Source organism: Oryza sativa, chromosome 9 (assembly GCF_034140825.1).
Source record: "Oryza sativa Japonica Group chromosome 9, ASM3414082v1".
NCBI lineage: Eukaryota > Viridiplantae > Streptophyta > Magnoliopsida > Poales > Poaceae > Oryza > Oryza sativa.
The window spans coordinates 9,724,050-9,784,953 of NC_089043.1; the positions used below are offsets into that span (position 1 = coordinate 9,724,050).

Below are 60,904 nucleotides of genomic sequence, written 5' to 3' on the forward strand. Positions count from 1 at the left end.
TGACCTTGCATGATCCACCTCAAGCCATGCACAAACCTTGGCCTGATTCTGAACTCAAATACCTTAATAATTCTCCATAGTTTTTGCCAGATTTTAGCTCCTCTGATTGATACTCACAATCTTTTACATGATGCTGCAGCCAGGATCCTGTTCTTGCTGCGGGTAGCCAGCGTAGGAGGGGTAGACGGGGTAGGACGGCGCGGCGGCGTTGTAGTACGCCGGCGCCGCCGGGTACGGCTGCATCGGCGGCGCCATCGCATGCTGCTGCTGCAGCTGCTGTTGGTGGTGGTGGTGGACACCGTCGACGACGACCTTGCCGCCGCCTTCCTTGCCTTCTTTGCCGCCGTGGCCGCCGCCGAACCCCATGCCGCCGTGGCCACCGCCGAACCCCATGCCCATGCCGCCGTGGCCGCCGCCGCCGCCCATCTTCTTGTCGTCGCCGGAGGAGACGCTGAGCAGCTCGGCGTGGCCGAGGCTGCGCCGGAGTATCGTCGTCAGCGCAATGGGGTCCACGCCGTCGCCGATCACGATGAGCTTGTCTCCATCCAACGAGGCGGATGTCACGCCTGCATCAGAGTTCAGATAAATTCAGCATCTCTTATCATGCATGATTAAGTGATTTAACAGAAATTATATACAGTACTATCTTGTTATGATGATGAGGATGATCAAGATGCAATTAGTGAGCTGCTAATTACGGTTAAGTAGTGATTTGCTGATACCTGTCATGCCAACTGCGGCCTTGAAGGCCTTCCTCTTCTTCCTCTCGGTATCCATGGGCATCTTCACAACAATCTTTTGCTGCAGCAAGAACACCCACACAAATTTCAGATAAACCAAGCAATTATACCAAAGACTATTCCTACAACAGGAGCCTAATTGATTAGCAATAATCCACCAACCTTAGCCATCTTGCTTTGCACAAAAATCTCTCACAAGTCTTGCCTTTCTTGGCTTGAAACTGTAGTACAGTACAGTACAGTACTTTGGTACTTAATTTCCTTTGCAGCTCTGATGGTTTAAGCTATAAGCTGAGCCACTCCCCTGCTATGAGCAGCAAGATATTAGTACCAGCATTTATATAGGCAGGCAAAGAAGAGAGAGGAAAGATCAAGGAAGGAAGAGTCTAGAGAGAGAAACTAATTAACAAGCATGTCCAAAACAGAACAAACAACCAATCATCAAACAGCATAAACACTCACAATTTTTAATTTGTTTTGTGTGAGTGAACACGTCTACATGCAGAAGCCAGCACTGTTGCAAAGTGCACAACTCATGATGGAGGTGGCTGCTGCTGCTGCTGCTGAATGCTCAACATCCAGCTGAGTGAGTGGCTGGTAGGGCCTGGTCGGTGGTATTTGTGGAAGAAGTTTCCGCAAGTCTGAATTTGTTAGTGTTTTTTTTTTCTGGTCACAACAAACAGAGGGCAAGCCACTCACGCACACAATTTTGATCTCTTCCTCTCTTGCTCTAGGATGATGATGATACGTAGTATTCCATCAGTCTAATGTTGGCATTTTTCGCGACTAGCTCCTTCGAATGGGCTCATAGGATGGGGGCAGATCGTCACCAAATTATTCGTGTCATATGCTTCTAAAACTATCAATTTTCTTAATACTCCCCCTCTCATAATATAAGTGATTTTGAAGTTACGTGACACATCCTAAGTCCTGTCCATATTCGTAGTACTGTAACGTGTCACATCTCTTCAAAATCTATTATAATATATTATAAGACAGAGAGTAATATGTTATCAACGTTTCTTACTTAATTTTTTAAGATATTGTTCACTACTAAGTATTATATGTAATCTAACATTGGTTGGCTTCGACTTATAAGCATAAAAAATAAACAAGACAAAAAGGAAATTTTAGAGGAGGGCTTTTATTTTTTTCTACTCTTAGCGGTTTAAAAACTATCACTAAAAACAAAACAAAGAAGAAACACACAGTATAATTCCAAATTAAGTTTAACATTCAAATTATAAACATGGGATAGTGAACTGAAGGGAGAGCGGAGGTAAAGTTTTTTTTTTCTGGGGAAAGAGGGAAGAGAAAGTTGACGGCGGTATTTGGTAAAAGAAGTAAAGAATGCGTGTTAGAAGTGTCATGGCCTGAAATATTTGTTCAGAAAACTGCAGTAAAAAAATGCCAAGATCGTGGAGTTAAAGATATCAAGATTGAGGGATGAAAAGATGAAAGATCTTCTGGTTGACACTTTGTTTATATGGGCATAAAGTTGTCGAAGTTGGGGCCAGCTATTAGCTGATCATTGGATTACTAACCTTTAGTTTAGGATTGTTCATATTTATCAAAAATGATTAGTAAAGCTATTTATTGAAAGAGACTTCATATTGAAAGTTCTCTTCATTTGGTCACTAACACAATTATTTTGATAGGAATATAGCAACAATCATGTGGGCCGTGGTTTGTTGTCAGTATATAGATTTATATCTCTATCATTTTCCGTTCAAACAGTGAGCAGGGCCGTGATTGAGGAACAAATTTAAAATATGGTGCGTAAGAAAATGAGGCTCATTGAACTTTTCGTCATGTTAATTGTAATTATAATATACAAATATTATACATTTTACATGGTTACAACCAATCTTAATATATATGATGTATATATCCATGGAAGCTAATGTAAGCATGCCGCCAGGGGCGATTCCACTTTGTGCTGCTTAGAACACCGGGTAAAATCTGCAACTTCAATATTAATTCACAATAATCAGCGTATAAGAATGTTATATATGTGTTCGGTGTTCCTAAGTAGGTATGGGATACATGGTAATTTTTATTCTAGATTTTTTACCGTATGCCACATCGTCTATAATTTATTATACTAGAACTTAAGCTGCAAACATATCGAATCATCATCCTACATCATTTCCGCTATAGTTAACATACATTCATATCTCATTACCACAATATTTAACATTCATTCATTCATTCATATATCATGCAGCAAAGCGCTGGGTGTTATCTAGTTATCTCTGATACCTCCTCCCTTATGTAAAACCCATTTACCTGATATCGTTTATTAAACACGATAATGATAATGTGAGTAGTACTAATTCCTTTTTGAAGGCATGACGGACTTATTATTGTGAATTCTAACGGTAGTGCATCTTGTTAATAATAAAAAAGGGACAGTGCATTTTTATGTCTAAATAATAATTCTGATCAAATTAACTATAGGTAGATGAGCAAACCTTTTTCGCACAACTAAGAAAGAATAATTATTCCCAAATAATTAAGCATCAGACAATATATATGGGGGAAAAAGAAAAACCCTCTTAAGATGATGCTTTGGTGGGTATAATTGTTAAAAACAGTTCTACCAAAATCTCTGGTTCAATTAGTTTGGTCAACGTTCTCCTTTAGCAGAGTAATATTATTGATGATGTTACCGGAGCAGTTATATTGATGATGTCTTCGTGTGAATTTTTAGAAGCATTTCACTATCGAAGCAATCCTAATTATTTGCTGATATTTGTTGAACTAGGAGTATTATTATAATTGCAGGACACCACAAAACACGTCCTTTGCCAAGCACCAATAGCTGCAATTTACTTGAGAGGTTAACTCATACAGTGAACTTAAAGTATACAATGGTAAAATGCTACAGTCAACTGGTAGAAACTTAATAAACTTGACGTACGAATTGTAATTGTTTTTTTAATGACAACTCGATGTTTATGGATAGGTACGGTTTCATACGGAATCGTTAATCTTGCTGGACAAAATAGATATATAGAAAAACATTTAAAAAAAATGGATGCTGTCGAACGTTCATTTCTGTGGGTGATGTATTAAAATATAGATTAGTACAGTTGATTGATGTTCCAAGATTGCGTTAAATTAAGCTCACTTTGTATCGTTGCTTTGTTGTGTCGACGAATCGGAAAATTAAACTAAAGAAGAATCAGCACGGTGTCTCCAGTGATGTGCTTGCTGACAAATCGAGCCGGCTGTCGCATATTCTTAGGGTTTCTTATTATATTAAAGAAAGATTACAAATATCTATTTTGTCCAAAATATTCATACTCAAATTTGTTAAATGTCACAATTTGTTTTTTTAATGACAACTCGATGTTTTCGAATTGTTTATAGATACGTACGGTTTCACAATTTGAGTATGTATATAATATATAACTGTGCGGGTGACAAATAAGTTTCGTACTAAATTTAAGCTTTGTGAACCTTTTAAAGTACAATCTAGGACACACTCATGCTGTGCATGCACATATTTCATGTACTAATGTACATTATAACATCCATCTAAATTAAAAAAAACAATGTTAGGGTGGTGAATTTTCTTTTAAGGCACTTCCAACACACGTGTGTGTATTAATCCCCTGAATACATGCACATCCTACACTTATGAGCACATCCAAAATACTAGACTGACATAATAAATAATTAACATGAGAGAAAATCCTTTCGTTTCGTGGTGACAAATCAGCGGAGTATTCCATTACAACAGCTTTGGTGTCTAGTTCGCAGCCAATTCAATAATGAACAGAAGTGATATTTTACTACCACCAAAAATTGCTACTACAAAGTCCAAAGCGGCAACCCCGCCCCATGCCGCTCCCGTATGGGTGGCTCGGGAGCGCACCCAAACCCTAGCTGCCGTTGCCACCGCCATCCCTCCCTCCGTGGCCTCGCTGCCGCCAGAGCGAGCTGCCATAAACCACATGGCGCGCCAAGATCAATGGCGGCGGCGAGGCTATAGCCCGTTCCTCTAGCGCCTGAAATGGACGTGATGGTGAGGGCGGCACACGAATAATAGTGTCGGCCAGAGTGGCGCGCCAATGAGGGGAAGAATCCACAAGACTCACCCTCTCTCCCAAAAGAGAAGGATAGGCAGTGACATGGATCTGGAGTATGCGCAACGGATCAGAGACGGCGGAGGTGTGGATCTAAAGGGCCCGCGCTCACGTTGGCAGTGTGCGGGCTGTGGTTGCCGTGCCCGTGGGCGAAATAGCCGACAGAGACAATGGGGGCTTCTCCCAGCCTTTAGCGCGTGGGCGGTGAAGGCAACATGGAAACGGAGCGAGGGGGCTGACGGAGGCCAGATTTGGTGCCTCGGTGGCATCTCTCGCTAGGGTTTACCGGGGTAGCAGGCGACAACATGACGGTAAGCGTGCGCAGGCTCTACGGATTTAGGAGGCTGTGAAGATAAGGCAGCGTGCAGCCATGGAGTGAGGCGGCATGGTGCGGCTGGAGGAAAGGCGTGAACAACCATGAAGGTGGCGCAGCATGCGGCTGGCTTGGTGGGCTGGGGTACTGCGGCGCCCTTCCTTGGGTGGCAGCGTGACATATGGTGCTTGGGGGTGGCCGGCAATGATGACCCCCGAGGTGGAGGCCTGCAACAGGGACAATGTGTGGGCCATGCTAGCATGTGGGGTTAAGCGGAAGATGGCTAGCGGTAGGCTTCGATACAGTAGTGTTGATGTGCTGACGGTAAGTGGATGTCACTAGAGCATTGGAGCATGTTAACGCCAAAATTTACAGTAGTTGCATATCGATATGGGTAGGTGATAGGCAAAAGCGTAGCCCGGTCTTGCTCGCCGAGAACAGTAGCACCTTAGGCGTTGTTTTCCCTCTTGGGGGCATTGTCGAGACATCCCTCTCCCTCTCTAATGGGGCCACCGGGTGATAGTCTTGTCTTGGATCTCCTTGAGACCTCGACGGATGGCGACAATGCTTTTGTGTTGTATTTCTCCCTGGCAATGTCGGCTAGTAGGAATCTTTGTTGCTAAAACTGCACTCAGACAGTTTGGGTGAAGCCCTTGCATGGTGGCGGGTCGTCCTTACGACGGAGAAGGATCTTTCTTCTCTCTCACCCTTTGTCCCTCCAACCATCCTCCGGCAACGTCTAGGAGCATATGCTCAGTTGTTTCTAGTAGGCGTTGGGGGTGCACCTATAGCTCTTTCGTTAGTCCAGTGGCAGCCGGTCATGCTTAGCAGTGTCTGGATTAGTGCTAGTCCCTTCCTCGATTGTGTGGGATAGCGACATCATTGTGTGGTGATGATGCATTTTTTTCCTTTTTTTAACTATAATCTTTAAGGGTGATAGTATTGTAACTTTTTCTTGCGTCTGAGTGCTGGTTCGCTCGAAAAATAAATTGCTAGTACTACAAACTTGAGTTGGAAGTGTTTTTTGTCGTGAAGTTACACTACTGGAGAAGTGATCTTTGATGGGTTGCCAAAAAATCACATTAGTCATGGTTCCAATAGGAACCAGAAGTAAAAAGATTTTTAGTCCCGGTTAAAAAGCCCACTAGAACTTTTTAATCTTTAGTCCCGGTTGGTAACATCAGTCGGGACTAAAGATTCTTTTTAGTCCTGGTTCAAAAACATGTGAGACCCCATTTATTTTTAGTCTCAGTTGGTGTTATCTCCTCTCCTCTCCCTCCATTCCCCACTCCTCTAGCGACGGCGGGCGACGGCCTCCCCTCTGCGAAATCTGGCGGGAGGGGAGGCCGGGCAGTGGTTGCGGCGCACGAGGCAATGGCGGCAGCCGGGCGGCTGCAGGCGGGCAACGACGGCCAGACAGTGCCGGCGCCAGTGATGATTCTTTTTTTTACATTTTATCAATGATCTGTAGATTTTTTTTTAGATTATGATGATTTTGTGGATGATCTGTGAATGATTTTGGATTGTGGATGATTCCGTTAATGGACATGTGAATTGTGGATGATTCTATTGTGCATGTTTTTTATGATTTGCTGGGATTTGGTCGAAATCAATAGGTGCAAACTATAAAAACAATGAAGAAAAATAAAATAAACTTTAGCCGGGACTATCATCTTTAGGATTTTTAGTCCCAGTTATTTTAGCCGAGATTGAAGATGAATATCTTTAATCTCGGATCGTGGTTCCGGTTACATAACCAAAAATATAGAGGTTACCAAAGGCGGGTAAAGCCCCTTTTTCCAGCAGCGTTAGCATCGCATCGCCATCAGTGATGCTGAAAATTTCTGGACACCATGATTTGCTTGTTGGTCCTGCCCAGCCGGCCTAGGTTGTGGCTACCGTGCTAGCTCTGCCTTTCTGTCGCGACAGCATTGGAGACGGCACGAAGACGAGAAGACCACTCCGTACACACCACAACGTTGTGGTGTTGGTCTCACATCTTCCATCAGCCACAGGAACGGGAGACACCTGACAGCCAACAACGTGTAACTACTTGAGTATTCGATTTTGGCACGATCCAGTTAGTTCGCCTGACATTATATAGTAGTAGTAGGAGTACTAAACAAAACAGAGCTATCTCATTGTAGCTTTCTCTACGGTCGATAGGCCGTTAGAAAAATAAACAGAGCTATACAAATAATTTGTGTCTAAAAGTCTTATATCTGTGTTCTAAATGCTGAAAAGTACAACGAAGAATCACAAAATCAATAAAATTAAGTTTTAAAATTAAAGTTTACCTACGGTTGATAAGTTGATAAGACAACAAGTAAACGATGAGAACATGTACAATATTTAATTTTTAAATTTATGGTTACGGTTGATAATTTGAATAGTAATTTGACAGTACTTTTCGTTTTTTAAAATTTTCATCTTGGTTTGTTTATCCGTTTGATTTAGTATCCTTGAAAGAACACTTCTTTGGTGTTGATCTCAATTTACAATGTTCCTCTATTTTCTCGAATGAGGTCATGTGCTATTACATTAGCGTCCACGTAATGAGGAACTTGAAAATTAAAGTTTGTTTTAAACATCACGACACTTTTCTTTGGCCAGTGTTTAGTGAAAACAACCACTACTACATGAACTATTTTTCCGGACGGTCAAATTCATTTTTCCGAGCGGGGATTTTGCCTGTCCGGAGACAGTCGTCTGAAAAAATGAAAATTTTTACGTGCGGTAGCTCAACCGCACAGGATAATCATTTTCCCGTGCGGTCGGGTTGATAATCATTTTCCCGTGCGATCGGGTTAAGTGGACCGCACGGGATAATCAAATAATGCGAACCGCACGGAAAAAAAAAACGAAAAAGTAAAAAAAAACCTAACCCTAGCCGGATTATCCCGTGTCGGTGCCGCTCGTCGTCGTCGTTGCCGCGCCCGATGCCGCGAGAACCACGCCGCCGCTGCCCGAGCTCGCCGCTCCGGTCGGATCCGCGCCGGCGCCGCCCGGTCGTCGTCGCGCCCGCCGCCGCCGCCCGGGCTCGCCGCTCCTGGATCCGGGGCGGCGGCGCCTCCTCGTCGTCGTCGTAGCGCCCGCTGCCGCGTCTCGTCGTCGGCGTCGCGCCTCGTCATAGTCGTTCACTCGCGGAGCCGCCGCCGTGCCTCTGCCAGCAGCCGCCGCGCCGCCTCCCGCGCCGTCGGTGGCGGGGGCAGCGGTGCTCGATCGGTGGGGACTGAGGAGGAGAGGAGAGGAAAGAGGCAAAGAGAGAGAGGACATAGAGGGGTGGGAAGGAGAGTAAAGAGGCAGATGGGGAGGAGATCGAGGAGTGTAAAAGGGAGAGAGAATAAAAAGGAAAAAAAAAAAAGGAAGAGACAGATTGTAAAATTTGAAATGGGTGAGAGGGAAAAGTGGAAGGGTATTTTTCTATGCGGTCAACTTAAAAAGCATGCGAAAATAGATTTTTCGGTGTGGCCCTCTTTAGTCGCCCGCACGGGATAATGCGGATTATCCCGTGCGGTTCTCTTAAGACGCCTGCACGGGAAAATCCATTTTCCCATGCGGATGACAGACCGGCGCCGTTCTCTTCTTTTTCCCGTGCGGTTCCAGTTTTGGTCTGCCTGGAAACAAAAGGGCCCGGTGTCCAAGGAAAACCTTTATTGTAGTAGTGCACATTTTCTAAGCATGCCAAACTTTGTTATTTTAATATTACCCCACGTGTCATAGACATATCAATTTGCTAGGCTCTGCCACGTGCGCCTTTTTTTTCATAAAAATTTAGTAAAGGAGACCAAAACAAAACCCAAGGCCTCCCTGGGAATGAAGAACGTTTGGAGTAACTTCACAGAACTTGAACTAGTTTATGTGAAAATCATTTATAATTATTATATACTCCCTCCGTTTCACAATGTATGTCATTTTAGCATTTCCACATTGATATTGTTGTTAATGAATCTATACATATATATCTATCTAAATTCATTAACATTAGTATGAATGTGGGAAATGCTAGAATGACTTACATTGTGAAACGGAGAGAGTATGTTCCAAAGGAGCCTAATTTTAGTGCTCTATTTATTTCAAAATATATGTCACAACTATTTTTTCCAATGTTCTACTAATAGAAAACGTGCATAAATATACTTTCTCCTTTTAAATACTTTTTCTAAATCATCTACCCTCCAGATATCCCTAATCTTCTTAGGTGTATCATCGTATATGCATTTACTAAGATGATTTAAATAAATAGGTGATAATAATTATTTCTTGGTTTTTTAATTCGTGGTAGTTGCGTGTTATATGATAGAGAGAATACTAAAAATGGTGTTTGCATGCCCATTTAAAGTGAATTTTTCATTTGCTTCGCTAATTACCCAAGACTTTCTTGGAAAACCAGGAACTTTATTGGTTAATTTGTTAGTTAAATTTTTCCCACAAAATTTCTTCAAACCTTCATCTGTTCCTAATAGAGTCATTGTCGCTGGGTGTAGTAGACATATATTTTCACATGAGGGATGGATGGACTAGCTTAAAATATGTAGCGGTACACGAAACTGCATTGTCAAAAATTGCTCAAACAAAAAGATCCTGAAGGAGACAATGCGATGACTTATTGACGTTCTTGTCGATCTTAGTGGCTTACGTTTGCGTCCAAAAAAGTTGTTTTCTTCGCTTGCAAAGTTGTTGGGCGGTGTTTTGACAATTTGCACAAGATGCTTATGTTTTAGTATGATACTATATATTGTGGGATTGTTTGCTTAATTAAATTAGTCTATTCATAGCGCACAGTTTCTTGAGTCTTAAGTTGCAAAGAGATATGTTAATTATTTGGGTAAGTGACTAGATGCTTCCTATATTTTTTTACCATCTATCTACCTATCCATCCATCTATCTATCTATCTATCTATCTATCTATCTATCTATCTATCTATTATATACTAAAAGTCCATTAAACTTCCCACAAACGCTCTCAAGCCACCACGTATACCCCTAAAAACGCTCCTAAGTCGCCATATGGCACTATATAATCTCACCGTTGATTGCTGTCAAGCCACCACGTGTACCCCTACAAACGCTCCTAAGTCGCCACATGGCACTATATAATCTCACCGTTGATTTTCACTTAAATTGGTGGACCCGTTATTTTACACCATTAAATTAGATCTATTATTAAAAAAATAATTTTCTCATGTTTATAACGTACCAGCGCTACACGATGCAAACGCTATTTCTTGTCTTTCCGTACGTACAAACGCACGTGACTGAAAACAAAACGATAAAGCTTTCCTATTCTTCGCTAGAAGAAAAAAATGCACATATATTGAAAAAGACAGAAAAAAACATACATCCATAAAAATCAATGGTCTTTAATATATTATTTCTACAATATAAAAATAAAATATATAACTTCACAAATATAAATAAATTTAGTTAAATCTATCTAATATTATATACTAAAAGTCCATTAAACTTCCTACAAACGCTCCTAAACCGCCACGTGGCGTTTTAATAGATGGGAAACATCTTGCCCTCAATTTTCATTTAAACTGGTGGATCCATTATTTTGCACCATTAGATTAGATTAAAACCTCCCTTTCTCTCCTCTCCTTGCACGTTTTGTGGTCCAAATTGTAGAAAATCACATACACTTTGACAATTGGCACTCAAGTACATATATTTTGTTAGTGTAATTTCACAAAACCACACTATCAATGAATGGATTCACCTATGAGATGACATGGTTGTTCCACTTAGAATGAGGACGTGGCATCCTGTTAACTTGGACCATAAAACGTGTAGTTTTGTGAAATTTACTCTTTTTTCTATTCCCATTCACCCCACTTTTATTTTTTTTACCTAGTGTACTCCTAAATATTTTTATATTACTTTTTTCGCTATTGACTTTTGAGCATATGTTTGATTATTCATCTTACTAATAAAAATACATAATTAAAATACAATGCAGCAAATGAAATCAACATGTATTAATTAACTCCACAACAATTTTTCAAAAAAAAACCCGCATCAAACTATATACTTTATGGTATAAAATATTACTTAATAAATATACAACGGTAATTTGAACTATGTAAAAATGCAAACCATGTAATTTAGTTGTGTTTTTTTAAGTAGATCCAATTTAAATTTTAATTTGTGTGAGATTAACATTCTCAAATCATTTTGGAATTTTTCGAAACTGTTTGGTTGGTATTTCAATAGCAATAAATCCTACATTATACATAGATGTAAAGAAAATTCACCAAAAATATTTTCAACAGGTAAAGTATATATCATTGGTTTTTTTTTCATATTTTCTAATAATTATTTAAATGATATGAAAATAGTTAGAATATAACCCAAAAATAACATATTTATTTAAGAAGTTCAAACATAGTTAATAATGGTCCAACGACATAAGTCGATAAAAAATAGCTATTTATTTTAAAATATTATAATAAATTAGGGTTCCTAACTAATATATGATGAAAACATGAGAGACAGTACATTTGGAGAGGGGATGAATGAGGCGGAGGGGTGGATATTGGGCTATGGTGTACGTATGTACATACATTCAATGCCCCTCGGGCTCTATATTGGCACAATCGATGTTTATTTTATGTTGTCACTCCCAATACATATCCAAAATGACATATTTGGTTAAGGTCAGCTTTTGACTCTAGCTACCACAACAATTATAATTTTATATCTTTATTTGTGATTGATCAAAAAATGCAGTTCCACCAGTTAGAGGAAACACTCCAATCCAAGAGTGCCACACGATCTTCTAAGTAAGTGCTCTATAATATATTCTATGCTACCATTTAAATGACTATTAGACAGTATTTAATGATCTTTTAGTATATGGTACATAGATATACTTGCCAGTGGCTTTGTACTTTTATTCCATACCATCCGGGTATAAAAAAAGTATGTTTTTTTATAAATATTTATAGTTTCATTTATAAATAAATAAATAAATAAATAAATCAAGATCACATTAACTATATTTTACTACATAGAAGTTAACATGGCAACTAAATAACAACTGAAAATTAATTGTACATATGTATTATGTATTATGTTATACTAAATCATTCATTGTACGTAACAAAAATCAATTAAACACGCTCTAGAGCGCTAATAAATCACCGTATAATATGTCGTAAAATTGTAATAAATAGTAATTAAATTGACGTATCTATTATTTTTAACTATTAGATCTATTTTTTTTTAAAAAAAAATCTTAAGTTGCCATGGGTTACCTCCTATAAAAAAAAAGGAAAAACCATAGAAATTCTTAGAAAAAATGAAACACCCCGTCATCAACTTTCACTTAAATCATTTAGAAAAATAGAAAAATAAAATCTTCACCACCTCCTCACCCTCCCATGTACACAATACTGTCGTCCACTCCCTATTGTTTTATCTCTTAAATTAAAAGAGAAACCATAAATAATGTTTGATATTTTTTAGAAACTAAGTACAAACGCAAAAACTCACAGCGCGCACACACACACCCCCTATTAATGCATACATGCATATACTCATCTGAGTACTTCTGAGAGATTAGGCTGACATATTTTGACATTGACGAAGTCGCCACGCACCTCGCTGTCGATTTGTACGTCGCCTACCATTGAAAGAATTTGTCAAGTCTAAGACTTGTACCTGAGTGGGCAAGTTCCACCACACACATGCATATACCCCTATGAGTACTTCTGAGAGATTAGACTGACATATTTTTGACATTGACGAGGTCGCCACGAACATCACTGTCGACGGATACGTTACCTACCATTGAAAGAATTTGTCAAGTCTAGGACTTGCACCCGAGTGGGCAAGTTCCACCACAAAGAACCTAACCAGTTGAGCTACATTCACTTCGTAATAATGTTCGATATTAAAACAACCATAATATTTAAGCTACATTTCTGGAATACTCCTATGACTTTTAAACCGGTGGAACTATTATTTCTAACCATTATATCTATCTTATATAAGAAGAAAAAAGTGTGTATTCATGGTACATCACATTTCAAAAGTATTATTGCGCAATTATATTTCGTTGTTATTATATTCACGTTAGCTTGCGTGGAACCTCTGACCCACTCTACATGAAATGTTCATAGATGGACTGGCTGTCAAACTACATCTATCATATTAGGCTATATGAACCCATACATTTAATGGAGTTTCATGTCCCACCCAATTCATCCTCGAATAAACCATGATAACATATATGCAATTAAAAAACACCTTACTTTTACTTTACACTTACTTTTCGTTGACATATTTTCTAAAGAAAATAAGTCTACCTTCTTTTCAAATGATGAAAAAGATTATAAATAATTGTTTATAGATAGTATTACTTAAATATGATATAATATAAAGCTAATAGGTTAAAAAATTATAAAAGCAATTAATGCCGACTAAAACATTTTACGGAGAAATCATGATAGATGTTCTTCGGTTAATAGTTCGCTCTTACAAGTGTCTCAAACTTAGCGTACGACGCATGTCCGCGTATTCACGCGGCCTACCTTCCTAGTTTGAAATAAAACTTCAGAGCACGTAACAGACATAGACGCTCGTATATATGCGTGTACAAACACCCCTATAAACACCTCAAAAAAACACCCCTATAAACACCTCAAAAAATTAGGTCGACATATGACAAAGTCCCTATCACTGATAGAATAAATTAACCGTAAATATGAATACTTTATGAATACTCGTGTTAATTCTGAAACTTAAATCTGTATAGATAGGTTCCACCATAAGAGACAACATATATAGGAGGCTAGAAAGCATCATGTTTGTCATAAGTTCTTCTTATACTCTGTTCATTCTATTCTCCAGAATATTTTTGTCCATTTGCATCAACTTTTGTTCTTTTTGTCGCATGTATATAAATTCTTTTGTGTGCATCACATGATTTCTAATTTCTGTGAACCTCTCGAGTGCCACTTCAGTGATTATGAGCTATCCTATTTTCTAATTTTATGTTTTAATATAAAAAACAAAATCAGGAATATAGGGCTCTATAGAAGTAGTACTGAACTATCTAATACAATTTTAATAGACTAATATAGCTCCAAGAAATATTTGGAGTAGACAGCTCTAAGAAATACGAACTCTTGAGTAAAAAGACAAATTGAGGCACGAACAAAAAAAATACTGAATAAATTAACCGTAAATGCAAAATTTTTTTTTCAAATATCATAAGATTTGAAAGATAACTTTGGAGTACAGCTGCAGGACTGATCAAGAGCAACAAAGATTATCCGTGGTTTAAGTCTTTAAGGCCGAAGACCTTTTGTAAACAGTAGATCCAGCCTTTGGTAGAAAGTCCAACAGAAATATGCATCTCTATCTGAATGTAAAAAAAAATATTAATTACCTTTTTTGGTTAGTTTCCTGCTGGCTTGCAATGTAACTTTTGTGAAAGGGGTTGGAAAACTTTTGTGAATGGGATGGGATGGTCATAACAACAAAGGCTCAAAGCATAGCGCAGCCACTAGACCGCTATTACCACTTAGCTCTCCTAATATCCTATCCGTTACGAATATTATCTCTAAGAGGAGATAAATACTATTTTCTTATAAACCAATCAGAACCAATTTTAGACATAAATTTGTTCTTATCTCTAAGCCTCCCTCTACCTGTAAATAGCCTATCATTATACACATAATGATTGATAATAAAAACAAAGCTCAACCCCTACATCTCGTGTTGTTATCTCTTATGGTGTGATTTATTAAGATGTGATACGAGCTTCTACATCTACTGGGCGCCTCATCTTCTATAGGAGTGAAGGGAGCGGATTTGGGCGATCCGTCAATGTAGTCATTCCACAACACGTTATTAGCAGCTCTACCGTTGGAGTAATGTTGATGGGGCAGCTACGGCTACATATGCTTCCTCGTCACCGCAATTGACTCACCACTGCTTCAAGTCCTATTGCGCAGATCAATCTACGGTAAAAATTTGTTTGTTGCAATTAGTACATTATTAGGTTTTCTTGCATTTCATCATGTTGTTCAAGCTATAATAGCAGTAGAGAAGTTTCCTGCTTTAGATCTATATTCATTTATTGCTTAAAGATGAAAACTGGAAGAAAAACATGTGTTCTAATCGAAAAATTGATCGGGATGCCTTTCTCTGGGACTGAACCCGGTTCGGGAACCACTCCCTCGTCGGAGCCACACCGGGAGCACGTGCCGCCACTGCCGGACCGCCCACGCTGCTGGGTTGGCTCCGTGTTGGCTGCCTGGCTGCTCGCTGTCACTGTTAGAGCAAGTATAAGTATAATAGTAGGCTATTAGCCAGCTAAATACTGAGGTAGAGAAGAGAAGAGAGGAGAGAGAGGAGAAACGGGCTGTAAACTTACAGCCGGCTTGGACACAAGAACTAAGAAACTCTGTGAGAGAGACAAGTGGACCCTGTATTAATTATAAAGAGCTAACTATTATATGGATAGACTAAGAGAAAGCTATAAAAAACTTTATAGCCAATAGATCGGCTGTATTATTAGTCTTGCTCTTAGAGATGCCATCGATTGCGGTGCTGTTGCGGGAAACGGTCGATGACGACGAGGACAAAAATACATGTCGCCGCCATCATTGGACTCAATGCAGAGGACAGGCAACTTCCGCTATTAACCCTCGACGACACGCTTGGGGCCATGGTGGGAGGTGGATAGGACGAATGGGCGCCGACCTTGGATTACACTCCACTGAGACACCATGGTCAGACGTGCTTTGGTTGTCATCACCAGAGGCCTGGCTATCGGTGTTGAGCTTGCCTTGCCACTGTCTTGATACATGTAGGTCACAACGAAGCTTTGACGGACAACACCGGGCACCGCCACCATCCTACCACTAGTCCGCATCCTCGTCGTACGCCACCTCGCACTCCACCGCCATTGATTGTCGTCGTCTTCCTTTGCCGCCACCATGCCTGACCGGTCTCCACGTTGGCCAACGGGATCTCTTACTAACGTGACGGGCATCAGTGACGTGCCATCTGCGTGACTCATCATATGAGGACCGATCATAGATGTGAGGTCATTTGCGACAGGTCATAGTTGTAACCCGTCATGGATGATCTGTGACGGGTCATAACCATGGATCATCACAGATGTATGACCCACCATAAATGAGACCACTCATTTCTGACAGATCTTTAACTACCGCACGTCACATATTGTTATCTCTGACGGGGGTTGGTTACGACTCGTTAGTGATAAGTGAAAATTCAAAATTTTAAATTTTGCAAAAAAAATCTCAGATTGAGACATGCCCTATATAAAAGTTGGAGCTCTCGATGACATATATAACTTTATAACTAATATCATTTTCATTAGAGGTCGTTTACATCGCTAAATATGCATTACAAGTGTTGAGATCTACTTTTAAAAACAAAGTTTTGAGTTTTATCAAATGACGTGGATGGAAACATGCCCCATATGATAGTCATAGAACTCAACCATATTGACAACATTTTAGTTTACAATATGTTCATTTGAGATTGTTTGCATGTTCGAAGATCCATTATAATGTCCTTTCAAAAAATATCCATTATAAGGTGAGATCTATTTTGAAAATGAAATTTTGAATTCTTCAAATGACATCAGATGAAGATATTCTCTACTTACAAGTTATAGAACACTATAAGATCTATAGCTATTTAGTTGATAATATTTTCATTTGATGTCATTTAGAGTGTTAAATATATGTTAAATGATTAAGACAAGCATAGACAAAATAATAACATTCAATGAGTAATCAATATTTGCTGAGTAGGTGAGTTGGTAAGGGTGCTCTCTGTGGAGTTTGAGTTTTTTTTTTGTTGCATTTAAAATAAAAAAAATCGTAATTCTTGTTTTGTCATCAGTGGCGGGTCGTATGTTACAACCCGTCAGAGATGAGTAACCAGTGACAGACCGAAGTTATGACACGTCACTGATGACTCATCTGTGACGGGTGACAAGTTATCACCTGTCAGAGATGATTTACTCACCCGTCACAAAAGACGGGTGTTCACCTGTCACAGGTGAGTTTTTGTTATTAGTGACCACTAATCTCTAACCAAAGCCAAACCCATTAAACATGAGCATTTGGACACGTCAGAGATGGCTTGATCCAGCATAGTGATTGACGTTTTGCATCTTTAGGAATATGGCCAAGCATGCAAAGTACTCATGGCTGGTTTAAACTTGAATTTTGAATCAATTGACGGTATTTTAGGACAGTTGAAGGGTTGTGAATAGCTCTGTCTTATTTTCATTGTTTTGTTTGATGTGATGTTCTCTCCTTCTTTTATTTGACTTACTGAGTACCGGCGGACAACATATACTTACTGTGTATCCATGGCTAACATATTCTTACGATCTTTGTGTATTGAAAAATCAAATGATTTTTAGCAGCGTTTTGATATTTTTCCCTTAGCTCATACTGAACTTTTCATGTATGACCCGTATTTCTTCCTCTCCAATGAAAACATGCAGATTGTAGATCAGTCAAGGTCCTTAAGGAAGATCCTTAAGGCAAGGTTGTCAGTGGACATAAGGACAATATACTGCTGACATGTAAGCATTCTCTATGGGAGCCTTTGTGGGGCATATTTTTGAGGGATCCTAGAATTCTATGGAACCAGCCCCTAACTTTTGTACAAAACTAAGGAAGCTGGATAAATAATTGAGCACTTGCATACAAGGTACCAATAAAATATTGAAAATGAAAAAGAGTTGAAATGTGCTAGACTTCATTTTTGAGCACTTGTAGATTAAGTACTAAAAAATATTAAAAATGAAAAAGAGTTGAAAAGTGCTAGACTTCATTTGAAGGTTGCATGTTTGGTGTTTGGTGTGACTTCATATTCCAAGGTGAAGGCCTAACACAAAAGTGAAGGCCTAACACACCCCTCTCATGTTCCCATACACAAGACAGGTCTAAGCTTACGTGGCATGGGTACACGCCTTGAACATATAATGGTAAACCAACCCATGTGAGCATGTATTAATTCTCGAGATTCAATACTAAGATTCGAGTCATAACCTTACGTGCTATGTGGCTGCAGAAAACCCCATGTGGGCAGGATTCACCACAATGATCCTACTAGCTTAATTGGTAACAATTGACAATTCTCATCAAGCTAAGAGACCGACTCATAAAATAATTTACCATTTCTAGTCTGATCAAATGAATAACTAGTCTCAGAAACTAACAAAGATGGCATTTTTGCAAAATTACTTGATTTGATAAATAAAGAACTTAAGTACTTGACAATGAAAATACAACTTTAAAACCAAATGCTAACATCTCAAGGTGGCTACTGAGGAAGCATATTCAAAAACATCGGCAAAGACACCAATTCAGAAGAAGTTACATACTCCAGCAACAATTGCACAATATTCAGAAACTTCAGTGCAGACTAATTCTTAACATATCAAATCCTCCAATAACAGCTACACAAAACCGTGAGGAAGTGTGAGTCTGGTTGCCCCCCTTCCCATTGCGTGTTTAGTAGGATCTGCATATGTTTAATTTAGACCGATTTAGATGAAATTACTACTGGATAAGAATTGACAAATTACAAAGTTTCTTTCATAAACAAATGCCACTTTACTATAATTACCTGGAGTTAGTTCTGTTGTCCTTCCTTTCACGGACCTACTAGTTCCTGTGCATATTAAAGTAATATAATATTATTGGCATCGAGAGCTACAAACTTGTGCATCAACAAGTTCAAATTCCTAAGTTAAGTACTACTAAGTTAGTAAACTACATAGAAAAAAAATATAAAACACCATTTTACCTTTTTAGCATCAAAAGTTATGCCACATTTAATTTATTACAAAATAGTGAAAATCGGTTTCATTATGCCCAATATAGTTATTGATTCCCTATAATGTTGTTAAATATGTTTAAGTTTCATACATACAAAAGAGAAAAAACTGAAAAAATTAAAACATAATAACATAAATAATATTCATACATACCGTGACCTTGCACATTACGATTAGACGATTTCTGCATATCAATATATATATATATATATAAATGTCAATATATTTTTTTCCAAGCAAAAGATAAAAAACGTTCTTGCTATATGAAAGGCATCGTGTCATGCATTTACACTTATAAGAAATTAGCATTAATTTTCTAAACATCACAACTTCACAAATATGAATATTAATCGGTTACTATCTTCCCATTTCCCAATATTCTATAGTAATGAACATGGCCAAACCATATGGCATTAATATGAACTAAAACATATACATCTAATCTTAAAAAAACATATCTGAGATATAAAGTTACTAACCTTTGTTTTACTCCCATTATCATCTTGACGATTTCTCTTTCCAATGTTCCTCCTCATCTTGTTGTCTAAATCATTGGAATTCATTTCAATAAATTCCACTTCCTCAGGTACATCCTTTTTAGCCCCAGCTAGAGCTTCCAAATCTTTTGGTACGTTTTTCTTTCCTGGATCAGGTAAGTTTGAGGATTCTAGATCGGAATGATCAACATGATCATTCTTTGCTGTCTCTCCAAAACTATCTTCTTGTTTTCCCTAAGCAAATACAATTAAAAATCAAATCAAATTCACTGAATGAAGAAAGTTTGGAACTCTATGTTAATAAGCTCATTACTAGTCATCGGTATGTTTTAACTTGCATTTCTACATGAGTGACCTACCTTCGTATGCTTGACTGATTCCTTCAATTCCTCTAATAAGTTGCTATGTCCCAAGGTGTTTCTATCCATTGCTTCCCTCTAGATCTGCACCGTTGGAATAGTGAAGAGGAAGGGAGAGATGAAGGAAAAGATCGAGTAAGTTTTCTATCCAATGAAACAATATATATAGACATATAGATATATGCGTGATAGGGACGCAAGTATCTGGCGTGCATATCTGTAATACCAAAACCACGGGCGGCTCATGGTTTAGATGAAACCGGTGTGCTAATTAATTCCATCAAACTGTGTCCGGTTTCCCGAGCCAATGCTAGGATTGAAGCGGTATCAAAAAAATGGTCCATGGGCCTGGTTGTTGTTAGGCCCAAATCCAGCACACCTCTCACAAGCCCAAATACCTCGCAAATGTGTGAAATGATGCATTTGTGCACAAGATTATCACTTTCTAAATGAGTATTTGTCCGTGGTTTCCACTAAAATAACTTCAGCAATGCATGATATTACACTCCATGTTTTTCTAGGTGTAAAAAATATGGTATACTCCTATAATGTTGGAAATCTCAAGGAATAACTATACAAATATTGCAAGCGTACCCTGTTTAGGGGTTTCCTCCTAAGTCCCAACCCAATAAGGAAAACATGACTAACTCCGGCAAGGCTGCAGGAGACCTACATGGATTCGATTAAGACTAGACTGAAGAATAACAAATATATTTGTATGAGTCCTCCTAGGATACGAGGAATCAACTACAATTTGACCTTTCATAGATTTCAATGGTTCATAAGCCAAATCATATTCAATCAAAGCATACGCCCACTTGCCAATTCTCCCACTTAGAATTGGCCTTTGCAACATGTGTTTAATAATATCGGATTGACAAGTAACTATGCATGTACTAGATAATAAATAATGCCGCAATTTGGTACAAGAATAGTATAGATATAAACAAAGTCTCTCTATAAAGACATACCTTGTTTCAGCATCCAAAAGACGATGGTTTAAATATGTAATGATGTATTCCTTGCCATCTTCTTCTTGTGTCAAAACGGCACCAATGACTTTATCTTCGGCGGCAATATAAAACCGAAACGGCATTCCGGCTTTAGGCGCTCGCACCACAGGTGGAGTAGATAAATACTTCTTTAATCCCTCAAACGCCTCTTGTTGTTTTGCCCCCCAAGTAAAATCGGCTTCTTTTTTCAAGCGAAGAATAGGGACAAAAGCATCGATTTTACCCACTAGGTTATATATAAATCTCCTCAAATAATTTACCTTAGCTAGCAACTTTTGAACTTCCCTCTTGCATGTCGGCGCCTTGAAATCAGGAATCTTTTCTATCTTCTTAGGATCAAGCTCAAGTCCTCTCTCATGCAACATGAATCCTAAGAACTTCCCCGCCGACACACCAAAAGCACATTTGAGTGGATTCATCTTCAAACCATACCGGCGCATCCTCTCAAAAGCTAAACTCAAATCGGCTCTATAGCCTTCCATACCATCCGATTTGACAACAATATCATCAATATAGATTTCTAAGATAATACCTAGCAAATCATGGAAGATCAAATTCATTGTCCTTTGATATGTTGCACCGGCATTCTTCAATCCAAAAGTCATAACAACCCACTCAAATAAACCAACAAATCCTGGACACCTAAAAGCCGTCTTATACATATCCTCCTCCACCATAAAGATTTGATTGTAGCCGGCATTACCATCCAAGAAACTAATCACCTTATGACCCGAGGCATCATTAATCATCATGTCGGCTATAGGCATAGGATATTCATATTTTGGAGTAGCTTTATTTAAATCTCTAAAGTCTATGCAAACTCTAATCTTACCAATCCCCTTCTTTTTCACCGGGACAATACTAGACACCCACTCCGCATAACGACATGGCCTAAAAAACCCCGCTTTTAATAACCGGTCTATCTCCTCCTTGACCCGATAATATAGCAAAGGATTAAAACGATGAGGTGGTTGTTTATAAGGCTAAAACCCGGTTTAATTGGAAGCCGATGTTCAACAACATCACAGCTAAGACTTGGCATCTCATGGTACTCCCATGCAAAGCAATCAACATACTCTTTAAGCAACTCAATTATTTTAACCTTATAATCAGCTTTCATGTTTTTGTTTACAAAAGTAAGCCTTGGCTTAGTTCCATCTCCGATGTCTACTTCCTCCAATGGATCGGCCGATGTAAATCCTTGACCAAGCTTTTCTACTTCATCAAAATCTTCAATAGTTTCTCCGATATCGTTCTTTGTAGACCGATACTTTTTTTAAGAGAACACAGCAGGGGAGGCCCCCGCTTTTAAAATAATTTTATTAAGAAAAATAAAATATGAAATTACTAAGAGATTACAACAGACAGATCCAGTCCCTGACTACATCTTGATCTTGCGCATTGAGTCTAAACAGCAAAAGAAGCAAATCTCCCTTAAGAAGTTGCTTCCAGGAAGAGAACAAAGGCAATTTATCCTCAAAAATGAACCCATTCCTTTGCTTCCAAATATTCCAAGCACCTAAGAGAAATTTCTCCATAAAACATTTTCCTAGATAAAGAGCTTTAGCCGACAGAAGCATGTTCTCCAAATTGAGAGAAGAATCCCATGAGATGCCAATATGATTCCAGCAGGCTACCGAAAAAGGACATCAAAAGAAGAGGTGCACAAGAGTTTCAGTACACCTCTGTTGACAAAGCACACAAAAGAGATCACAATTGGGAGGGGCACAGTGCTTATGATCAAGCATAAATTTGGTATTTAATCTTTCCATTAGAAGCAACCAACCAAAAACCTTAACCTTTGAGAAAACCTTACTCTTCCATAACCAGAGGAAATGCCTCGGAGGCTGCAGTAATCTAAAATTGAGGGCATAGAATTTTTGGGAGGTATACTTAAGGCCACCCTAAATGTAAGACCAAACATCATTCTCATGAGACAAGTTGATGTTGCTGAGAAACTCGGTCAGTTCCAAATATTCATTATAAGCCTGCTGTGAAAGAGGAAGAATCAAATTATCTAACATATCAGTTGAGAGATATTTATGTACAGAAACCTTTCTGTCATTTGCAAAAGAATACAACCTAGGCATTAGAAAGGTTAATGGTGGATTTTCAGACCAAACATCCTCCCAAAAAGAACAAGAATAACCATCAACATTTGGCAATGCCTCTGAATAAATCCATCAACCTACAAATGTCTCACCACCAAAAAGAACCCTTTGAGGTTGAAAAATGAGGCACAACCTGAGAGTAGTAAGAATTCCATATGAGGTCAACCCAAGGCACCTTTCTCCTATTATAAAATTTATCAAGAAACTTTAGGAGTAAAGCCTGATTCTGGATTGAAAGGTTAATGACTCCAAGACCTCCTTTCTTTTTTGGTTGGCATACTTTATCCCAGGCAGCCAACAACTTTCTATTAGAGTTTACCTCTGAACCTCTCCACAAGCAATGTTTTCTTGCTCTATCAATATTGCCAATTACAGTCTTGGGCAACAAAAGAGTACACATATAATATGTAGACCGATATTCTTGCACTCTCTTTTGCAACCACTCTAGATTAGCTTCTTTACTCATGATACAAAGTAATATGACCTAGCCGTGCTATACAAGCCGGCTTGATAGAAATAGGTACAAAACTGTCACGACCAGAAATAACCCAACGGGCGTTCCTTACATGCGTGTATTATTCCTTGTGCTTGGCTTCCAGGCGGATGCGCTTGTCTACCAGACGCTGGAAATCCGGATAATCCCCGGAGACCAGACGCACGGACAGCTCAGGGTCCATCCCTGCCAGGAATTTCTCCTGCTTCTCCTCATCTTCATGAACATCCTCCAGGGCAAACCGGGCCAAGTTGTTAAACTCATGCAAATACTCCATCACGGAGCGGTTGCCTTGCTTCAACTCCCGGAATTCCCTTTTCTTAAGGGCCATGACTCCGGCGGGCACATGGGTCCTCCGGAAAGCGGCGGTGAAGCAGGCCCAGGTAATAAGCTACCCCTCTGGCTGCGTAGCCTAGAAGTGGTCTCACCATAGAGATGCGGGCCCTTGCAGTTGGTGAGCGGCAAAGATGACTTTCTCCTCATCGTTGCACTACACGGTATCCAACTTTTTCCCCACGGCATGCAACCAATCCAAGGCATCCACGGTGTTATTGGAGCTAGAGAAGGTGGGCGGGCGGATGCGGAGGAACTCGGCGAGTTTAGAATGTTGCGGGGGTGGTGGTGGAGGTGGAGCATTATGCTGTGACGGATTTTGGATGTGGTGGAGGAAAGCAGCCATCATGTTGGCCTGCTGGGCGAGGATTTGGGTGAGGATGGGGTTGGTGTCAGGTGGTGGTGGTGGTGGCGGGGGAGGAGGTGGAGGTGGGCTGCCATGGTTGTTGTGGTTGCTGCCTTCGGGGTGACTGCCTTCACCGGTAGCAGCACTTCTTCTGGTTGTCACCATCTGAAAATCCCACACAGAACCAGCAAACAGAGAGAGCTGACTATTAAAACCAACCACCCACGACTACCATAATTCTTGAATTTATTTCTACTACTAAATTGGTTCATTAAGGTTCAAGTTGCTTAAGCAAATAAAATAAAGACAGGCTCCGACACAGTTATACCACACACCGGTATAACCATGCCCCACACGACTCCAGCAGAAAAAACAAACGAGAAGAACACACGCGCAAGCCTACTAACTGCTCGTCTACTTCTGCAACGGGCTAGGGCGGAAGCCGAGCAACAGCACATCCTCCGAGCTACCAACGCCAGAGGCTCCCTCCTCCTGAGGAACCGAGGGCGCGGGCTCGGCGCGAGGGGTCTCCACGAAGCAAGTCCATGCCAAGGACTGACGAACAAGCTCAGACCTGGAGGTACTCTTGCGGGCGGTGATCTTCAGGCTGCGGCAGACGCGGCGGCGCTTGGGGTGACAGACCTCTGCGTGAGCGATCTTGAGCTGACACAGCTGCGCCTCCACTGCGTCCAAGTCCTTCTTCAGCTACAAGTTCTCCTGACGCAGCTCCAGGATCTTCATGTTGTTCTCGACCAACCCACGGCGCACCATATGATGGAAGTCGATACGGGCCGCATCGTACGCCTCCACCATGCGCGCCAGGTGCATGATGGTAGCGTCATCCTCCGAGCTAGCATCCCTGAAGGTGGCATAGTTGCGGGCTCCTTCTCGGCGAGGGTGGTAGCGGTAGGACGAGTGCTGCAACTCGTTCGGGTAGCGCTGGTGAAGAGTGCCGATGGCGAGGAGTGCGGCGTTCTGGCAAGCGGCGGAGAAAGAATCTCCACCCGCGGTGACTGCCAACGAAGTCCTCTCGGGAGAGCCGGTGAGGATCACTGCAGTGACCTCCCAAGCAGCGTGGGGCTCTGCATCCTCACCCTCCTGCTTCGGGAGCTGCTTGCCCTGGTAGTCCACTCCATGCGGATACCCCAAGACAACGCACATGCCCCGCAGCTCCAAAACGAAGCCAGTCAGGTCTAGGCCACGACAGTTGATGCTGCCGGCCATCTACAAGCAAAGACAAAAGAGAAAAAAAAATTTTAGAGATCAGCTTTTGATGATAAATGAAGCAGCAAGACGGAGAGAGACTAGAGGATTTTCACAAATAAGAAAGGATTTTTATTTCGAAAATATTGCTAAAGCTTGGGATCTAAGGCTCGTCCTATGGTCAAGGAGGCTAGAGTCACACAAGCGTCGCCTGGCGAATTTCCGCAACCAACAGGGGGCTAACCAAAGGGTCCGCTACACTAATCCCTACCCAGGGGGATCCTCCTCGCAGCAGCAGCAACAACCTCGCTCCGCGCCCCGACCTCAATTCGTGGTGCGCGTCCCGCAGCCGCAGCAACAGCAGAATCAGCAAGGGAACCGTGCACCCCGTCCTCCTGCGCCAGCTGTGCAGCCTGGTCAAGGCCGCAGAGACGCTCAAGGTCAGCAGCGTCTGTGCTTCAACTGCTTCGAGCCCGGGCACTTTGCGGACAAATGCCTGAAGCCGTGACGCCAGCAAGGCCAAGCGCCTCCCCGCCCCTACAACGGTGGTAAGGATATCACTCGGGGTCGTGTGAACCACGTGACTGCCGAGGATGTGCTGACAACTCCAGACGTCATCGTTGGTACGTTCCTCATTCATTCCATCCCTGCTACCATTTTGTTCGACTCTGGAGCTTCCCACTCGTTTATATCTGTGCCATTCGTGGGGAGAAATCAGCTGGGGGTAGAACGGCTTCGGAACCCTCTGCTCATCACCACCCCTGGAGGGGTTATGACAGCAAAGTATTATAGCCCTGCCGTTCCTATAGAAATCCAGAGAATCCCTTTCCCCTCAGATTTGATTCTTCTAGACGCCAAGAACTTGGATGTGATCCTCGGGATGAATTGGTTGGCTCAATTCCAAGGAGTAGTGGATTACGCAAGACGCACTGTCACTCTGTACCGGGGGCCTGATCAACCGGTTGTTTTCTTTGCACCCCCAACCTCTGTCGGCAGTTCAGAACTTCATCAGATAGGACTGTCAGAAATACCCATCGTCAGTGAGTTCGAAGATGTGTTCCCGGAAGAGCTACCTGGTGTGCCGCCCAAGTGAGAGATTGAGTTCTGGATAGATCTTGCTCCAGGAACCACTCTGTACAAGCGACCCTATCGTATGGCAGCAAATGAACTGGCCGAAGTCAAGAAACAGTTGGAAGAGTTGAAAGAAAAGGGGTATATACGGCCAAGCACTTCCCCATGGGGTGCTCCCGTGATTTTTGTGGAAAAGAAGGACAAGACAAAGAGGATGTGTGTTGACTACAGAGCTCTCAATGAAGTTACTATCAAAAACAAGTACCCTCTTCCCCGGATTGACGATCTGTTCGATCAGCTTAAAGGTGCCACTGTCTTTTCAAAAATCGATCTTCGCTCCGGATATCACCAATTGCGTATTCGTGAAGAAGATATCCCGAAGACCACGTTCACCACGCGTTATGGACTGTATGAATTCACGGTGATGTCGTTCGGTCTGACCAATGCGCCTGCCTTCTTCATGAACTTAATGAACAAAGTGTTCATGGAATACTTCGATAAGTTTGTTGTGGTTTTCATTGACGACATCCTGGTGTACTCACAATCAGAGGAAGACCATCAGCAGCATCTCCGTCTGGTATTGGGAAAGTTGCGGGAACACCAATTGTATGCCAAGCTCAGCAAGTGTGAGTTCTGGTTGTCCGAAGTCAAGTTCTTAGGGCACGTGATCTCAGCTAAAGGAGTTGCTGTGCACCCCGAAACAGTGACCGCCGTCACTGATTGGAAGCAACCCAAGACAGTCACCCAAGTCCGCAGCCTTTTGGGTTTGGCCGGGTACTACCGGAGGTTCATCGAGAACTTCTCCAAAATCGCTCGACCCATGACACAGTTGTTGAAGAAAGAAGAAAAATTTGTGTGGGGCCCGCAATGCGAGAAGGCGTTCCAAACTCTCAAAGAGAAGCTAGTTTCCTCGCCAGTGTTAATACTACCGGATACTCGTAAGGACTTCCTGGTGTACTGTGACGCTTCGCGCCAAGGATTGGGGTGTGTGCTCATGCAGGAAGCCCTGAACCTAAGCATAGTTGGTCGTGGATTCTTGGCTATGCTGGAAGCCAAGCCTACCTTGCTCAATCAAATCCGCGAGGCTCAGAAGAATGATCCAGATATGCATGGGATCCTCAAGAATATGAAACAGGGTAAAGCCGCTGGTTTCACAGAGGATGAACACGGAACCCTATGGAACGGAAATCGGGTATGCGTTCCAGACGACAGAGAACTTAAACAGTTGATACTTCAGGAAGCTCACGAAAGTCCCTATTCCATCCATCCTGGCAGCACGAAGATGTACTTAGACTTGAAAGAGAAATACTGGTGGGTTAGTATGAAGCGGGAAATTGCAAAGTTCGTGGCCCTTTGTGATGTGTGCCAGCGTGTCAAGGCAGAGCACCAACGACCGGCCGGACTTCTCCAACCTCTCCAAGTACCAGAATGGAAATGGGATGAAATTGGGATGGATTTCATCACCGGACTTCCAAAAACCTAGGGTGGATATGATTCTATATGGGTAGTCGTGGATCGACTAACCAAGGTAGCCCGGTTCATTCCCGTAAAGACCACCTATGGGGGGAACAAATTAGCTGAACTCTATTTGCTAGGATCGTGAGTCTCCATGGCATTCCTAAGAAAATTGTATCTGATCGGGGAAGCCAATTCACCTCTCACTTCTGGAAGAAGCTCCAAGAAGAGTTGGGCACCCGATTAAATTTCAGCACCGCGTATCACCCGCAGACAGATCTACAGACCGAGCGTCTAAATCAGATCCTAGAAGATATGCTTCGCGCATGTGTCCTAGATTTTGGGAAGACCTGTGATAAGAGTCTCCCCTATGCCGAGTTCTCCTATAATAACAGCTACCAAGCCAGCATACAAATGGCACCCTATGAAGCGTTGTATGGCCGCAAATGGCGGACACCGCTATTGTGGGACCAAGTTGGGGAAAGCCAAGTGTTCGGGACTGATATCCTGAGAGAAGCTGAAGCTAAAGTCAGAACCATTCGGGATAATCTAAAGGTGGCACAGTCCCGGCAGAAGAGTTATGCAGACAACCGACGCCGTAACCTAGAATTCACAGTGGACGATTTTGTGTACCTTCGGGTCACGCCATTGCGGGGCGTACACAGGTTTCAGACGAAAGGGAAGCTCGCACCTCGGTTCGTGGGACCTTTCCGCATCATTGCTCGACACGGAGAAGTTGCTTACCAATTGGAGCTGCCCGCCTCCTTGGGCAACGTGCATGATGTTTTCCATGTGTCGCAACTCAAGAAATGTCCTCGAGTACCGTCCGAGCAGGCCGATTCAGAGCAAATTGAAGTTCGCGAAGACTTGACCTATGTAGAGAAGCCGGTGAAGATTCTGGACAGCATGGAGCGCAGGACCAGGAACCGGGTAATCCGTTTTTGCAAGGTCCAATGGAGCAACCATGCCGAGGAAGAAGCTACTTGGGAGCGTGAAGACGAGCTGAAGGCAGCCCATCCAGATCTCTTCGCCAGTTCCTCCGAATCTCGGGGTCAAGATTCCGTTTAAGGGGGGTAGGTTTGTCACGTCCCAAAACGACCCTAAAATATATCCTTTAAAATTATGCCTAGAATAATTAAAATCCTTGTGAAAGCCTCCAAAAAAAATTAAAATGTGCAAAGTAAAAGTCAAATAAGGCTTAGAGGATTTTTGTATATTTCCTAAAAGCCTAAAATGTATAAATAAATTTTAGTGGAATTTTCAGAGCACAAATAATAATTGTTAAGAAATAAACAAAGTTGAAAAGGTTTTATAAAAAGAAAAACCCTAAAAATCTCCCCTTCCCTCTCTTGGGCCGGCTCGGCCCATTTCCCTCCCCCCTCTCCTCTTCCCCGCGGCCCACACGGCCCCTCCGCGCGCGCGCCGCTGACGGGCGGGCCCGCCCGCCACCCTCGCTGACGGGTGGGGCCCACCTGTCATCCCCATCCTCCCGCCGCTCCCGCCGCCTCGCCCGCGCCTAGCGCCGCCGCCGCCGCGAATCCCGCCGCCTCCCGCCGTCCCCGCGTGCAATAAAGTGGGGGGAAATATTCCCCGTGATCCCCTCTCCCTTTCCCCCCATTTTTCCCTCTCTCTCTCACATTCAAACGGCGCGGATTTGCCCCCGCAAATCTCGCCGGCACCATTGATGGCGGCCGGACCTCCCGCGCCGGTTTCCTTCCTCCCCGGCCGCCCTCTCCCCCTTCCAACCCTATTTAAACCCTCCCCGCACTTCCTTCGCCCGTTTCCACCCTTTGCCGCGCCGTCTCCTCGCCGGAATCGAGCTCGCGCCGTCGCTCTCTCTCTCCACCGCCGCCGCCGAGCTCCGGTCCGCCGCCGTCGTCGTCCCGGACCGTCTCCAGCCTCGGCGCCGCCTCCTTCGGCTTCGCCGCATCCTCGCCGACCTCGTCCACCTCTCCGTTTTGGTCGCCAACCGCCGGAACGCCACCGACCCCGTCGACCTGGTCCGCGCGCCCCTCCCCCCCTCGGCTGACGCAAATTAAAATTTAAATGAAGAAATTCGCAAATATTCATTTAAAGAGCATATAGACTTCAAATGGCCATAACTTGGCCATTTGAACTCGGAATCGGACCGTTCAAGTCTCTAATTTTTCCTTAAGAAGTCAAGAACCCATTTTTGTGCTTTGTTCCTGCTTGTTATATGGAGTTTATTAGAGTAAAAGCCTTTTTCTTTTCCGTTGGTCGTGTAGACGCTGCAGCTTCGGAAGATCCGCTCTTCGTGGAGGTTGAAGCCGACGTTTGGGAAAGCGAGCAAGGCAAGTTACATCATCCTTGAACATATTGAATCCCATTTTATAAAATTATTTTGATTTAAATTATTGCATTATCGCTTTATTTAAATTCCCGCGTTATCACTGTTTTATTTAGCCATGCCTATTTTCCTTTGTTATGACCTTATTATTATTGCTATTGTTATTATTACCTTGTTCACCCTAGAATAAACAAAACCCCAACTAGTGGACACTCTACTCATGGTACCACTAGTATGAATTTAGGTAGATGCTTCGCTGATTAATTAGGCAACATTAGGTGGTTTTACAACTCTAGACTTTAGGAATATTCTCATCACCTGGACACTATGGAATGGTTGGATTATTGTGGAATTGGATTCACACCTCCCCCTCTATTCAAAATCCTCAAAATGGTTTTAGGCTGGGCTCGGGGTGCATAGTTTTGATAGTAGCACCTCGGCCATATAAGGACCGGTCTTCGGGCCTCTGTTGCAAAGCACTACCGTACTTCCATATGTCTAGTGGGTAAGGCTTAGTTTGTGGCTCAGTCTGGTTATAAACAAAAGTACACGGATGGAGATGGACGAAGTCGGGGGTCGATGGACATCTCTAGGGCATATGAAGGCTACACGAGCTGCGGCCCGGTAGTCGAGATGTCATGGCACAGGGCTGGTGTCCTGCTGCTAGGGGCTCAGTCCTGCCTACCTGTCCCGGAGGTTCCGGCCGTAGGTAGGGTTGGGTCGGTACTCTTGTCTATGGCTAGGATGGGTTGGAAACTATGTCACGTCTTTCGCCCGTATACCGTGGTGGTATGTGGCACGTGGTTACACGTGAGGAAGATGTGTCTTGTGGGTAAAGATGTACACCTCTGATCAGAGTATAACCTATTTGAATAGCCGCGCCCTCGGTTATGGGCAAGCCTAACAATGTACCCAAGTTAGTGTTTTAATTCTTAAAACCTGCTTAACAACTAAAAGGTGGAATGGTTGGCCTGGGTTGGCTTGGGACGAGCTGGGACCCAGGGTCGGGTTGCTAGTTCGGTCTGAATCATCGTAGGCCTTGGGTTAAGGCAGGTTCGTGTGGGTTCACGGCCTTGATTAATAATATTGCATAGCTCTAGGATCGTATTTACAAAATAGCTTTGAGCAACTAAGTGACTTTTAATGCTGTTTATTGCAAATCCTAACCCCCTATATTATGGCTCCCTTGTACTCCCTTGCATTTATTCTGCACTCATGGGTGTGTTATGTTGAGTACGGTGGTTGTACTCAGTCTTGCTCAATTTTTTCCCAAACCCAGAAGAGGAGTTCCTGGAAGATGAAGGCTTTGGTGTCTAGCTCGTGCCTGCCGTCAAGCGCCTGTGGTCGTCGCCCTAGTCTTCCGCTGTTTTTCGTTTGTCTTCCTGTGTGCTGGGCCTTCGCCACCCGTGTATTAATTATTTACGCTTCCGCTTGTTAAACTCTGAATTGTATCAACTTTTGGTGTACCTTGCCTCCTGGGACAAGGAATAATACACGCACATAAGGAACGCCCGTTGGGTTATTTCCGGTCGTGACAAAAACTACCATTAGAAACACTAATAAAATCATAGCCAGAGAGATCTAACCCCGATAAGCATTGAATATTCCCATGTTGCCACTCAATTGAAGCATCGGCCATTGCAACCTCGGCCGATGTATCCGTTTGAACAATCTCAATATCATCGCCGTCCTATTGAAATAAACATTGATGCAAGGTAAAGGACACACAACAATTGGTATGAATCCAACAACAATCCAAAATAACACCATAGTTACCTTGTATATCGACGATGAAGAAAGCAGTTGGCAACGTCTTGTTTCCCACGGTAAGCTCCACCGAAAAGACATATTTCGTCTCCGTTGGTTCACTATTGAAACCATTGAGAATCATATTGGTCTTCTTCAACCCATCATCTCCATGCCTCCCGAACATAGCCTTGGTAAATTCGAGAACTCTATAGCCACGATGATATGGGACATTATTATAGTAATCAGGATACGGCTTTTGGTAAACCCTAGCACAATACCTTACCTCAATCCCAAAATTCTCCCTAATGATAGTCCTAATCCGATCCTCCATAGTTTCATGCCTTGGTGGATTCGGTGGTGGGTTTGGTGGCCTAAAAAGTGGTTGTTGTGGCACAATATTATTATATTGGCCATATCCAGTGTGATGAGGATACCCTCTATTAGGATCATTGTAAGCGTTAGGGATATGTGGGGGAATTTGGGGATTAACAGTAGCTATAGGAGGATCATGTACTGGAATATGGTATAAAAGCCCATTATTAGTTATAGGATCAATCCTCGGTATCAGCACTATTACGCCAGTCTAACCAACCTAGGGTCCGGTCTGACCGACGTCCAGAGGTGCGGTCAGAGCAGTCAGACCGGCCATCTGACTGAGGTTGCCCGGTCGGACCGGCCGTCTGGCCAGTCAGACCGAGAGAGAGGCCGCGGTCCGACCGGCCACTAGGCCCGGTCAGACCGGCCGACTGCGCCGATTCTCCCTCACCGACTGATTGCATATTTGCCTCGTCGGATTTGTTAAATATTTGATTAACAGGGGCTTGGCTAGTGCTTGCAGAGGTTTTAGGTGGTAAATTGGCTATGAAAGAGCCGAATTTAGAACTCATATAATCCTTAATGCTCTCATTAAAACAAGCTTTCATAGCAGTATCAAGTTTCTTATTAACAACAGCAGTAATTGCTACGAGTTTTTGAACAGGAATTGCAAGTTCTTTAGGATTTACCTCTTTTACCTCTTTAGTAGCAAGTTGGAGAGGAGGACCGGGCTTGCGAATCATTCCTTAACGAATTTTGGTGAACATCCTCGTCAGCGCCTCCTCTTGCCACGCCTTGAATTGACGCTCCATATTCTTGACGTTGCTCCTTATCTAGATCATCCAAAGAAATCTTGATGACATTGGATCCATCCACCTCCGGCTTGCTTTGCTTTGACATGGCGGAGTCGAAGTTGAGATGACGTTGAGCAAATTTCCCCAGTGGAGTCGCCAAAAATCGTGTTGACAACTTTTTGAGAAGTTGACAAGCACGATCACAGCACCTAAACGTCTTGCGGTAATCGTAGAGTCGCCAACCACCCTAATCTAGCAAGCGCTACATCAAGATGGGTTTTGATAAACTAAATCGGCTAACGGAACTGATCTAGATGAAATGGTGGATAACTACCCAACTCGTGGGCAAAACGGAAGGTTTTTAGGACAAACCTACAAAGAGGTGTCACACTCTCGCAGTGGCGACGGACGATTTATGGCGCACTCGACAAAGATGCACAAACTAAACTAGAACTAGAAGCAATATAAAAAAAACGATTCGATTGATTGATTGTAGGATATTTTTTACAATTGAACGGGCCTTGTCCCTTATATAGGGGTTGGTCTTGCCCTCTACGGGCCCTCCTCCACGTCCAACTTGGGATAGAAACTAAAGGAAACCCGAAACATGTCTTCCCAAGCAAAGAAAACTCGAGACCCGATAAAACTGATTCGGGCTCGGACTCTGTCGGTCAGACCGGCCACATGCCAGCGGTCTGACCGGCCTATACACGGCAGTCAGCCGGCCTCCAAAAGGAAACATCGGTAGATTTTTAAACTTTGGCAATTTTCCCTATTTCGACTTTACGTGCCAAATTCAGGTGTACACACAATCTCTCAAGCAGGATAGGCTTAGGCTGTCCTGTCCCCGTAAGCCATCACTGAACGCTGAAAACAATAGAACACGACATTTGTGAAATGATTGCTTTAACATCTTTTCTTTGGATAACATGTCGCACATTGTGTTTGGGATGCGTCCTTTTGCTTTCAACACCCCCTCCTTGAAATGCTAAAAATAATTTTGGTAATAGGCTAAGGGAGGTGTCTAGATTTATTTAAAAACTGATTTTATTTAGAAGTAGTGTCTTATATTGATCAATTTGGTGTTGTTGCCATAATATAGTTGTCAACAATAAAAAATTGTTTAACCTCATATAGGTTATCTTCGTATATTTCAGTTAGCTGCATTCTTGATCCTTGATGATTTCATAGGAGTAGTAGGATACTATGTATAGTAGAACTACAGTTTTGAATTTGGTAGCCACGGGTCTTTTGTTACCGTTTAGATGACGTAGTTCATATAGAATATTATTTTAGATTCTATGTTTTTTTATTAGATATTCAGTTGGATATCATCATGAGGAAGCTGAGAGTTGTCCCATAACATGGAGTTTTTTTTAATTTATCTTGTTTTTACCGTGTGTCTATTAACAGATAATTTCTTCGTCCCAAAATATAAACACATCCTCTACTAAATATCTACTCCCTCTATTCTATAAAAAACTAACTTCTAGATATAAACTTGGATATACATATGTTCAGATTCATCCCTAAAAGTTATCATTTTAGACATAGGGTGTATATTTTAGGACGAAAGCAATACCAAGATGAATCATTTTCATTATTAAAAAAATGAACTGATTGTTTTTTTTCAGCAGCGAGCAATAGCAGGGAAGGAGACATTTTTCACCTGCCTAGTGCCCTTAGAGCAGGTACATAGCAGGTCTAATAGCCTGCTTACCTAATATTTTAACATATACTGATAGAGAGAGAAAAATCAGAGAGAGCAAATGGGACGACAATCTAGTCGCCGGCTCAAGCACGAGCGCCTAGGCACTCTGGCCCCCTGCAGTTCGGGACAACCAATAGAGAATCAGAACTTGAACATGCAGAAATTACCAATACCTGACAGGATATCTTAGTTAAAGCATGAGTGTAGTCAATTGTTATATCTACCATCGTGGTTTAGTTATCTCTTAAATGATTATACTGAATTTTGGAGCCAGCAGTTAACTCTACTATTGAATTTGCTCTTACCGCATTCCTCGATTCTCCAACCCAACGGCTCTCGCATTCATACACTACTGTTGCAGCTGTCAGCCTCAGTCCGATGACAAAGCAGCGACAACCTTTTTTTACCAAATTATCTCCTCTCCACTGCTACACTCCACTCCACTAGCTCGCCATTTGAGAAGCTTCGAGCTCACACAGATCCCAGTTACTAGTGGTACTGGAGTACCTCACTCTCACCACACTCCCTTCGTCCCTTTCTCCTCTCTCACCAACTCAAAGCTCTCGCCGAATCCCACCCAAAGATCCAAACCCTTTTCCATCCAAGAACGCGAGAATCCACCCACCCACCCCGCCGACGCCCGGCGATGGGCGCCTTCGCGGCGGCGCTGCTGGCCCTCCTGCTGGCCGCGATGGCCGCGCCCCCGGCGGAGGCGGCGGTCGGGGTGAACTGGGGCACCCTGTCGTCCCACCGCGTCCCGCCGCCGGTGGTGGTGGACCTGCTCCGCGCCAACCGGATCGGGAAGGTCAAGCTCTTCGACGCCGACCCGGCCGTGCTGCGCGCGCTCGCCGGCAGCGGCCTCCAGGTCATGGTCGGCGTCACCAACGCCGAGCTCGCCGCCGTCGCGGGATCCCCCGCCGCCGCCGACGCCTGGGTCGCGCAGAACGTCTCGCGCTACGTCGGCCGCGGCGGCGTCGACATCCGGTGAGTGCCTCCCGCCGCTTCAGTCTTGATTCTGAGATCTCCTGCAGTGACTCTCTGTAGATCAAGGTACTTATCACTGTTCCTTTTTGTGGTTTGGGTGGCCAATGTAGGATTCTTTGCATTTAGTTTGGTTACAAATTGTTGGATTTGATTTGGGCGTAGTTCCTGGATCTCTTTAGCTTTACTTAAATGTACATTCGCTTTGCTTTAGACTATTTTGATCGCTTTATGTCGAAGATCTCATTCACCTTTTTGTACACATGAAGATTGGTGACAACTTTTTTGCCTTCAATAATTACATTGAAACTTCGATTTGGTATTGGGTGGAAATCTGCATCATCTTGATTTGATTTAGTTGTAATTGCCTATTTTTATCTTAGAAATATCAATAGTATATCGGTTTGTTATTGGCAATGTCATTTTGGAATTGGCTATTACTACATTTTATCTCATTTAGTTATGTGCTGTTGAGTAATTACCCTATGAATTTTATACAGATACATTGCCGTGGGAAATGAGCCGTTCTTGACGAGCTACCAGGGTCAATTCCAGTCATATGTTATTCCAGCAATGACAAACATTCAGCAATCGCTGGTGAAGGCTAATCTTGCTAGCTATGTGAAGCTTGTTGTCCCATGCAATGCTGATGCTTATCAGAGTGCTTCTCTCCCATCACAAGGAGTTTTTAGGACTGAACTGACTCAGATAATGACCCAGCTCGCCGCTTTTCTCAGTTCTAGTGGAGCGCCATTTGTGGTCAATATATACCCTTTTCTCAGTCTTTATCAGAGCTCTGACTTTCCACAAGATTATGCCTTCTTCGAGGGATCTACTCACCCGGTTGTAGATGGTCCTAACACATACTACAATGCTTTTGATGGCAACTTTGACACATTAGTTGCTGCGCTGGGTAAAATTGGATATGGACAGCTACCGATTGCAATTGGTGAAGTTGGCTGGCCAACTGAAGGAGCACCGAGTGCAAACTTAACTGCAGCAAGGGCATTCAACCAAGGTCTTATGAATCGTGTTATGAACAACAAAGGAACTCCGCTTCGTCCTGGTGTACCTCCAGCTGATGTCTATCTTTTCAGCCTTTTTGATGAAGAGCAAAAGAGCATACTACCTGGAAACTTTGAGAGACACTGGGGGATCTTCTCATTTGATGGACAAGCCAAGTACCCATTGAATCTTGGTTTAGGGAATCCGGTACTTAAGAATGCTAGAGAGGTGCCATATCTTCCATCACGGTGGTGCATCGCAAACCCTGCCCAGAATCTTGATAATGTTGCAAATCACTTAAAGCTTGCTTGCTCTATGGCTGATTGTACCACACTCGACTATGGAGGTTCCTGCTATGGCATTGGAGAGAAGGCCAACGTTTCTTATGCTTTCAACAGCTACTATCAGCAACAGAAGCAGGATGCTAAGAGTTGCGATTTCGATGGGAATGGGATGATAACTTACCTTGATCCATCCATGGGCGAGTGTCGCTTTCTTGTTGGAATTGATGATAGTAAAAGCTCTGCAGTTTCCTCCTGTGGCTGCGGTTGTGGGGTTTGTTGTGGGGTGTGGGTTCTATTTTTCTGGGTGTTCATGTACCTTAGAATGATGGGTTCTGTCTGACGTCGAAAATGATCTGTTAGGACACATCGGCATACTTTCTGTGGCCTTGTGTTATAGAAGGTATTCTTCTAGTAGATTTAGGAAACCACGGCATTCTAGCCATATATGAAAATTAGATTGTGTGAGATTAGGAAAAGAGATTCTAGCCATATATATATGAAAGTTGATTTGTGCTGAAATTTCTCCTGATTCTGAAGAAACATGTTTTTGCCAGCAATTTACAATTTAACAGATCTTAGTTTTTTTGGGTGTTCATGTACCTTCGAATGATATGTTCAGCCTGATGTCGAAAATGATCTGTTGAACATACCAGAATGATATGTTGTCCTTGTGAATATAAAGTATATTGTATTATTGACTTCTAGTTTTAGGAAAATATTGCATTCTAGCCATATATGAAGAATTGAAGATTAGATTGTTGTGTCGTGCATTAAAATTGACCTGGTGGTGAAATTTCTCATTTGTGTATTTGCCACCAGTTTAAAGGAAAATATTGCATTCTTGCAGCCTTAAGCTCTTGATGTAAGGTGTTTCATTGGTGCATATCAGTGTAGATGTTCACTGAAGAGCAGCTGAGTACAACATTATTCCAGTAGACTTTATTTCATATTTCATATTACTGACTAACAAGCCTGAGGCATTTTTTTTTCCATTCAGCGCGACGATGGCGGTGGAGTAGGAGGGCAGCAGTTTTCGCCACAGTAGGCATGGCCACAGGTCACCTTTGGATGCTGCACCAGCCAGCAGCACCTGCAAGCTGAAAAGAAATGTTTCCAAGATGAAGCTCATAAAATGGACATGACATGATGCTAACATGCCAACAGCAGAGGAGCATGACTCTCTACTGCCAGCTTGCAATATTACCACAAAAGAATCAAACTTCCAATGAAGAGAGCATCTAACTGACATTATGATTGACATGTTTATATTTCTGGAACACTTATAGAAAAAAAATCCAATAGATGAATAAACAGGAAATTTCCTAATATATGACATACGCAGCGATGCAGTGGCGGTGGTGATGAAGAGTGCAAGCAGCATGAGCCAGGACACAAGGGCAAGAACAGTGTTCCTCCTCATGTTTCTTTCTTGTTCTCTCCTCTCTTGATGCTTCAGAATGCAGAGCTTTCAGGAGATCTCTAAGCAAATATGGCAGTGATCTGCGGTGTATATATATTGTAAAGGATGACCGAGTTAGCATTTGTAAGTGATGTGCCATACCTGAAATTTGTTGATAAGATGTAGCCGCTTTGCTGGACTTGGACTGGTCCATTGTAGATGTTGGACTGCAGATATCAAGTTTTGTCTGTGTCGGTGTGGACTCCTGCGTTGTCATTTTTCGAAATTTTTTCGGTTTTAAATTTTTTTTTAAATATTTACAGAAATAATCTATCGGCCAAAAAAAATACAAAAATAGACCCTGCCGCCCACCTCTGGGGCGGTAAGCTGACGTGGCAAACGGGGGAGGAACGGGCGGTGACGGAGGGAGGGTTTTTTTCAGGAAAACCTTTGTCGCCCTCTGGTGGGGCGGTAAGGGGCCCGAATGCAAAAAAGCTAGTCGGGGCCGGCCATTTTGCAGGCGGCCCCTTGCCGCCCTCTGGCCGGGCGGCAGGCCTCGCTGCCTATAAAAGGCTTGCCGCCCAGCCCCCAGCCCTTATTCCTCCCTCCTCAATTCCAATGAAAAAAAAAAGAAGAGAGGGGAGGAGAAGACAAGAAGGGGCGAAGCCTGCCGGATTCTGACGCCGATTTCAGGTAATATTCACAGATCCTATATGTGACTATTGAGTTAAATAGTGTGTATTTTTTAAAAATTTGTTTGAATAAATGCATTATATTTTTAGGGTTTTAGTTGTACTAATCTAGAAGTGCGTATTGTAGATATCGGTAACTACGTAGATCTGCTAGTTTGGAATAAATACATTACCGTTGCATTGGCTTACACAAGAAGATATTACGTTGTAGATGTTTATTGCATGAAAGAGTAATATGATCTAGTTATTTCGTTGACAGATATGTCAAACAAACAAATATTCCAAGTTTAGTATGGACCAGGAAACGTCCGTTACGGGTCAACTGGGGTAGATCTGTCAGATTTTATTGTATCAGAAAGGGGAATTGATAGATCGGCTGAGAGGAGTGTATCTTCTATAAAAGGATGGTTAATGAGGGGCTTGAGAGTTGATCCACAGACAAGTGACATAACAATCAATGTTATAGTAAGTCGGGCAACTGAGGGTTTTTATTGGGAACTAATGCCAGTTCAAAACTCTCGAGTGTGGAGATGGTATTTGGAAAATGCATTGCAACGCGGATGGCCTCTAGCTTTGGTTCCGTTTGTTCACCCGAAGGATCCAGGTGTGCAGATGAACATGGATGATGGCGAGGGACCAAGTGCTGAAGTAAATGAGACTTCTGTGGAGGAGGTCAACGCACGAGAGGATGGGGACGTAGTAGCTCCAGTGGGCATTCAACCAGGTGGAGTGGCCGACGAGGGGGAGACTGTCGGTGCCATTGTGGATGAAATGGAGAGGGAGGATTCTGACAATGAGCGTGTAGAGGAAGGTGATTCGTCAGATGATGAGACGGATATTAATCCAGCAGAATGGGCTAGTGAGGATTTTTCTGGGCTGATCGTCTCTGAAGAGGATAGGGTGAGATGGGAGTACAAAGAAAATGAGGTTATTCAGGGAGCGATTTATAGTAGAGCAGAAGATATGAAGGAGGCGGTAAAACATTTTGCAGTGTCACTTCATAGAGAGTTTTGGGTTGCCAAGTCAAACCGGTCGCAATATGAAGTTCGGTGTGTTAAGGAAAAAGATGGTTGTCCCTGGAGAGTGCACGTGTATAAGGGGAAATGGAAGGATTATTGGACAGTGTCAGTCGTTACCAAGCATACATGTTTTCTACCTAGTGTTCAGAAATACCACAGGAACATTACATGTGCATTTGTTGCATCTGAGATGTATGCGCATGTCATCGATAATCTCACATATGAACCAAGGTCAATAATCCGACACATCGAAGAGATATACAAGTATACTATTAGCTATGCCAAGGCCTGGAGGGCCAAACAGAAAATAATAGAGATGAGATTTGGAACTTACGAAGCCTCGTATGACAATTTGCCACGCCTGCTTGGTGTTATCGAGGAAAGAAACCCTGGGAGCTCTTACGAAGTGAAGAAATTCCCCTCAATTGAACATCCTGGCAAGAGTGTGCTGCAAAGGGCGTTCTTAGCTCTACATGCATGCAAGATGGCATTCATGAACTGTCGTCCTGTTCTCTGCATTGATGGGACATTCTTGACAGGAAAGTATCGGGGCCAGATACTAACAACAATAGGGGTAGATGGGAACAATCAGGTATTGCCCTTGGCATTTGCTTTTGTTGAGAGTGAGAATACCGATAGCTGGTACTGGTTCCTGAAATTGGTTAAAACAAAAGTTGTTGGTATGAGGCCAAATGTGTGCCTGATACATGATAGGCACGCTGGCATTCTGCGAGCGATAGAAGAGTTGCAGTTTAGGAGTATGGAACGAGGATACCCCGGTGTTTGGGAAGATGTACAGAGTAGGTGGTGCATGCGTCATATGGGAGCTAATTTCTTCAAGCAATTCAAGAACAAGGAGCTCATGAACATGTTCAAGAGGCTGTGCAATCAGAACCAGGAGAAAAAATTCAATGAGCTTTGGAAGAGATTAGATGAGTTGACAGCCAAATGCAGTGATCAGCGTGCAGCGGCTCCATCGACCGCCGTTGCTGACCCTCCTCAAGCTCTTGGACCTTTCCCAACGGATAGTTCAACATTGGTTAGAAGAACTGGATTGGAGATTCGGAAATTTTCTCAGTGGATTCTGCATGAACCAAAAGAGAAATGGGCCAAGGCGTATGACACAGGTGGTGCTAGATATGGAATAATGACAACAAATTTGGCAGAAGTTTACAACTGGGTGATGCGCGGTGTCCGTGGACTGCCACTAGTTGGCATAGTGGAATTCATTTTACATGGGACATGCAGGTATTTTAGGGATCGGTTCCAGGCAGTTCTTCCTTCTATGCCAAATAACAACATTTTGTTTGGAACTTTCATGCAGAAAAAGCTAGAGGAGTTGCGTAAAAAGGCCATGAAACATCGAGCTCTAGTGCAAGGTACCCAACAGCACAGGTTTGAGATACTATGTCAAGATAAGGCAGGCAGGGGTATCTACCGCAACAGAGTGAAGCAGGAGTGTGTTCTCAAAGCCGACGGCACATGTCATTGCTCTTGTGCAAAGCCGAAGCTGCTCCACAGGCCATGCACCCATGTCATTGCTGCCGCAGCGGAGTGTGGCATACCAGATGCAGTATATGTGTCACAGTACTTCAGTAAGCAAGCAATATATCATACATGGAGCGGCGAGATTTTATAGGTTCGGCATAGCTGGGGAGTTCACAGAGACTAACGATGAAGTACTCAATATTCCTGACCCATCAAAGCTCCGAGGCAAGGCTGGAAGGAGGAGGACTCGTCGCATCCGCAATGATATGGACGAGTCGGAGGCTGGCAGGGTGAAGCGTTGCAGCAAATGCGATGAACATGGGCACACCTACAAGCATTGTCCTAAAGACAAGGAGAAACCAAATGCGGCGGAGGCAGGACTATCAGGATCAGCAGCAGATGGAGCTCGCCCTACGGGTGAAGGCACTACCTCCTCTCGACCACGTCCTAGGCGTCGTCGTGCCACGTCTGGATACGTGGTGTAGTTCTTATGTTCTATGTTGGCATGTGGCTTTGCTTGTAATTCGTTTCGAACTTATCGATGTGTTTATGTTTCGTCGTGTAATGTCAGACTTCGGCATGTCATGTCTTTTGGTCTCGTGATGTAACGTCGGACTAAGGCGCCTAACGTCTTTAGGTATGCTGATGTATGTCGGACTTCGACACGTAATGTTTTGTTATATTATCGAGCTCTACATATATGTTAAATTGCATGTCATCGGAGTGTACCATTAGTAACGTTTGCTATATTTAAATAGCCTGTACTCTTGTTGTACATAATTATTCTCATGATTTTATTACTATTTCATAATTTTGCAAGTTATCTTTTGTTTTACATTACTACTTTCTGAATTGTTCTAACATGAAACAATATATTTTTCAGAGATGGCACATTAGGATACACCTCAGTTGTTGGACCCGGCGATAGATCACCGATACCGGTCTCACCTTACTGCAGTGCAGGGGGCTCAGCTTGGGACGTTCCGGGCTCGGACGTGCGGTGAGCTACTCACGGTTCACGACTCCTTTGTCGAGAGGTACGAACGGTGTATTACTATAAGTTAGTTGCGCTGTAATATTTTTTATAATGACATATTAATTTGTTATTGCAGGCTGCGTGAGGCCGGCCTCCTACCGATGTGTCGGCTGGTGGAGGCTGCCGCCGGCGACGCGGACTCGGTCAGACGATGGACTATGGACAGGTCCCTCCTAGCAGCTTTGGTCGACCGATGGAGGCCAGAGACGCACACTTTTCACTTGCCGTGCGGTGAGGTAGCCCCTACCCTACAGGACGTATCGTACTTGTTGGGGCTACCGCTCGCGGGAGAGGCTGTTGGGCCAGTGACCACGGCTGTGGACTGGCAGGACGATCTGACGGCACGTTTCGCACTAGTACAGCGCGCACCGCACCTCCCGCTCGAGCCGTTGGCACACCACCGCAACACCGGACCTACGAAGAGGTGGCTGCTTCAGTTCACCGTGAGTGTTTTTGTACCGAAATGACAAGTGTATTACATATTTAGTCCACAGTTAAGGTGCCTAACTTTTTATCGACGGCTTGCAGGTCGAGCAGCTACAGGCGGAGGCCGACGAGTACTCCTACACCCGCTGTTTGGAGGCGTACTTGCTCTGGCTTTTTCGCCGGGTGATGTTCTGTGGCGGTCACGGGCACGCGGTCGACAAGGGACTCGTGCACTACGCCAGGAGCATCGCCGACGCCGCGGTAGGCGAGGTGCCTCAGTGGAGCTGGGGTTCCGCGTTGTTGGCGGCTCTGTACCGTGCACTTTGTGAGGCTTGCACGAAGACGGATCCCAACGCGACCTTTGGTGGGTTCCCTCTCTTTCTATCTGGGCAGCTGAGAGGATTGCGATCGGCCGCCCTGAGGTGGACCAGCACGCGTACGAGGAGTCACTGTACGAGGAGCGACCAGAGGTCGACTACCCTACGATGGGTACTCTGTGGTGCCGTCGTCAGGTACGTTGCATCGATCTTATCGTATTGTTAAGTTAATTGCTAAGTTCATTGTACATCACATCGATCGTCTCGTATTGCAGCGCCGATGGGCTCACATCCAGGTTAGGCGGTCGTATCCTTAGTTTGTTATGGAGTTCGACCGCCTTCTGCCGACTGACGTCGTGTGGGAGCCCTACAGTGCCGCGGCTACCCAGGCTCGTGCGCCGTTGGGCCTGTCCACACTCTGCACCAGGGACCAAGCGTACTAGATGACTACGGTTCCGATGGTTTTCGACATCTGCGTTGAGCCTCACGCTCCTTTCCGCGTGATGCGGCAGTTCGGCTTCCGTCAGCCCTTTCCAGTACCGTTTCCGACCACCGTCCCAGCTGCTATTCACCGGTAAGATCTTTCACTACGCTTTCCGTTGTTGCATTAAAATCTACCTGTTCACAATAATTTGTAACATATGTCGATTCACACTAATATTACACATTAATTCGCAGGTACTCGCGCAAGGGTCAACAGTCAGCCGGCGACTGGCCCGCCAAGTTGGCGACTTTTGTTGAGGACTGGTTGCTCGCAACCGAGGAGGTCGTGGACCACGAGGGAGAGCCACACACTGAGGAGGCGTACCAGGCCTACCTACGCTGGTACCAGCCACGCACCCGTACTAGGGTCACCTTCGCTCCCTTGGAGCAGCAGCCCCACGTTGCGAGCACTAGAGACCTCTACGCCAGGCACCACGACCAGGACTTCGCTCGTGCTGTGAGTACCCTGCATAGCACCATTCCTTTATGTTTTCATGTCTTTCTCTTCGTCAAATTTTACGAATATTTACGAACAAATTAACCATGCAGGTCGACGACATCAACCGGGTCGTCGTTGACGGTTCAACGACGATCCAACGTTTAGGCGCGGGGATTCCGGTACCCGTAGAGGAGCACCTGACGACGTACACGTGGATGGTGGAGTCGATGCGCTCGATTCTCCGAGTGCTCACCTGTCGTGCAGACGATGTTGCTCGGGTAGACGCAGCTGTACAGCAACCACCCGTACCGACCGGTCCCCGTCCAGCTGCACACGTTCCTAGGCCGACTCCCCCTTCGCACGGAGGTAAGTATTTTTATTACTATTTCTGTACATGCCTCGCACATATAATTGAGCCGTTTCACTTGCCGATTGCTTCAGGGTTTCGTGCACCGTTCAGCACCCCGCCTTCCTCGGCTAGGCCTTCTGTTGTGCCCCCCACAAGTACTTAAAAAAACAACATTACTTCGACAATCAATTTACATGCATTTTATGTCTTAGCTTACAAGGGCCCCGTTGTCGATGTGTAGGTTTCGCCCAGTTCGCTATGACGCAGGCCGCCCACTTCTCCCAGGCTGCAAGTTCAGCGTCTCAGGCAGCTGCGTCGACCTCGCACTCAGCGCAGTTCTAGCAGTACACCGGGACTTCATCACAAGCAGCCGGCACGTCGAGTCAGGGTCCACCACTGGACCATGCTGGGACCTCGTCGGACCGCTTGCTGCCTTCCACCTTGCTCTTCGACATCACTGACATCAACTTCGCTTCAGGCTCGACAGAGGACGTCATCAGCCCCTCACAGCTGGGAGGCGCACCGCCGGTGCAGACGCAGGACCAGGCGCAGGCCACTCCTCCGCGGGACACTCGTGCTACCCGTGCTGTGCCACCGGATCGTTTCACCTACTCCCAGGACCACGTACTAGCACAGGCCTGGAGGACCAAGCGTGGTCGCGGCACGGGGCAGGGCTAGTAGAGCAGTCTTCTCTTTGTTTATTTGCTTCAGTTTCTAGTACTGTATGCTTGTGTAATGACTACGTTGTTGTTATATGTGCACGATACCTTTCGGCGCATGCACGATACCTTTCGGTGCATGCACGACTACTTTCTGCCGCACCGATGCAGCCTCCTTTATTCGCGTGCGATACGAGTATTTGCCCGCCATTTGGCGCATACGACCAATGTAACTTTCGGCACCGATCAGGCATGTAACTTTCGGCGCCAATCAGGCGTACCCACCATACCCCACCACGTTCACATGTCAGGGGTATCACTCGATTTTTTTGCGCCTATATAAGTCGCCTTAACGAGTGAGGCCTCACAATCTTTCAGAACTCAGTCACATTCAGTACTCTCTTCCCCACTTGCTTCATTACAAATCCGACCGGCTTTCGTCAATGGCTAGACGCCGGGGTGTTGAGGATCCAAACTGGCGTAGCGATCCTTGTGTATACCTACTACCACCTTGGTGCCAGCGTCCTCTCTGCCTATGTGGTGATCGATGCCAACTAATGGCTTCGAGGAATCCTGATATTCGAGGAAGGAGCTTTTTTAGGTGCCCTAACTATGACCGTGAGGTATTTTATTATTTGCATATGCTTATTCATTCCGTATGGGCAATCGCTTTATTCTTCGTAACACTACTCTATTCGGCAGACCCGCACTACGGCTTGCGCATACATCGAGTGGGTCGATACAGAAAATCCCGTTCTCGACCTAACCACTTGTTTACAAGAAGGTCGCTGGTATTTCGCATCCGAAAGTACTGAGCAATACTTACAGAGAAAAGCGGCTTATGAATGACAATGTCGTGAACAACAGAGCGACTGGCGGGTGCTAACTACGGCACTCCCTCCATGGAAAGCCCGTCCAAGATGCAGGTGTGGTGATCGTTGTCAGGTTCTTCGTTCCATAAATCCTACAACATTGGGTCGAAGGTTTTTTGTTTGTCCAAATATTCTTGACGACAATTTCATGGTAAGAATATTTTGATTACATGAATCCTTATTTTCTCACAACATTTACTAACTTTGCTTGCTTTACATCTATTCTTTCCTCCCAGGAACCACTAAGGAGATGTCAATACAGAGAATGGATAGACACCAGAAGGGTTCTAACTCCACCTAGCCGTGTTGTGCAGCTTGAACTACCAGAGCAATACAGGGTTATTAAAGCGCAGTTTGAGAGAGGAGAGGGATCCTCACGTAGGGGTTAGCTATTATCGGACAACTTGGCATATTGAAATTTCTACTGTCATGCTTCCTTGTCCCATTACTACATCGTCGTTGTGTTCAACTATTGCACTACCTCCCTCCTAGTTCGAATCTAATATCATCTATGTAACCGCAATGCAAATAGTTGTATCATGTTCAAATTGTACTACTATTTCTTCATGTTACATAATTCTCCTTGTTTAAGTCCATATAATGTTTCTACGACCCAGACTGTGATAGGCCTATATAAATTATCCGAGTACTAATACGTCGAATAAGGTACAAAATAATACCTCACTTAACATATGAAATTGCGCAACAACCAACTTCAATACATTTTTATAACAATATTAACAAGTTTTACCAATAAATACTTCTTTATTTATTATTAACATAACATAGAAAAATCTTTTGGCTGTACTTTTTATATCTGGGTCCCTTGCCGCCCTCTATTGGGGCGGCAAGGGACCCAGATGAAAAAAGTACGGCCGCAAGCTCTTTATGGGCGGCCAACATTGCAATTAGCCCATGGGCGGCAAGGGTCTAATCGCAATTTTGGCCGACGGCGGTAGACGGCACGGTCGACCCACCGTCTGCCACGTCAGCCTGCCGCCCACCATTGGGGCGGCAGGGGCTATTTCTGTAATTTTTTTTGGTCGATAGATTATTTCTGTAAAAATTTAAAAAAATCTAAAAACGAAAAAAATTTCGTCATTTTTCACAATTTCTTTCCTGCTTACGAGCAGATCTTTTGAATCCAAGATCCTGTGTTTCAGGATTTCTATCTATGCTCTTCGCAGTGAATTTACCACCCCACTAACCCTATTTGTTTACCAATTACTCCTGCGTCTACTTTAAAATTACAAAAATAGTTCTTCCATATATTGTTTCTGTCTTATTTCATCTTAAAATATAATTTAGTGACGGATTGTTCTTTAACCTCACAATTAATTTGTTTTAAATAATACTTTTTTTTCCTCGAAAAAGTACATAAGAAAAAAAAAAGGAGGGGAGTCAAGAAACTCTCCTACAAGAGGGTTATAAACACAACAATCAACCAGAAACTAGAAAAGGAAATTACGTCCAGGACCAAGCAAACTTTATGGTAAAAAACTAATAAAACCCTTATCCCGCCAAACACGGCCTCATCCCTAATATCCTGCACAAGAGCAATATCAGGCGAGGTCCCCTCAAAGGCATGACTATTTCTATATTTTTAGATAATATAGCATGCATGTAATTCATCCATAGTAAAGTATGGATATTTAGCTAGTACTTATAAGATGTTGTAACTTGCTAATCTGACCGTACTTAAGTTGGTGATAAGGTAATGATCTGTGAGCTCAAAAGTGATAGGCCAGCAACTGTGATGCACACAAAAGTGCTCGCTAATTATGGGAGCAATCTAGCAAGTGTAAACCAGGGCAGTACCTGGTTTTGCTAACTCGCATGCTGTGCCGGCGCGCACGCCCGGCCCACAAGACCCACGCGCGCGCGTGAAATTTTTTTTTTCTATAACCATTCTCTAACGCCGGTTTTTTCCTTTTTTTTTTCTTCCGCGTTTTTTCTTTTGGTGTTTCTTTTGCTTTTTTTGCGCTTTTTTTAATCTTTTAGCACACGTGTTTTTTTAAATGTTTTGAGTTGAAAGTTTTTAAATATTGACTTGAAAATTTTCAGTTTGGCCTCGAAATTTTCAAATCTCAAGTGAAAATTTTCGAATCTGAGTTGAAAGTTTTTAAAATTTTCAAATCTGGACTTGAAAGTTTTCAAATCTCGAGTTAAAAATTTTCAAATCTCAAGTTGAAAGTTTTCAAAATTTTCAAATCCGGACTTGAAAGTTTTCAAATCTCGAGTTGAAAATTTTCAAATCTCAAGTTAAAAGTTTTCAAAATTTTCAAATCCGGACTTGAAAGTTTTCAAATTTCGAATTGAAAGTTTTCGAATCTGAGTTGAAAGTTTTCAAAATTTGACTTTAAAATTTAAAACTTAAATTAAAAGTTTTAGAATCTAACTTAAATTTTTTTCAATTTTTTAGTAAAAATATCTCTCAGAAAATCTTCAGAATCTTTCCTAATTACTACTAGTATCATTAGTGTTAAGTGTTAACTAATAGATTAATAGATAATAGATGTAGTTAAACCTTAAGGGGGAGGTGCTCGCTAGCAGCGCGCATGCGCTAGCTAGGAGCCCCCGGCAGTACCTAGGAATTTGAGGCTCCAGTGTGAAATACAATTTGTGGGAATAAATTAGTGGTGGAGCCCTACATAAGTCGAAAGAAGATTTTTCAAATGAATGATAGAAAAATATTATTTCATGATGTAGTTATTCTTTCTTTTACTAAACGAAAAATGAGAAGCCTTTAATGCCCAGAATGCACATTCTACCCAAATCAACGAATGAATAGAATAAAAAAATTAAAGAAAAGGAACGAGATGCCTTTAAATATATCAAAACACATTTGCATAGATTAAAATATAAAAAATTTGGGACCTAGCACTTGTGTAAACAAGTACTACCTCCATCCCAAAATAGAGTTTTAGGCTTGGACATGGATATTAAGGCCCTGTTTAGATCCTGCAAAATGGCAAAATAGAGTTTTAGGCTTGGACATGGATATTAAGGCCCTGTTTAGATCCTGCAAAATGGCAAAAGTTTTGCCATTTTGTAGCACTTTTTGTCATTTTGGATCAAACATTAGTAGCAAAAAGTTGACAATTTGGCATTTGGCATTTGCTAGTCCATAGTAGCAAATTGTGCCAAAAAGTGCTTTGGGACCACTCCCTCTCTCTTTCTCTCTCTCACTTTAGTGCTAGAATGGCAAAACTTTAACATGCATCTAAATGCCAAAACTTTTGTCACCAAAACTTTTGCCATTCCAAATGGATCTAAACATGCCCTAAGAAAATATGTGTTGTATTAAATGGCAAAAAGTTGTGATTGTTTTACAAGAGAAAGTTGGTGGACAATTTAAATGGTGAAATGATGTGATTGGTTGAAAATGAAATGTGGGTGAAGTTATTATATTTTGAACAAAATTTGAATGCCATAGGTTGTTATATTTTGGATAGAGGGAGTATGTCATATGCCTTTGAGGGTAGAGCAAGCAAGATTCATTGATATGAAAAAACACAACAATGCCAGGTGAAACTTCACTTTGGGGAAAAAAAGAGAAAGTAAGTAAGAAAGAAACTCTTAATCTACAGGATCATACAAGTGAACGTAGTACCATTTTCATTTTGGATAGAAGTCTTACTTTGAGAATCTCAGAACTACACAATTTTCCAACCTGTGAAAGGCTATTCAGCCATCACAATTCACAATGTAGCTATAAATGGACCTGATATTAGAAAACATTTTTCGTTTGAAGGCAACACATATGCTTGCAATTTAGTATATATACATTGATCATACATCAAATGGAAGTTAAGAAGTATATCAGCGTCTGCCTGCTATATCAGCGGCTTACAAAAATATGAGCACCGAACAACTCATTGCACATCAAAAAAATGAGGGAAAAAAAATCATATCAGCGGTTGCCTGCTATATCCATTTTTTTTTAGGTAATGAATTCAAACTCGGTCAGCATGGTTATACATGGCCAAAAGCCTGCTATATTCATTTATTAACAGCTTCTAGCTAGCTGACTAAAGAAAGTCGCAGCATCTATCACTTATACTAGTCAGTACAGCATTTTGTAATGGAGGTCTATCTTCGAGCAGTAATGTACTGTAACTGGTCACATTTGTTTCAGTGAATGCCACGCCTTAGGTTACCCGTATAAGTAGAACAACCATGATGAACATACAGGTCATTACAAAAAGCAGAAACCACTGGAAACAAGTTGTTTTGGAGGTTAACGAAGACACCTCCACAGCTTGTGCATTTGCACGGTCAGTGCCTGCCAAGCTATATGCCACAGCCCTTTCAGTTGAATCAAGTATCTGCAACAACAGTAAGTGGACAATTTTTATATGCTTTCAGCAAGCAAAAGGAGTTCATTCACACTCAAGGGGTTATCGAAGTTTCAATCCTTTAATGATCATATTTTTTTGATTTTTTTTGTGTAAGATCCTTTTACACCAGAACATGACAATTTGTTTAATCAAACCATGTTATCAGCTGTCATTTATTGAACTTAACCTATATACAAGTCCAGAAGTCCTACATGTGATCCAAATATTGTCAACATAAAATGGAATTTTTTTTATTCAATTGGTTGCCCCTTATTACATACTAAATATTAGAGTGGACGCTGAAGAGAATATGCATGAATGATAGAAATAGTTGGAGGGGGTGGTACATGATTGGGTCTCTGACATATAGGTGCACATGTTAAAGAGTATTTATTTCACTTATCGAGCAGTAAATTGGGAAAGTGATACAAGAATGTACGTAATTCAGTTCCCAATGTTTTCCCCAAAGATGCGTGAAGCTAAGGTAGTTTCACATTTTCTTGATTAAAAACACCTAAACTGTTGCTCTAAATTGATGCAGCATTATCACTTATCAGCTGGTGGGAATTAATTAAAGTCTACAAGGTCTTTGGGAACAACATCAAAATTCAGTTACATAACACTAATATTTCAAAATTAGAACAGCGTTCACACAAGGAAGTTCATATTGTTTTTATAGCTTGCTTAATACAAATAAGTTGGTGTATCATGGAATTGTCATTCAGGAATAGTTATAGTAGTGGTAAAAAGAGTTGAATGTTTGCCAAGTTATAACCAGCAGAAGAGCTAACTCACATAAGAGTATCAAGTACCAACAAAAAAATAAGTCTACCTTCTCTGTTGCTTGCACAGACTGGTTCATCATAAGACTGCTATCCTTCAGCTGGCGTGCTAATTCAACAATCTCATCAGTCAAATCTTCTTGCAGATTCCTGCAAAGACAATGAAACCAATAAAAGTACAATCAGTATAAAAGAACAATCAGTATATTCATTGATTTAAGTAAATCCCTCACGGCAGGTGCTTAGCAAGAAATAAAGAGAAAAGATAACCTTAGTTTGTGCGACCAGCTAAAAGGACTGAAAATGGTTACTGGTAATTCGTAAGGAGAAATTAGTAATTCTGAACATACCTATATTTCTCTATGTTTGCCTGGGCTGCTTCATCTAATCTAAGAGGTTCTGCAACATTTCTTTCTTTTGCATTGGTAGGTTGTTCAATCTCTTGCAGAGCTCTGCTTAACCATAATAATAAGATTAATTACCAAAAAATGAATGAGCTCCATGACCAATTTAGTGCAAGGAAAGGTACAGAATTAACTAACGTCAATCGCCTCCTCAATCCAGGGGATAAGGCTATTGGACTTCTAATTTGTTCCCCTTCAAGGTAACTTTCTTCTTTTCTGATGGCTTCAACAGCATTTTCGTAACCAGGCTAAACCAGCATAAACATAGTTAGAGAAAGTGCCTGCATACACGCTATATGATTATAATAGCATTTTGCATTCAGGTAACTGAGGACCTAGGACTACATTTATACAGGGTAAATAAACAGAAAATAATTTAACCACTTATGTTGGAACTGGAATCAAAACAGGAGAGATTGAACAGAAAACATAAAGTTGACAATGTTTTGCATGTGAGCAGTTGTGTTTGATTAGGATAATTTGTAAAAAAAAAAAAAATCTAGGCCATTGTAAACATAACTAAGAGAACTTATAGTCTAGTCTATTTATACATAGTACATCAAATGGTCAGAAGTAGAAAAGATACAGGTTGGTACAATATATAGTAATGAAGACACTGTTTAAATTGAACCCAAAAGAAAGAACAGAGTAAAATCTACTAGTTTCTCAAAAAGAGGAATTGAACAACAAAATACATACCACTAGAGAAGCAAGCCTTGCGGCAAGTTCCTCAATCCTCTCTGAATACTCATTTAGCCTTCCTTTTGCAATACTGAATCAAGAGGAAGTTGTCCATGAATGAAGATGTAACAGTTATACAAATACAAGAAGATAGTAGAGGTAAACATATGGAGGAATGAGTCTTCCAGCAAATTTCATAGGAAATTAATCTGTAAAAAACATATTATGAATTGAAAGGAAGAAACAAAAATATGAAACTCTAGATATTGGTACAAGAAGCTTGCCTTGCAGAAAGAGTATGAAAAATCCAGTAAACCAAAAAGTAATATCTAATTTATAAACTAAGTATTATTTAAAGGCTGCACCGGAAAAATGATTCTCCATATATATGTATTATATTTTAATTAGGTATTCATGATTAAAACTGGTCCATATCACTATTCCTGCAATTAGTCTTACATGAATTATCTGTATGAGGAACCATTGGCTACATTATATCGCTTCATTCAACAGTTCTAGAAAGATGAATAAATGATAATTTTGAAATAACTTGTATATCATTGTAAGAAGCCAAAATTGGTCATTTTTTTTAAAAAAAATTAGGAAGTTCCTTAGTACCTTCAACTATGTCCAGTCTAGTAATAAGAAATCATGACCTCCGAATGATAAAAGAAATAAATTATGTCCATTTTCACTAGAAAGTCTCCAGCTAAATGTGATGTTTTGACTTTTCAATCAGCCCAATTAGTAAACAACAACTGTAGTCATTTTTTTAGCAATAATAACATGAGTTTACCACTATCTTTCCACGTTACCCTTTTTCAAGAATATTTAATTATGACGCTCCAAACATGTATTGCTGGTAGACAACTAGCTATCCACTGCTTCTTTTTTGTTCCTGTGTGATTCAGTCCTCAGACGCAGCAATCCAAAGTACTGACGACTAAATCTGACTAAATGGTCTGTCTAGTGCCAGCAATACTAACATTGGCACCAACTAACACAAGCCTACTAGTAGATTGTAGGCTACGCCATTCTATTTTATTATTCCAAAATGTTACCAGTTGAACATTATGATAAAAGCAAATTAGCAGGTACCTTGATATCCCTTCTGACGTATTTTCCGCTGCCAGCTTCTCCAACAGTTCCCTCGATGTGGTGACATACTGCGATTGAAGGTTGCACATGCTAAGAGGAAAACGGAATTGAACTTTATAATCTAAAACGTGAAATGCAGTTGTCCCACAGAGAGCACCAAATCATGTCTCGAATGTTACACATGAACTAAATAGGATCCAACAAAAGCTGGCAGATCACCGATTCAATTAGCAAATGGTAAAACAGCAAAAGATTAGTTTATATTCTTTTTCCTCTAAAACTGGTTGCACGTTATTCAGAATACACCATTCTCATCAAACTGAAATCTGAGTGCAGACCAAAATTAGGGGGCGAAATCCACTAGGACAATAAAACTGCTAGGATTCCGAGATACAGCTATACTTACATGAATGAGTTTAGCCTGGTTCTGCTGCCGCGGAGCCGAGTCAAGCAACCGCAGCAGATTCACTTCAGTCTTACTGATGCCCATTGTGGGATATCTGATCAAACACGGTACCAACAATAGAAGCATAACCACAATTGCATTAACTTCATTTCCAGAAATATGAACGCGAAATCGCAATTCATGAATCTCCTGATTCCAGATAAACAGAAGAAACTATGAACGGCCTTTCTCCGAATGGAGAGGGGGAAAATTGTACTACAAACTACCTTAGCGCACGCGTCCAATCCGATGGACAATTCGTATGAAAATGAAACAAGATCCAATCGACGGGTCGAGATACAAGAATCCGAGGCGGGGACAATTGAACGGAGAATCGTATTGCAAGGGGAAAAGAAAAAGATTGCAAGATTCAAGTGGTAGAAAGGTTCAAGGGGACACCTCCTCCGCTTGTTGGCGTCGGGCACGGACTACCAAAGGAAGCGGTTCTGGCCGGTCGCGGATGTCGCTCACGGGTGGCCGTTGCCGGCTGGCCGACCGGACGGACGGACGGACGGCGGCGGCGGCGGCGGCGGCGGAGAAGACGCGTACGCCTCGTCGGCGTCGCCGCCACGAAGGGAGCACAGCGGTTTGGGTGCTGGGCCTGATGGGCCGAGAAGGCAACTAAGAACCGTCCGATGAGATTGGACGGTGGATAGGGCAGAAACTGTAGAAATTGCCATGTAGGGACTATTCGTGTGATTGTTAGCCAAAGTATGTGAGAAAAATTCACATATATATAATTATTGAAAAATGTGAATCATAGCTTCTCTAAAGAAAACCATAGCAAATAGTCCATTCAACTCCAATTCATGATGTGCGACTATAAATTACAAAACATTGTCTAAATAAGAGTTACTTTTTTATAATGGAATTGATTCTGGCCTTTACTAAACTACAACCAATTATTACAGAATTGCTGGATGAATAAGTAAAAAAAATACAAAATTATAACTTGGTTAGAAACAATAAAACCGCTAAGAAAACCACCCTTAAAAATATAGATCTCCATGCATGGTTGGCTAGAGTGTGTATAACCGAGCTGGTTCTTGTCTTCCTCAAAGCAGAAAAGCATAATCTTTTAAATGAATAGTCGATACTTGTATTATAATTAAATTTTGTACCTATCACCATTATCATATGGCGTCAAACCAAAGCGGAAGAAATAATGGAGATTAGCTGAACTGTATATCAGTCATTAGTCCAGATTTTACCACCACCAAACGAATCCGATCCGATGAAGACACCACAAGGATATCACAATAATAGGGAACCTCCAATACAACGCCTTCAAGAAGGCTGCGACATCTTGAATATCACTATCTCTAGGTTTTCAATGAGAGAGTCCATCCTATGGCACGGATGCAAAGGATATTGTGACATCACCTCCAGGAAGATGTCTGTTGTCCACAGAAGTAACTGATATCTATCTTCGGAGGCAACCGACAACAGACTCGGTGGGTAGCGACAACAGATGCCGGAGGCTGAGCAAGGGGACATGCCCGAGGAAGCTGCGGCCAAGGACGGATCCGGCAACCTACATCGCCAACCGTGATGCTAAGGCACCACCTCCCGTCACCGTGCAGCCAACCATTGACGAGGGAGCCTGCACCAGTGATCGTCACATGTCGCGCCTTGTTAGATCCATGTTGGCTCCTTACCTTGCCTCGTTGCCACGCTTTCCTGGCTTTCGCTTGCTCACGGGGCAACGTCCTCACCAGATCCACGCCACCTCCGCCTTCCTCCATGCTACAGCCTCTCTGTTGCACCATTGAGAGAGGAGCCGCATCGCCTTGCCAACCTGCCTTGTCATTGCTGACCAAGAATTGTCACGACGCCCCAATTTTATTTCTGGATTAAAAACCATTAAATAATGCAGTCTAGAATTTATATTAAAAGTCAAAGTACTTTAGGGTCGGGAATATCAGTGTAATTGTAATAGTACAAAGTTCTTTTAATCAATTAAGTAAATGAAAAAACCAATTAAAATCATCCCCTTCTCCTTGGGCCATTTCGGGCCCAAGTCTGCTCTTCGTTCCTCGATCTTCGCGGGTCCAGCGAGCTTCTCCTCTTCATGGATCAGCTCTCCTTCCTCTCCTTGGTCTGCCCATCTACTCTCTGCTGAGGCCTATTCGCCTCCTCTCTCTCGCGAAGTCCACTTCACCTCCCTTCTCCCTTCAGCCGCCAATAGGTAGGGCCCACCTATCAGGGTCATCCCCTGCCTCAGGCCAGTCAGCTGCAACCGCTTCCACCCCACATCGCCGCCTCTACTGTGTGCCTCCCAGATCCCGCATGTGTGTGGACCTGAGTCCCTACACGCTCCCGCGCCCACACCCCCTCTCTTCCCATGAAATCCGGTGGGATCAAACCCTACTTCTCCCCACCTTGTCGACCCACTCCTTCACCACCAGTTCTCGCCTCGTCCCGGCTCCCATTCACCCTCTCGAGGCTATAAAGCTCATTCCTTGAGCTTCCTCTCCCATTTTCCCTAGTATCCCGAGCCCACCATGCCCCGAAACCACCGCCTCACTGCACCACCCTAGCGCCATCGCTCGCCGCCGTGCTCTGACCTAGCGTTGCCACGGCTAGTGCCGTCGCCGCACCATGCCACCATTGCCATAAGCTTCGCTGCTTTGCGTAGCGCCTCGGCCACTGCTCCTCTTCCACTGCTATACTTGGGTGATAATTTGACTAGATTGTGTATATTCTTAGCCATGCTTAATTACCACTAGTTCATCTAATGGGATAATCACACTACTTACATTTAGTATCTTGACGAGCTGCAAGCTCGAGACATCTAGCCATGCTTTATTGGTCATAACTATCCACCTAAAATATATGGTTTAATGTTGGGTTGTGGGTGCATGATTTTGTTTGTCACGAACACACGCGCCCATGGCAATAAAGGACGTTCACGTGAAACCCTATAAGACTTACCATGCTTACCACAAGAAAGCATGGGCAATTGCTGAACTTCTAGTATAGCTTTTCCCTTTCCGATGTACCCAAGTAAGGGTGGGTGTGATGAAGTTTGGATGGACTGGGCAGCGGTCTATGCGGCTTCCGGATTCATTGTAGCACAAGAGGGGATTGCCCACCTTGGTTTTAAAGGTACGGGTGAAACCTGCAATGTGGTGCACTTGGTTAGGGGAGTTATGCGAAGGGACTTGTTGCAATCACTCGCATGGTGACATGCCTGCGGAAGCACGGTGACATGCCGGTGGATTGCGTCTTGTGGGTATAGTTGTACACTTCTAGCCAGAGTAAAACTATTCGAATGGACATGCTTGCGGTTATGGGCGATCGACCAGCTTCACCATGTTTAGTCTCACTCTATTATTTAACTTGACTTAATGAATTGGTATAGTTCAGGTGGTTGGCTGGACCTGTTTATCGTGGTGTAGCATTGTTAAGTGGACATTAATCTTGTCTTAATTAATTAACTGTTTTATTGTTTTCAACTACAAATGTTTACAACTGCATTCAAGCAAATAGCCACAAACCCTCCTTTGTCTCCTCTTGCATGCCTACATCATTAGCGTGGCTTGCTGAGTAAGTTGGTTGTACTCAGTCTTGCTATTATTCTTCCTTTTTAGAATTGGTAGAAAAACCAAGACTTATACCCCAGTCGAGTTTTACCTATGAAGTGGAGTTGAAGCCTGCTAGGATCGTATTTTTCTGTTGTTGCTTTCTTTTCAGCGTGGGAACTAAGTGTCTCTTCCGTAAGTATTTACGTTTTATTTATGTTCTGATCTGTATATTAATATTTCTGAACATAAATTTATACACAAAATAGTCTGAAAATTTGGTTAAATTTTGGATTCACAACATTATAATTCAATGCTATTCACCTATATGTAGCCATGCCATTATAATGTTACACGTATTCAATATTTGCCATTACTTGCTATTTCGATGCAATTCTAAATTTTTTACCAAATTTCTTAATCTCTTTAAATTAAAAATACAAAAAGATAACTACTAGTTTCTCGTCTTCATAACAAAATGAAATTTCCAGTTTTGAAAAACAAATTTTCTAATTGCTGCAAACGCATTTTCTGTTTTATAGTTCTAATAAAAAAGAAAATCCAATCATTTAGAAACCCATCATTAATTGATGCACATTGCTGACTTCCTGCTGCCTACTAAATTGGACCTAGTGCTACTCCACCAAACCAAAGCATAGAGCCAAACATGGCTTGGCTGGCTATGGACATATCACTATCTAGCACTACCATGCCATGTCCTCACAGAGTCAAACTCTACTCCTTTCATCATTGTCTCTTGTGTCACATGGATATACACTTTCGATGGAAATTCCAACATTGCGGTCGCATGATCTTGTCGTCCATCTTATCGTCCACTCCCTTTTCCAAATTTTGCATGTGATACACTGGATTGGAATCTGTTGCTCCATATAAATAAGTGACTCTGAGAGTAGCAAAGCCAAAGCAACTTCACACACACAGTGTACTGATCAACACTTCTGGAAGTGGAGCAAGGTTGAGTTACCTGTGAGACAGTAATGAAGAGGAACACCATCCTTGCTCTCTTCATCTGGGCCATGGCTATGGTGATCTTCGCCACGGCAATGCCGGCCAAGGCAAGGATGGAGGGGATCCATCCTCAAGGTTAGTTTGGTCATTTTACCCTTGTTCCATAGCATATTGTAGTATATTTTTAAGCTAAATCAAACTTTTCTTCATACCTGTGACACTAGTATAGCATATCCCATGGGTGTCGGTTGGGAATCTCGTATAGGTGCCAAATTTTTAAGAGGTTGTGCTAGTTTTTAATTTTAGATCCACAAGAGTGGACGAGAGAGCATGAAAAGTCTCACATGTATTGGTTTTTAGGCCGTCCCTGTTATGGGTTTTGGAGTAGTGGACTAGTGGCAATACATGCAAAATTTTCCTTTATACATACACAGATGAGAAGATTTCACTCTTCTTGTTTATTTGGAAGTAATCATTGATTTTTCTTGTGCAATGAAATGATCGCAGGATGCAGATGCTGCTATTTCAGACTTAGGCCGATGATCCAGTGTGCCAAGGCTTGCTGTGGCTCTGACGATGAGAACTGCTGCCTTGTGAACAACTAGTTCATCTCGGGAATAAATAAACCGAGTCGGTCTTGGACCTTTGCTTAATTTCCTTGTGTTTCAACGATCTCGCTGAAGAATGCAGTTATATATATGAAATAAAATCCAGCTCTTGCTGTTCATACCTAAATGTGTGTGTCCTCATTTCCAAATCTATTGTGTGCGGTCAGCACCTTGAATAATACTGCATCTTATTAACTGCGTACCACTGCCACCAGTAGGTTATTTGTAAAAGATGTAGACATAAATATCCATGCTACATATATTCTACAGTTCTATTCATGTTGGCCTAGTTGAAGCAACCTTGACATTTGGCACTTTTAAAAACACATAATACGAAAACTTCAACTAAATATATGTATATACTCCCTCCATAAAAAAAAAACGAATATAACGCATTACAGTACAATAAATCTATACAGATATATGTCCAGATTTATAATAGTAGGATATGTCACATCTAGTATTAGATTGGTATTTTTTAATGTAACAGAGGGAGTAGACCCCGTCCTCATCATTAGTCCTGAAGACCTTGACAGTACTACACAAGGAGCCCTTGGACTAGCAGTCAAAACCCGCGGGGGCTGACCGCGCGTCCGACATGAGGCTTGTGGGAAGAATATGTGAGAGAAAATAGGATACCCGATAATATCTGAGTTCGAACCCGAATTCGTAAAAGAATGTGGGCTAGAATACGGGAAGAGTTGTATCCGCCTATATGTCTCATGCTATAAAACATATGTGAAAATCTATTATAAATTCACCTATATACATAATAAAATGTTAGTTGATTATTATTTTTATAATAAGCTCTCATGTATTATTATATAATTTGTTCTTTGATGTATCTCTTTTAGCACTTCAATTGTCTTCTTACATTAAATATCTATGAATTAAATATACAAATAAATATCGTTCCGAATCTGATTCAAAGAAAATAATATGGGATAAGGTACGGATGAGTGATATGTTATCTGACATTATCAGTGCCTAGTTCTGAATTTAAAGAAAAGATATGATTTAGGATATGGGAATGGTGTGATCCAACCGTTTTCATCTTTACCTGCCACTGACCACTTTACTCATGTGACACCGGGGCTGAACTGGCTAGCCAATGCGTCAGGTGATCATCAATTCAGCGCCTTCTTCTTTCTCTAGTCACTCGAACGCTGGCCACATCGGTTGACCTAATATACCAAAGCGAAAGTCAAAATTTACAATTTTAAACTTAATTTTGATGTTGAATTTAAGATATTTTCAACATATATTCTTTTCCAGTATTGGCTTTTAAGTCGCTAAGAATAAATATATACAAATTGTAACTATATATTAACCAGCATCAATACAAAATTATCAATTTTTTTACATATAATATTATTTAAAATTTGCTAAATATCTATCTTATTGTCTTAGGACTTTGAAAGACCAAACATTAATTATCATCCCCTGTTTTCTAAAAGTCACACCAATCACTACCTCTTACTTTTTTATTACCCATTTATTTGCTTCCTCGATCTACCACATTTTCTATTCGTCCTCCTTATAACCTTTAAAAAATGGGACCTTTTATTGTTTCGTTGGGTTTTATTTTTATAATTTTTAGAAGTCCTGTCAAACATCATCATTGTACTCTTCTACGGCCCTTCCACTGCCTCCCTCTTTATTGTAATTGGGATTCTACAAATCGAATATAATTCGTTGGAGTTAATTTTTTACTTTGTAAAAGTCCCGCCAACCATTGGTGGCTCAAGCACTATACTCTAGGAGTATAACCCATCCACTGCCTCTCTTTTTTATTATCATTGTGATTTTAAAAATAAAAAATGATTGTCATTGTGGTTTTTTTTACTTTGATG

The 60,904-nt window shown here is 42.3% G+C and overlaps 5 protein-coding genes and 1 long non-coding RNA gene across 8 annotated transcripts in view; 1 reads left to right on the forward strand and 5 right to left on the reverse strand.

The window, feature by feature from the left end:
- Positions 1 to 1,451, reverse strand: part of LOC4346580 (heavy metal-associated isoprenylated plant protein 46) — a 1,719-nt gene extending 268 nt beyond the window's left edge. Inside the window, exons 1-4 of one of the 2 annotated variants that reach the window (XM_015795944.3) lie at positions 1,203 to 1,451; positions 903 to 1,047; positions 723 to 801; positions 1 to 566 (exon numbers count right to left, since the gene is read on the reverse strand). The exon at positions 1 to 566 is cut by the window's left edge and continues 268 nt beyond it. In XM_015795944.3, the coding sequence (XP_015651430.1) occupies positions 124 to 566; positions 723 to 801; positions 903 to 911 (531 nt within the window). In that variant the 5' untranslated portion in view covers positions 912 to 1,047; positions 1,203 to 1,451 and the 3' untranslated portion in view covers positions 1 to 123. The remainder of the gene's footprint in view (positions 567 to 722; positions 802 to 902; positions 1,048 to 1,202) is intronic. The other variant, XM_015795945.3, reaches the window with a different exon arrangement.
- A 5,326-nt stretch (positions 1,452 to 6,777) lies between these two features.
- Positions 6,778 to 8,414, reverse strand: LOC4346581 (uncharacterized). The gene is made up of 2 exons (XR_001539764.3): positions 8,033 to 8,414; positions 6,778 to 7,175 (listed from the first exon to the last, which is right to left on the reverse strand). It is a non-coding gene; the product is annotated as an uncharacterized lncRNA (long non-coding RNA).
- Positions 8,415 to 18,382: 9,968 nt separating this feature from the next.
- Positions 18,383 to 19,997, reverse strand: LOC9271794 (uncharacterized). The gene is made up of 5 exons (XM_015755779.3): positions 19,850 to 19,997; positions 19,473 to 19,724; positions 19,147 to 19,177; positions 18,783 to 18,827; positions 18,383 to 18,677 (listed from the first exon to the last, which is right to left on the reverse strand). The coding sequence occupies exons 1-5, from the start codon at positions 19,916 to 19,918 to the stop codon at positions 18,613 to 18,615; spliced, it is 462 nt and encodes a 153-aa protein (XP_015611265.1). The 5' UTR covers positions 19,919 to 19,997; the 3' UTR covers positions 18,383 to 18,612.
- A 15,184-nt stretch (positions 19,998 to 35,181) lies between these two features.
- LOC4346582 (glucan endo-1,3-beta-glucosidase 5) lies at positions 35,182 to 38,696 on the forward strand. 2 transcript variants are annotated; one of them, XR_003238678.2, is made up of 3 exons: positions 35,182 to 35,735; positions 36,233 to 37,421; positions 38,019 to 38,696. XR_003238678.2 is itself a non-coding variant. In XM_015796018.3 (2 exons), exons 1-2 carry the CDS (start codon positions 35,398 to 35,400, stop codon positions 37,359 to 37,361), a joined length of 1,467 nt encoding a protein of 488 aa, XP_015651504.1. In that variant the 5' UTR covers positions 35,182 to 35,397; the 3' UTR covers positions 37,362 to 37,540. The 2 variants fall into 2 exon arrangements, 1 of the variants encoding a protein (XP_015651504.1); XM_015796018.3 differs by lacking the exon at positions 38,019 to 38,696 and having other exon boundaries at positions 36,233 to 37,540.
- Positions 37,946 to 38,506, reverse strand: LOC112936468 (uncharacterized). The gene is made up of 2 exons (XM_026020497.2): positions 38,360 to 38,506; positions 37,946 to 38,118 (listed from the first exon to the last, which is right to left on the reverse strand). The coding sequence occupies exons 1-2, from the start codon at positions 38,439 to 38,441 to the stop codon at positions 38,015 to 38,017; spliced, it is 186 nt and encodes a 61-aa protein (XP_025876282.1). The 5' UTR covers positions 38,442 to 38,506; the 3' UTR covers positions 37,946 to 38,014.
- Positions 38,697 to 49,964: 11,268 nt separating the features above from the next.
- LOC4346583 (uncharacterized) lies at positions 49,965 to 54,544 on the reverse strand. The gene is made up of 8 exons (XM_015795942.3): positions 54,350 to 54,544; positions 53,912 to 54,005; positions 53,506 to 53,573; positions 52,426 to 52,498; positions 51,865 to 51,974; positions 51,673 to 51,774; positions 51,373 to 51,472; positions 49,965 to 50,528 (listed from the first exon to the last, which is right to left on the reverse strand). The coding sequence occupies exons 2-8, from the start codon at positions 53,993 to 53,995 to the stop codon at positions 50,352 to 50,354; spliced, it is 714 nt and encodes a 237-aa protein (XP_015651428.1). The 5' UTR covers positions 53,996 to 54,005; positions 54,350 to 54,544; the 3' UTR covers positions 49,965 to 50,351.
- Between the last annotated feature and the right edge of the window lie 6,360 nt (positions 54,545 to 60,904).

Excerpts from the sequence above, each read along its gene's own strand:
- LOC9271794 (XM_015755779.3), bottom strand. The coding sequence starts at position 19,918 with ATGGATAGAAACACCTTGGGACATAGCAACTTATTAGAGGAATTGAAG. Across the intron at positions 19,725-19,849 it reads AATCAGTCAAGCATACGAAG|GGAAAACAAGAAGATAGTTT; the intron begins GTAGGTCACTCA and ends GTATTTGCTTAG. Across the intron at positions 18,678-18,782 it reads GACAACAGAACTAACTCCAG|ATCCTACTAAACACGCAATG; the intron begins GTAATTATAGTA and ends AAACATATGCAG.
- LOC112936468 (XM_026020497.2), bottom strand. The coding sequence starts at position 38,441 with ATGAGGAGGAACACTGTTCTTGCCCTTGTGTCCTGGCTCATGCTGCTT. Across the intron at positions 38,119-38,359 it reads CACCGCCACTGCATCGCTGC|CTTGCAGGTGCTGCTGGCTG; the intron begins GTATGTCATATA and ends ATTTCTTTTCAG.
- LOC4346582 (XM_015796018.3), top strand. The coding sequence starts at position 35,398 with ATGGGCGCCTTCGCGGCGGCGCTGCTGGCCCTCCTGCTGGCCGCGATG. Across the intron at positions 35,736-36,232 it reads CGCGGCGGCGTCGACATCCG|ATACATTGCCGTGGGAAATG; the intron begins GTGAGTGCCTCC and ends AATTTTATACAG.
- LOC4346583 (XM_015795942.3), bottom strand. The coding sequence starts at position 53,995 with ATGGGCATCAGTAAGACTGAAGTGAATCTGCTGCGGTTGCTTGACTCG. Across the intron at positions 53,574-53,911 it reads ACCAGGCTAAACTCATTCAT|TATGTCACCACATCGAGGGA; the intron begins GTAAGTATAGCT and ends CTTCAATCGCAG. Across the intron at positions 51,473-51,672 it reads GCAAACATAGAGAAATATAG|GAATCTGCAAGAAGATTTGA; the intron begins GTATGTTCAGAA and ends TTGTCTTTGCAG.